Source organism: Ranitomeya imitator, chromosome 6 (genome assembly GCF_032444005.1).
Source record: "Ranitomeya imitator isolate aRanImi1 chromosome 6, aRanImi1.pri, whole genome shotgun sequence".
NCBI classification, from domain to species: domain Eukaryota; kingdom Metazoa; phylum Chordata; class Amphibia; order Anura; family Dendrobatidae; genus Ranitomeya; species Ranitomeya imitator.
In genome coordinates this window covers 569210700-569282788 of record NC_091287.1, presented here as the reverse complement: position 1 = coordinate 569282788, position 72089 = coordinate 569210700, and the positions used below count along the sequence as shown (strand labels likewise).

The window sequence follows — 72089 nt, the reverse complement described above, 5'->3', positions numbered from 1 at the left end:
TCCTTTAACCTCCCAAATTCCATCATGTGTGGTCCCACTCCCCTCATCATGTCTAGTCTCCTTTAACCCCCAAACTCCATCATGTGCGGCCCCACTCCCCCTTCATCATGTGCAGTCTCCTTAACCCCCCCAAATTTCATCATGTGCAGCTTCCTTTAACCCCCAAATTCCATTATGTGCAGTCCTCCTTTCTCCCCCCCAAATTCCATCATGTGCGGCCCCACTTCCCTTCATCATGTACAGCCTCCTTTAACCCCCCAAATTTCATCATGTACAGCTTCCTTTAACCGCCAAATTCCATCATGTGCAGTCCTCCTTTAACCCCCAAATTCCATTATGTGCGGCCCCACTCCCCTCATCATGTCCAGACTCCTTTAACCCCCAAATTCCATCACGTGCAGCCCCACTCCCCTTCATCATTTGCAGCCTCAACCCCCAAATTCCATCATGTGCAGCCCCACTCCCCTTCATCATGTGCAGCCTCAACCCCCAAATTCCATCATGTGCGGCCCCACTTCCCTTCATCATGTGCAGCCTCCTTTAACCCCCCAAATTTCATCATGTTCTGCCTCCTTAACCCCCAAATTCCATCATGTGCAGCCCCACTTCCCTTCATCATGTGCAGTCTCCTTAAAGGCACTCTGTCACCTGAATTTGGAGGGAACAATCTTCAGCCATAGGGGCGGGGTTTTCGGATGTTTGATTCACCCTTTCCTTAACCCCCCAAATTTCCTCATTTGCAGCAACCTTTAACCCCCCAAATTTCATCATGTGTAGCCTCCTTTAACCCCCCAAATTTCATCATGTGCAGCCTCCTTTAACCCCCAAATTCCATCATATATGGCCCCACTCCCCTTCATCATGTGCAGCCTCCTTAAGCCCTAAATTCCAGCATGTGCGGCCTCACTCCACTTCATCATGTGCAGTCTCCTTTAACCCCGAAATTCCATCATGTTCAGCCTCCTTTAACCCCCAAATTCCATCATGTGCGGCCCCACTCCCCTTCATCATGTGCAGCCTCAACCCCCAAATTCCATCATGTGCAGCCCCACTTCCCTTCATCATGTGCAGCCTCCTTTAACCCCCCAAATTTCATCATGCGCAGCCTCCTTTAACCCCCAAATTCCATCATGTGCGGCCCCACTCCCCTTCATCATGTGCAGCCTCAACCCCCAAATTCCATCATGTGCGGCCCCACTTCCCTTCATCATGTGCAGCCTCCTTTAACCCCCAAATTCCATCATGTGCAGCCCCACTCCCCTTCATCATGTGCAGCCTCCTTTAAACCCCCAAATTTCATCATGTGCAGCCTCCTTTAATCCCCCAAACTCCATCATGTGCAGCCCCACTCCCCTTCATCATGTGCAGCCTCCTTTAAACCCCTAAATTCCATCATGTGCAGCTTAATTCCATCATGTGCGGCCTCACTCCCCTTCATCATGTGCAGCCTCCTTTAACCCCCAAATTCCATCATGTGCAGCCCCACTCCCCTTCATCATGTGCAGCCTCCTTTAAACCCCCAAATTTCATCATGTGCAGCCTCCTTTAACCCCCAAATTCCATCATGTGCAGCTTAATTCCATCATGTGCGGTCCCACTCCCCTTCATCATGTGCAGTCTCATTTAACCCCCCCAAATTCTATCATGTGTAGTCCTCCTTTCACCCCCCAAATTCCATCATGTGTAGTCCTCCTTTCACCACCCCAAATTCCATCATGTGCAGTCCTCCTTTCACCACCCCAAATTCCATCATGTGCAGTCCTCCTTTCACCACCCCAAATTCCATCATGTGCAGTCCTCCTTTCACCCCCCAAATTCCATCATGTGTAGTCCTCCTTTCACCACCCCAAATTCCATCATGTGCAATCCTCCTTTCACCACCCCAAATTCCATCATGTGCAGTTCTCCTTTCACCACCCCAAATTCCATCATGTGCAGTCCTTCTTTCACCCCCCAAATTCCACCATGTGCAGTCCTCCTTTCACCACCCCAAATTCCATCATGTGTAGTCCTCCTTTCACCACCCCAAATTCCATCATGTGCAATCCTCCTTTCACCACCCCAAATTCCATCATGTGCAGTCCTTCTTTCACCCCCCAAATTCCATCATGTGCAGTCCTCCTTTCACCCCCCAAATTCCATCATGTGTAGTCCTCCTTTCACCACCCCAAATTCCATCATGTGCAATCCTCCTTTCACCACCCCAAATTCCATCATGTGCAGTCCTTCTTTCACCCCCCAAATTCTATCATGTGTAGTCCTCCTTTCACCCCCCAAATTCCATCATGTGCAGTCCTTCTTTCACCCCCCAAATTCCACCATGTGCAGTCCTCCTTTCACCCCCCAAATTCCATCATGTGCAGTCCTCCTTTCACCACCCCAAATTCCATCATGTGCAGTCCTTCTTTCACCCCCCAAATTCCACCATGTGCAGTCCTCCTTTCACCACCCCAAATTCCATCATGTGCAATCCTCCTTTCACCTTTCATTTAATTCATTTTATTAAAAACAAAAAAAAGGTTTTCTATACTTACATCACCACTAGCTCCACTGCAGCGCCTCTCTGCTTCTAGCGTCCTGGTCGATTAGATGTCGGCGCGTGCTTGATGACGTCATCGCGCACGCCCAAAACCTGACCCAGAAGCAATAAGCATAGAGAGATCATGGAGGGAGCGGGAGCTGTGCAGCCGTCAAGGTGACAGCCGCGCACAGCTCCCGGACCCGGCGTGGATGTGTGCACTGACTGACTGCTGCCGGCCTCTTCACAGTACAGCGCACATGGCCGCGCACAATTTGATGTGTGGCTGTACAGCCACTACCTGGCGGCCGGCCCTAAGCAGCTGCTGAGGGGGCATTTGCATCTTTGCCACCCGGCCCAGCCCACCCCTGCCTACCGTGGTGTACTGTGTGCCTCTAGATGGTAAAGCAGCCCTCTAGAATATAGTAATGCCGTGTGCAAGAGTCCTAGAAAACAGTTCCCACATTTTGCCCCCTAGAAAGTAATAATGCCCTCTTGTGTTGCCCCCTAGAAAGTAATAATGCCCTCTTGTGTGCCCCTTTGACAATCACAATAACCTGATAATAATAATAATAATATTATTTATATAGCGCCAACATATTCCGCGGCGCTTTACAATTATAGAGGGGATTTGTAAAGACAATAGATCTCACAGCATAACAATAAATACAGATCAAAACAGATACCAAGAGGAGTGATGGCCCTGCTGCTCGCAAGCTTACAATCAATAGGAAAAAGGGGAGACACGAGAGGTGGATGGTAATAATTGCTTTCGTTGTTCGGACCAGCCATAGTGTAAGGCTCGGGTGTTCATGTAAAGCTGCATGAACCGGTTATTAGCCTAAATATGTAACAGTACAGACACAGAGGGCTATGAACTGCATAAAGCGTATTATTATTATTTATAATAATAATTTTATTTACATAGCGCCAACATATTCCGCAGCGCTTTACAAATTATAGAGGGGACTTGTACAGACAATAGACATTACAGCATAACAGAAATCACAGATCAGAATAGATACCAAGAGGAGTGAGGGCCCTGCTGCTCGCAAGCTTACAAATTAGGGTCGAGTCGGGTTTCGCGAAACCCCGACTATATCAAAAGTCGAGTCGAGTGAAATCGGCCGATTATCTCGAAAAGTCGGGGATCGACCGAAACACGAAACCCAATGCAAGTCAATGGGGAAGCATAGTCGGCAGTGAGTGGAGGCCAGGAAAACACCTACATTGCCCATTTTAATGGCAAAAACATCCATTCTTGTTACTGAAGCTTGTCAATCTTAATTTACCTTATAATAATAGTAAGGCATTGGAAATTGGGGGTCATTTGGCTAAAGTTGTGGGGGGTAGGGCTGGTTCAAGTATTTAGTGGGCCCAGGAAATGTGGACCATGTCACGGCAGTGGAGCAGGGAGAGGTAAGTATTTAAACTTTGAAAGTGCTGTGATCCTGAGCAAGCAGGGGGGCCCACTTGTTCGCATTGGCACGGCGGTGTGTTTGCACTGCGGGGGTGCCTCCTACCGGCAGCGACACTTTTGCGTACTATGAGGGGCCCTGTGCCAGTGACGTCGCCAACGAGTATTCCCCCCCCCCACCTGATGAAGGAACCTGCACCTTCATCTGCACCTTCATCTTTGTCCCCGTGTAAGGTGATATAGTATGCGGGAAGAGGAACCTGACTTTCAGCAGGGTCAGATTCTGGCTGTGTAGAGTGCAAGGGGAATGTAGTGGTCTGGGTCAACATGTTAGGGCATGTTAGGTTAGGCTATGGGTTGAATTAGATGGACTTATAGTCTTCCTTCGACCTTAATAACTATGTAACTATGTAATGTACCAGCAGACTCATCTAATCACTGGCTAGGCAATGGGCAGGATGAGGAGGAAACACAGATATAGGCCCAAATAATAAAGTGGGCTAAATGCATTTCAAAATTGGTAACAGGACTAACCAGGCGGCATTGCTTTGTTCAGTGGACAACTGGAATGAGAGGCTGACACACAGAGTAGGCCCAAATCAGTAAGTAGTCTAAATGCAGTTCAAAATTGGTAACAGTAGTAAACAGGCGGCACTGGTTTGTTCAGTGGAGAACAGCAAGGAGCAGCAGACACTGTTAGTAGGGCCAACAAAACTAGTAGGCCAAATGCAGTGTTATATTAAAAAATATTTAACAAGAGCCTGAAGATTGAAGCTTGGGAAAGGCAACCTTGGAGCGGCAGACACTGTTTGTAGAACCCAACCAAACTTGTAGCCCCAATGCAGTTGTCAAATTCCGATTGGTTGAAAACCTGACAATTGCAGCTCAGCTTTTTTAAGAGGAGGACAGCTGTATTGAGTGGCGCAGACAGACACTGGTAGTAGGCCTTACACCACAAAGTTGGCTCAATGCAGTTTAAAAAAGGTTACAGGGGTACACAGGCAGCATTGGCGTGGTAAGCGGAGGACAATTGGAAGGAGGGACCGCAGACAGACTAACAAGACCTAAAATAAAAAAAGGTGGCTCTATGCAGGTTTAAATAGGTACCAGGGGTACACAGGCAGCATTGGTGTGGTCAGCGGAGGACAATATTAAGGAGTGTCTGACACAGTTAGTACTCCAAAATAATAAATAGATGTTAAGGGGCCACTGTCACCCCCCTCCAGCCGTTATAAACTAAAAGAGCCACCTTGTGCAGCAGTAATGCTGCATTCTAACAAGGTGGCTCTTTTAGTTTTTGTTTCTGTTATTCCCACAATAAATGTATTTATAATTCTGCTGAAATACCTGTCTTTGTCCATGGAGGCGGGTCTGAAGCCTCCTCTTAGAAGCGCCCAACTGCCATCAGTCATCTCTTGTGTAGATTTTCGCCGCCCCCTCAGCACTGTTATTGTGTGAATTCCGGCGCCTGCGCTTTGCACTTCTGCCTTGCGCAGGCGCATAGAGCATTTGCCGTCTGAGCGCTGATGCCGGGTTCCTTTCTGCGCCTGTGCGGGCAGTGCAGCCAGCCTGTTACTGAATCCCCGCACCGGGCAAATCAACGTCACTTGTCTCCCTCAAAAACCCTGAACCTGGCCTTGCAACGCCACCAGTTTCTATTGCCCCCTGAGAAGCTTCCTCATCCAAAAAATATTCATCCCCCCATCATCCTCCTCGTCCTCCTCCTCTTGTCCCGCCTCCTCGTCCAGTAGACTTCCCTGACCAGACAATGGCTGACTGTCATCAAGGCTTGCCTCGTCCTCGGCTGCAGACGCCTGCTCCTTTATGTGCGTCAAACTTTGCATCAGCAGACGCATTAGGGGGATGCTCATGCTTATTATGGCGTTGTCTGCACTAACCAGCCATGTGCATTCCTCAAAACACTGAAGGACTTGACACAGGTCTTGTAGCTTTGACCACTGCACACCTGACAACTCCATGTCTGCCATCCAACTGCCTGCCCGTGTATGTGTATCCTCCCACAAATACATAACAGCACGCCTCTGTTCGCACAGTCTCTGAAGCATGTGCATTGTAGAGTTCCACCTTGTTGCAACGTCGATGATTAGGCGATGCTGGGGAAGCTTGAAAGATCGCTGATGGTTCTGCATACGGCTGGAGTGTACGGGCGAACGGCGGATATGCGAGCAAAGTCTGCGCACTTTGAGGAGCAGGTCGGGTAACCCCGGATAACTTTTCAGGAAGCACTGCACCACCAGGATCAAGGTGTGAGCCAGGCAAGGAATGTGTTTCAGTTGGGAAAGGGCAGCCATAAAATTCCTTCCGTTAACACTCACTACCTTGCCTGCCTCAAGATGTACAGTGCCCAGCCATGACTGAGATTCTTGCTGCAAGAACTCGGACAGAACTTCCGCCGTGTGTCTGTTGTCGCCCAAACACTTCATTGCCAACACAGCCTGCTGACGCTTGCCACTAGCTGTTCCATAATGGGACACCTCGTTTGCAACAGTGGCAGCTGCGGATGGAGTGGTCGTGCGACTGTGGTCTGTGGACGAGCTCTCGCTTCTGCTGGAGGACGAGGAGGAGGAGGAGGGGGGCCGAACACCTACAGCCAACTGTTTCCTAGACCATGGGCTAGGCAGGACTGTCCCAATATGGCTGTCCCCTGTGGACCCTGCATCCACCACATTAACCCAGTGTGCCGTGATGGACACGTAACGCCCCTGGCCATGCCTACTGGTCCATGCATCTGTTGTCAGGTGCACCTTTGTACTCACAGATTGCCTGAGTGTATGGACAATGCGCTCTTTAACATGCTGGTGGAGGACTGGGATGGCTTTTCTCGAAAAGAAGTGTCGACTGGGTAGCTCGTAGCATGGTTCAGCGTAGTCCATCAGGGCTTTGAAAGCTTCGCTTTCAACTAACCGGTAGGGCATCATCTCTAATGAGATTAGTCTAGCAATGTGGGCGTTCAAACCCTGTGTACGTGGATGCAAGAATGAGTACTTCCTTTTCCTAACGAGAGTCTCATGTAGGGTGAGCTGGATTGGAGAGCTGCAGATCGTGGAACTAGCGGGGGTGCAGGTGGACATGGCAGACAGAGAGGGTTGGAGATGGTATTCTTGCTGGTGCCCTACATGCAGTGTTTCCTACTACGAAACTGGTGATTCCCTGACTGCTTTGGCCTGGCGACGAAATCTGCACATTTACTGCAGGTGGTGCGGGAAATGGTGGGCTTACAGTGAGGGAAGGGATGTAGCGTTGCTGACTAGCTTCATTGGCCGAGGGTGCTACAACCTTAAGGGACGTTTGGTAGTGAGTCCAGGCTTGCAAATGCATGGTGGTTAAATGTCTATGCATGCAACTTGTATTTAGACTTTTCAGATTCTGACCTCTGCTTAAGGTAGTTGAACATTTTTGACAGATGACTTTGCGCTGATCATTTGGATGTTGTTTAAAAAAAATGCCAGACTGCACTCTTTCTACTATCGGATCCCTTTTCAGGCATTGCAGACTGAGCTTCTTTAACCGGATGGCCACGCTGTCCTACAACTGGTTTTGGTTTTGCCACGCGTTTTTGGCCAGATACGGGCCTGGCAGATGGAACCTGTTGCGATGTTGATGCCTTCTGCGGCTTCTCCTCCTCCGCTTCAGAGCTACTGCCGCCTGCACCCTGTTCCCCCAATGGCTGCCAATCGGGGTCAACAACTGGGTCATCTATGACCTCCTCTATCTCGTGTGCAACTTTGTGTCACCGTGTAAGCCGGTGGTATAGCGTTCGTGACGGGGCACCATAGTCTCATCACGGTCTGATTCTGGATCAGTACACTGCGAGGGCAATGTTCTGGTCTGAGTCAAAGGAACAGCATAGTAATCTGGCTGTGGCTGTGCATCTGTGCACTCCATGTCCGATTCAACTTGTAATGGGCATGGCCTGTTAACAGTTTCACTTTCTAACCCAGGAACGGTATGTGTAAAGAGCTCCATGGAGTAACCCGTTGTGTCGCCTGACGCATCCTTCTCTGTTGTTCTTGGTGAAGAAGACAAGGAAGCGACTTGTCCCTGACCGTGAACATCCACTAACGACGCGCTGCTTTTACATTTACCAGTTTCAGAAGAGGAGGCGAAAGAGCTAGAGGCTGAGTCAGCAAGGAAAGCCAAAACTTGTTCTTGCTGCTCCAGCTTTAAAAGCGGTTATCCTACTCTCAGAAAAGGGAGCGTTCGAGGCCTTGTGTAGCCAGACGACGAACCTGGCTCAACAATTCGAGACTTAGGTGCTATATTGCTTTTCCCACGACCACCTGATGTTCCACCACTAGGGTTGAGCGAAACGGATCGTTCATTTTCAAAAGTCGCCAACTTTTGGCACAGTCGGGTTTCACTGTGTGGGGTCGGCCATGCGGTACACGACTTTCGCGCCAAAGTCGCGTTTCAATGATGCTAAAAGCGCCATTTCTCAGCCAATGAAGGTGAACGTAGAGTGTGGGCAGCGTGATGACATAGGTCCTGGTCCCCACCATCTTAGAGAAGGGCATTGCAGTGATTGGCTTGCTGTCTGCGGCATCACAGGGGCTATAAGGGGGCGTTCCTGCCGACCGCCATGTTACTGCTGCTGATCTGAGCATAGGGAGAGGTTGCTGCCGCTTCGTCAGAAGCAGGGATAGTATTAGGCAGGGTCCATTAACCCCCAAACCGCCTGTGCTGTAGCGATTTCCACTCTCCAACACCACCTTTTGTTTGCAGAGACAGTGGAAGCTACATTTTTTTTCCTCAGCGCTGTAGCTCATTGGGCTGCCCTAGAAGGCTCCCTGATAGCTGCATTGCTGTGTGTACACCGCTGTGCAAACCAACTGCTTTTTTTAAAGCACAAATCCTGTTGTTCCTTCCTTTCTGCACAGCTATCTTTTTTGTTTGCCCACACTTTTTATTTAATTTGTGCAGCAGTCCACTCCTTATTGCTGCCTGCCATACCTGGCTGAGATTACTGCAGGGAGATAGTAATTGTAGGACAGTCCCTTTTTTTTTTTTTTAATTCTCCCTAAAAAAATAAGTTGTGGGAGATTAATATTGGCCTTTCTGCTTGTGTGCCAGTCCTGAGTGTGCCATCTCTCTTAAATAGTGGGCCATAGAAAGCCTAGTGGTTTTTTTTTAAAATTTGGTATCTAAATTCTCCCTGAAAAAAAACAAAAAAAAAACAGTGGGAGATTAATATTGGCCTTTGTGCTTGAGTGACAGTCCTGCGTGTGTGGCATCTCTCTCATTTGGTGCCACAGAAAACAGAGTGTGTAACATCGTGCCTGATTTTCCTTGCGGTCTCACCCACCTATAAAGGGATATCTAAATCATACAGAAGTTAGAATTCACCTTGTAAGTTGTTTGACAGTAACAAATACCGTTAGTTTGGTGACGTTTTTAAAACAATGAGGAAGTCTGGTGGAAGAGGTTGTGGCCGTGGGCGTTCATGGCCAGCTGGTAATGATGATCGTGATAGTGGAGCATCGGGTGGTCGTGGGAAAAACAATATAGCACCTAAGTCTCGAGCTGTGGAGCCAGGTTCGTCGTCTGGCTACACAAGGCCTCGAACGCTCCCTTTTCTGGGAGTAGGAAAACCGCTTTTAAAGCCGGAGCAGCAAGAGCAAGTTTTGGCTTACCTTGCTGACTCAGCCTCTAGCTCTTTTGCCTCCTCTTCTGAAACTGGTAAATGTAAAAGCAGCGCATCGTTAGTGGATGTTCACGGTCAGGGACAAGTCGCTTCCTTGTCCTCTTCAGCAAAAACAGCAACAGAGAAGGATGCAGCAGGCGACACAACGGGTTACTCCATGAAGCTCTTTACACATACCGTCCCTGGCTTAGAAAGTGAAACAGTTAACAGGCCATGCCCATTACAAGTTGAATCTGACATGGAGTGCACTGATGCACAGCCACAGCCAGACTACTATGCTGGTCCTTTGACTCAGACCACAACATTGCCCTCGCAGGGTACTGATCCAGAATCAGACCCTGATGAGACTATGTTGCCCCATCACGAACGCTATACCACCGACTTACACGGTGACACAGACGAAGTTGCACACGAGCTAGAAGAGGTTATAGATGACCCAGTTGTTGACCCCGATTGGCAGCCATTGGGGGAACAGGGTGCAGGCGGCAGTAGTTCTGAAGCAGAGGAGGGGCCGCAGCAGGCATCAACATCGCAACAGGTTCCATCTGCCGGGCCCGTAGGTGGCCCAAAACGCGTGGCAAAGCCAAAACCTGTTGGAGGACAGCGTGGCCATCCGGCAGTGGCGTAGGAAGGGGGGTGCGGGGGGGGGCGGCACAATGCGGGGGGCGGCCGGCGCTGCAGGAGGATAAAAAAAAAAAAGACGCCCCTTTAAATCTTCGGGCGGCGCCGTCCGCCGCCACGACCAGGGCCAGCTCCCCCCACCCCCGGGTCCCGCCCCGCCCCCCGCTCTATACTCACCTCTCCTGGTTCCTGCGGCGCCGGCAGCTGCAGCGTCCTCTGACTCTGTGACGTCTCAGAGCAGAGGGCGCGATGACGTCACTACTGTGCGCGCCGCTCTGCCTCTCTGTCCTGAGCGTCGCAGAGCCGGAGAGACGCTGACTGCACCGGACCTGCGCTGGGAACGGGAGAGGTGAGGATTTTACTTTTTTTTTTTTTTTCTTTATGTCTGACTGTCTGGGGCTGGGGCAATGCTGGACACACTGGGGCAATACTGGAGACCATGGGGCAGATTGCTGGACACACTGGGGCAGTACTGGAGACCATGGGGCAGAATGCTGGACACACTGGGGCAATACAGGAGACCATGGGGCAGATTGCTGGACACACTGGGGCAATACAGGAGACTATGGGGCAGATTGCTGGACACACTGGGGCAATACAGGAGACCATGGGGCAGATTGCTGGACACACTGGGGCAATACAGGAGACTATGGGGCAGATTGCTGGTCACACTGGGGCAATACTGGAGACCATGGGGCAGAATGCTGGACACACTGGGGCAATACTGGAGACCATGGGGCAGAATGCTGGACACACTGGGGCAATACAGGAGACCATGGGGCAGATTGCTGGACACACTGGGGCAATACAGGAGACTATGGGGCAGATTGCTGGACACACTGGGGCAATACAGGAGACCATGGGGCAGATTGCTGGACACACTGGGGCAATACAGGAGACCATGGGGCAGATTGCTGGACACACTGGGGCAATACAGGAGACTATGGGGCAGATTGCTGGTCACACTGGGGCAATACTGGAGACCATGGGGCAGAATGCTGGACACACTGGGGCAATACTGGAGACCATGGGGCAGAATGCTGGACACACTGGGGCAATACTGGAGACCATGGGGCAGAATGCTGGACATACTGGGGCAATACTGGAGACCATGGGGCAGATTGCTGGACACACCGGGGCAATACTGGAGACCATGGGGCAGAATGCTGGACACACTGGGGCAATACAGGAGACCATGGGGCAGATTGCTGGACACACTGGGGCAATACTGGAGACCATGGGGCAGAATGCTGGACACACTGGGGCAGTACAGGAGACTATGGGGCAGAATGCTGGACACACTGAATACTGGAGACCATGGGGCAGATTTCAGGACACATTGAGGCAATGCTGGAGACCCTGGGGCAGATTGCTGGTCACACTGGGGCAATACTGGAGACCATGGGGCAGAATGCTGGACACACTGGGGCAATACAGGAGACCATGGGGCAGATTGCTGGACACACTGGGGCAATACTGGAGACCCTGGGGCAGATTGCTGGACACACTGGGGCAATACTGGAGACCCTGGGGCAGATTTCTGGACATACTGGGGCAATACTGGAGACCATGGGGCAGATTGCTGGACACACCGGGGCAATACTGGAGACCATGGGGCAGAATGCTGGACACACTGGGGCAATACAGGAGACCATGGGGCAGATTGCTGGACACACTGGGGCAATACTGGAGACCCTGGGGCAGATTGCTGGACACACTGGGGCAATACTGGAGACCCTGGGGCAGATTTCTGGACACATTGAGGCAATGCTGGAGACCCTGGGGCAGACTTCTGGACACACTGGGGCAATGCTGGACACTGGGGCAGATTGCTGGACACACTGGGGGTAATATACTGGACACACTGGGGCAATGCTGGACACTGGGGGTAATATGCTGGACACACTGGGGCAGACTGCTGGACACACTGGGGAAAGGCTGGACACTGGGGCAGATTGCTGGACACACTGAGGGCAGATTGCTGGACACACTGGGGGTAATATGCTGGACATACTGGGGCAGATTGCTGGACACACTGGGGGTAATATGCTGGACACACTGGGGCAGATTGCTGGACAACATGGGGGTAATATGCTGGACACACTGGGGCAGATTGCTGGACAACATGGGGGTAATATGCTGGACACACTGGGGGCAGGACTTGAGGCATGGGCAGAATGTAGATACGGGGCATGATTCGAGACACGGGGCAGGATTGGATCATGGGGCAGGACGGATACGATGGAGGCTGGTGGGGCAGGATGGGGAGATCATATGGGGTAGAATGGATACTCATGAGGGCAGGATACGACAACATATGGCTGGAGCCAGGAATGAGATAAACGGGGCCAGGGTGGGGAATATTATTACCATAGGGGATAATTAAGGGATATTATTACTGCAGTGATGTATTTATTTTATTTTTTGAGTATACTGTTTTAAATGGGGGGGCGGTCCTGTTACTGTGCAGAGTGACACTATATCACCTTTTTTTCTTCATGTGGTGTAATGTAGAAGTTGTGAAAAATTAAGTAATGTGTTCTGCAAGCGGAGCTCGAAGATAACTGTGTTATTTCCTGCAGAAACGAGTCCTGGCTGGAAGGAATGATGGCGGTCTGTGCTGGATGAAAGATGAAGGACTTCACCTAGAGACGTCACTGGTGAGTCAGTGTTACCTATACACTGACACTATACACTGTATACTATATAGAGGTCCTGTGTATAATGTCACCAGTGATCTCTGTATTACCTCTACACAGACACTGCATACTAAGTACAGATCTCCTGTGAATACTGGCACTTATGGTGATAGTATTGTGGTTTTTTTTTTATTACTGATCAGTATTGTAGTATTCAGTCACTATGTGGTGGTAATATGTGGTCTGGAAATGGTGCGGTGGTATTTGTCCCTTGTATGTAGTATTATTCGGTCACTATGTGGCCTGGTCATGGTGTGGTGGTATTAAGTCACAGGTGTGGCATGTGGGGGTGACACCATTAGGCCCAGTTTAAGTTCTACAAAACAGGAAAACCATTTTTGGTAACCTTTGTGTGTATTGAGCTGGGGGGGGGATGGGGGGGGGGCGCCAAACTCGGGATCAGCCCCGGGCGGCAAAAGCTCTAGCTACGCCTCTGCCATCCGGTTAAAGCTCAGTCTGCAATGCCTGAAGAGGGATCCGATGCTAGAAAGAGTGCAGTCTGGCATTTTTTTAAACAACATCCAATTGATCAGCGCAAAGTCATCTGTCAAAAATGTTCAACTACCTTAAGCAGAGGTCAGAATCTGAAAAGTCTAAATACAAGTTGCATGCATAGACATTTAACCACCATGCATTTGCAAGCCTGGACTAACTACCAAACGTCCCTTAAGGTTGTAGCACCCTCGGCCAATGAAGCTAGTCAGCAACACTACATCCCTTCTGTCAGTGTAAGGCCACCATTTTCCGCACCACCTGCAGTATCTGTGCAGGTTTCTTTGCCAGGCCAAAGCAGTCAGGGTCAGGGAATCACCAGTTTCGTAGTAGGAAACACTGCATCTAGGGCACCGGCGGCAACAATACCGTCTCCAACCATCTCTCAGTCTGCCATGTCCACCGGCACCCCTGCTAGTTCCACGATCTCCAGTCCAGCTCACCCTACATGAGACTCTGGTTAGAAAAAGGAAGTACTTAGCCTCGCATCCGCGTACACAGGGTTTGAACGCCCACATAGCTAGACTCTCGTTAGAGATGATGCCCTACCGGTTAGTTGAAAGCGAAGCTTTCAAAGCCCTGATGGACTATGCTGTACCACGCTACGAGCTACCCAGTCGACACTTTGAGAAAAGCCATCCCAGCCCTCCACCAGCATGTTAAAGAGCGCATCGTCCATGCACTCAGGCAATCTGTGAGTACAAAGGTGCACCTGACAACAGATGCATGGACCAGTAGGCATGGCCAGGGATGTTACGTGTCCATCACGGCACACTGGGTGAATGTGGTGGATGCAGGGTCCACAGGGGACAGCAATTTTGGGACAGTTCTGCCTAGCCCACGGTCTAGGAAACAGTTGGCTGCAGCCGTTCGCACCCCCTCCTCCTCGTCCTCCTGCAGAAGCGAGGGCTCGTCCACAGACCTCAGTCGCCCAACCACTCCATCCGCAGCTGCCACTGTTGCACACCAGTTGTCCCATTATGGGGCAGCTACTGGCAAGCGTCAGCAGGCTGTATTGGCTATGAAGTGTTTGGGCGACAACAGACACACCGCGGAAGTTCTGTCAGAGTTCTTGCAGAAAGAAACACAGTCGTGGCTGGGCACTGTAGATCTTGAGGCAGGCAAGGTAGTGAGAGATAACGGAAGGAATTTCATGGCTGCCATCTCCCTTTCCCAACTGAAACACATTCCTTGCCTGGCTCACACCTTAAACCTGGTGGTGCAGTGCTTCCTGAAAAGTTATCCGGGGTTATCCGACCTGCTCCTCAAAGTGCGCGGACTTTGCTCGCATATCCGCCGTTCGCCCGTACACTCCAGCCGTATGCAGACCTATCAGCGGTCTTTGAACCTTCCCCAGCATCGCCTAATCATCGACGTTGCAACAAGGTGGAACTCTACAATGCACATGCTTCAGAGACTGTGCGAACAGAGGCGTGCTGTTATGTATTTGTGGGAGGATACACATACACGGGCAGGCAGTTGGATGGCAGACATGGAGTTGTCAGGTGTGCAGTGGTCAAAGCTACAAGACCTGTGTCAAGTCCTTCAGTGTTTTGAGGAATGCACACGGCTGGTTAGTGCAGACAGCGCCATAATAAGCATGAGCATCCCCTAATGCGTCTGCTGATGCAAAGTTTGACGCACATAAAGGAGCAGGCGTCTGCAGCAGAGGAAGAGGAAAGCCTTGATGACAGTCAGCCATTGTCTGGTCAGGGCAGTGTACAGGACGAGGTAGCGGGCGAACAGGAGGAGGAGGACGAGGAGGATGATGGGGATGAGTATTTTTTTAATGAGGAAGCTTTTCCGGGGCCACTGGAAATTGGTGGCATGGTAAGGCCGGGTTCTGGTTTTTTGAGGGACACAAGTGACGTAGATTTGCCTGAAACAGCCCCTCAACCCAGCACAACCGCAGATTTGACAACTGGAACTTTGGCCCACATGGCGGATTATGCCTTACGTATCCTCAAAAGGGACACACGCATTACTAAAATGATGAACGATGACGATTACTGGTTGGCCTGCCTCCTTGATCCTTGCTATAAAGGCAAATTGCAAAATATTATGCCACATGAGAACTTGGAACTAATATTAGCAACCAAACAATCAACTCTTGTTGACCGTTTGCTTCAGGCATTCCCAGCACACAGCGCCCGTGATGGTTTTCACACGAGCTGCAGGGGGCAGCAGGCCAGAGGTGTTAGAGGTGCACAAATCAGAAGTGGCGTTGGACAGAGGGGTTTTCTGACCAGGTTGTGGAGTGATTTTGCTATGACCGCAGACAGGACAGGTACTGCAGCATCAATTCAAAGTGACAGGAGACAACATTTGTCCAGTATGGTTACTAACTATTTTTCATCCCTTATCGATGTTCTCCCTCAACCGTCATTCCCATTTGATTACTGGGCATCCAAATTAGACACCTGGCCAGAATTGGCAGAATATGCATTGCAGGAGCTCGCTTGCCCGGCAGCTAGTGTCCTATCAGAAAGAGTATTCAGTGGTGCAGGTTCAATATTAACCGAAAAAAGGACTCATCTGGCTACCCAAAATGTGGATGATCTAACCTTCATTAAAAAGAACCACAACTGGATTTCGAATTCTTTTGCCCCACCTTGCCCGGCTGACACCTAGTTTTCCTATGAAAAGGTCTTGCTTGTGGACTATTCTGACTGACTTTTCCAATCGCGTAATTTGCAGCAGCTGATTGTCCAGCATACGACATGTTTACACCTCCCTAAATGGGCTAACTCCCCCCACTGGGCCGTGGTCGCGCCACTTGGCGCTAGCACCCGTGAGAGTGCCGTTTGTCTGAAGAGGTGGGTGTGCCCGCTTTTGGTCGATGGCACTGCCACTGGGTCCCTCATAGTACAATAAAGTGTCTCTGGCGGTGGTGGTGCGCACCCAACGTCAGACACACTGTTGTAACATGAGGGGCCCTGGGCCTGTACCGCCGGCCACAAGAGAGTTCCCCCCCCCCCAGCTCAAACATTGCTCTACCACTTGCACAATTATCTCTCACAGTTCCACCAATGTTTAGTCTATGCGCTGACATCATTCAATGCCTGGCACTGACAATACCATTGTGTTGACATGTATGATGGTACTTAACATAGTCAGGGGCAGTGTCCTATATTTACACCAGTAAATTAGCGCCAAATTACTAGGTCTAAAACTCAGTAGAGGAGCCCACCCCTGTACCTAAGTATTCCACCCTTTTGTGTTTTGGTTTTGTTGTAATGCGAGACATTAACATCTATTTATTTTTTTGGACTACTAACTGGCAGACACTCATTACAATCGGCCTCCGCTGACAACACCAATGCTGCCTGCGTACCCCTGCAAGAGAATTGCAAGTGCCTACAGCCAAATTTTGTTATGTTAGGCCTACTACGCCTGTCTGCGGTCCCTCCTTCCACTAGTTCTCCACTGACCAGACCACTGCTGTCCGTGTACCCCTGGAACCAATTTTAAAGTGCCTACAGCCAAATTTTGTTATGTTAGGCCTACTACGCCTGTCTGCGGTCCCTCCTTCCACTAGTCCTCCACTGACCAGACCACTGCTGCCCGTGTACCCCTGGAACCAATTTAAAAGTGCCTACAGCCAAATTTTGTTACGTTAGGCCTACTACGCCTGTCTGCGGTCCCTCCTTCCACTAGTCCTCCACTGACCAGACCACTGCTGCCCGTGTACCCCTGGAACCTATTTTAAATTGCATAGAGCATCCTTTTTTTAATAGTAGGCATACAAACTCTGTCTGTGGTCCATAATTGAAATTGTCCTCCACTGAACAGACCAATGCTGCCTGTGTACCCCTGTAACCTTTTTTAAACTGCATTGAGCCAAATGTTGTGTTTAAGGCCTACTACCTGTGTCTGTCTGCGCCACTCAATACAGCTGTCCTCCTTTTAAAAAAGCTGAGCGTCAATAGTCTGGTTTTCAGCCTATAGGAATTTGAAAACTGCATTGGGGCTACTACTACTACTTCGGTAGGGCCTACTAACGGTGTCTGCCGCTCCAAGGTGTTCCCCAGGTTTCCTCTCCATAGCTTAGAGCTTCTAGCTCTCGTTTAGTAGTTGTTGAAAACAACACTGCATTCGGCCTACAAGTTGGGTCTGGGGTGTAGAGACGGTGTCTTCCGCTCCAAGGTGTTCCCCAGGTTTCCTCTCCATTGCTTCAATCTTCATGCTCTCGTTTAGTAGTTGGTGAAAACAACACTGCATTAGGCCTACAAGTTGGGTCTGGGGTGTAGAGATGGTGTGTTCCACTCCAAGGTGTTCCCCAGGTTTCATCTCCATTGCTTCGATCTTCTGGCTCTCGTTCAGTAGTTGTTGAAAACAACACTGCATTCGGCCTACAAGTTGGGTCTGGGGTGTAGAGACGGTGTGTTCCACTCCAAGGTGTTCCCCAGGTTTCGTCTCCATTGCTTCAATCTTCTGGCTCTCGTTCAGTAGTTGTTGAAAACACTGCATTAGGCCTACAAGTTGGGTCTGGGGTGTAGAGATGGTGTGTTCCACTCCAAGGTGTTACCCAGGTTTCGTCTCCATTGCTTCGATCTTCTGGCTCTCGTTCAGTAGTTGTTGAAAACAACACTGCATTAGGCCTACTAGTTGGGTTGGGGCCTTCTATCTGTGTCTGCCGCTCCTTGCTGTTCTCCTACAGTGAACAAAGCTGTGCCGCCGGTTTACTACTGTTGCCAATTTTGAACTGCATTTAGAATACTTACTGATTTGGGCCTACTCTCTGTGTCAGCCTCTCATTCCAGTTGTCCTCCACTGAACAAAACAATGCCCCCTGGTTAGTCCTGTTACCAATTTTGAACTGCATTTAGCCCACTTTATTCATTGGGCCCATATCTGTTTCCCCCTCATCCTGCCCATTGCCCAGCCAGTGATAGATGAGTCTGCTGGTACATTGACCCATAACGCAACATTCCCCGTGCACGCTACACTGCAAGATTGTGACCCTGCTGAAAGTCAGGTCCCCCTTCCCGCATACCATACCACCTTACACGGGGACAAAGAGGAAGGTGCAGATGTAGCTCCGGTTTCGCTAGAGTCTGTGCCCCCGGGCAAGACTTTTGTTCCCATCAATTTGCGTCCGGAGGTTCTCTCTTGGGCTCATTCGTCCAGAGTGGGTGGACACTTTGGGGCAAAAATTGTCACGATTCCCCTGACCGCTGTCAACACTGGGTCAGGATTCCCACCATGACCGTCACCCCTACGTCACGGATTGAGGTGACTTCAGGCCAACAGACGGCTATCACATGTGCAGGGGGGCTTATCTTAGTTATCCCTCCACTCCACGATGTGATGAAAAACCACACACAAGGCTATTGGCCTCTTGCTTACAGCAGGGGCTTATTCTAGGTATCCCACTGCTTTCAATATACCACAAACTGCAGGGATTTATGTATATCCCGCTTACAGTTCCACTTAACACTTGCAGCTCTCCGGCGCCCCCTTACTTTCAGGTCAGATTAGGTACTGCACCCTGGGTAATTAGTCGCCAGGAAGGCTGCCTGCTATGTACTGGCTATTGGGCACGCTGCAGCGACGCGGTAAACTACTCCCACTCAGGCAGGAACAATAATTATCAAACCCGCAGTTGCTTCAGCATAATCCAACAGTCAGCGCACTTTCGCTGCCACCAGCTTCGATTAAACGGGTCCGAAGCTAACCCAACACAACAATAACAGTAGCGTTTTCCCTTCAGAAGACTTAGGGTACGGTTTTTAGAGCATGGAGAAGAACTAACATATAATAGTATATCCCATTAAAAATTAGGCAGTGCGTTATCAAAAATATTTTATAAAAAAGTTACAAATGAGACAATTGCAAATATGTACATGGGTAATTATAACATAATGGGAATAAATGAGAAAAGCAACACTCACATGTTTAAAGCATGACAGGCATCCAGGCTAGTGGAGTTTTTCCATATGTCCCAGCTCATTTGGACGTGCTGCTGGCTTCAGAAGACAAGCAGTCCAGAAGGAGACATCAGCAGAAGCGAGTGAGCTGGGGCTCCTTAATACCTTAAGGCTTTGACATCACAGAAGGGCTGGCTTATTCAGACCCTCCTCTCTCTACATTCTGCCTAAACTTTAAACTATTCTCTCTAATTTCTATAACTTCACTACAAAACATGACAGAGTCAGACCAAACCTATCATTCATCTCGGATTAACGTGAGCATTCTAATGAGATAAAATATGTCCTATCTGGGATACATATTTACCTATCTTACCTATCAGCTTGTTTTCCATGACCTGTTTTCATGTATCTCATTGTGTGATCCTGGCATCTCTTTGAGTGGTCAGTCTTACCCCTCCCTCACTTTATGACCTTTGCTTAACTCTCTACATCTGGTCTCCCATACCCAGCCACCCCCTCATTCACACCTGATTGCCCTTAACTGGGGATATATTCACATGCAGGAGTCTGCTACAGACTCAGTCTGCTGCAAATCATCTTTTAACTTCCATCTTTTAAATTACATCTTTTTAATTATGATTCTGAATTAGACTGAATTGGACTGGAATTGACTGGAAGGTAACAGACTACTAACCACTACAATGTTTCGGTTTCTTTTCTCTTTCACCCCCATACTACTTTCCTTCTTACAATCTCCTGCAATCCCTCCTCCTAGTAAGGAACTAGTCATTTCTTCCTCCATACTCCCCAGCCATCTCACCTTCTCCTCAGAACTGTTCCTCCACATACAATCCTTTTTATCCAGACACACACGGCCGCATCATGTCCTATCCTGCTCCCACCTTCTAATGATCTGTCTGTTACTCCTCATTGCTGGTGACATATCCCCAAATCCCGGCCCTCCCCAATTCATCCCCACACTCGTTTCTAACCCCCTGCCACGATCCTCCGCACGTTTTCCCAACCACGACAACCTCATACCCATTCATCCAGCCCCCACTCCCCAGCTCCCCCTACTTGGAGCACTATGGAACGCACGCTCCATCTGCAACAAACTGCCATTTATCCATGACCTCTTCATCACCAACAAACTCTCCTTCCTCGGCCTCACTGAAACCTGGCTCACCCCCTCTGACTCGGCCTCTCCAGCTGCGCTCTCCTATGGCGGATTCCAACTCTCTCACACCCCTCGCCCCAGCAACAAACGCCGTGGAGGAGTTGGCTTGCTCCTGTCCGACACCTGCTCCTTCACTCCAATCCCGCTACCACCCTCCGCTACTCTTCCCTCGTTTGAGGTGCACTCTGTCCGCATCTATTCCCCCTCCAACCTCCAGCTGGCTGTCATCTACCGCCCCCCAGAACTAGCCATCTCCACCTTTCTCGACCACTTCACCACCTGGCTACTTCATTTCCTCTCTGTTGACATCCCCACTATCATCATGGGTGATTTCAATGTCCCCATTGACACTTTCACCTCAGCTACCTCTAAACTTTTATCACTGACTGCCTCCTTTGGCCTCACTCAATGGTCCTCTGAGGCCACTCACAAAGATGGCCACACGCTGGACCTCATCTTCACCCGCCTCTGCTCCCTTACTAATCTCACTAACACACCCCTCCCCCTGTCTGACCACAACCTACTGACATTCTCGTCCCTCTCCTCTCCTAGTGTGCAACCCTCACTCCACAAACTCACTCACCCTCGCAGAAATCTCAAACATCTGAACTTACAATCACTCTCTGAGTCCCTTCTCCCTCTCACAGACATAGCTTCCCTTCATGACACAGATGCTGCTGCCACTTTTTATAACACCACAATAACAACAACACTCGATTCGGCCGCCCCACTCATGCATAGTAAAACTCGTACAATTAACAGGCAGCCCTGGCTGACCAGCCTGACCAAAGAATTGAGACGGGCTTCCAGGATTGCTGAGCGGAGATGGAAGCGATCCCGCTCTGCCGACCACTTCACTACATACAAGCAGTCCCTCGCCAGCTTCAAGTCTGCGCTCACTGCCGCAAAACAAACTTACTTCTCATCCCTCATATCCTCCCTGTCCCACAACCCTAAACAGCTTTTCAACACTTTCAATTCTCTAGTCCGTCCCCCCGCACCTCCTCCCTCCCCCCTCATTTCTGCTGATGACTTCGCCTTTTTCTTTAAACAGAAGATTGATACGATCAGAGAAAGCTTTGGCCCACAGCGCTCACTGCCCCTCTTAGCTGCTCAACCCTGCTCCTCCAAAACCAGCTTCTCCACCATGACAGAAGATCAGCTCTCCACCCTCCTGTCAAGATCACACCTCACCACCTGCATGCTTGACCCGCTCCCATCCCACCTCATCCCTAACCTTTCCACGGTCTTCATCCCAACCCTAACGCACCTCTTCAACCTCTCACTCACAACAGGTGTCTTTCCCTCATCCTTCAAGCATGCCAAGATCACACCCATCCTCAAAAAGCCCTCCCTCGACCCATCCTCTGTGTCTAGCTATCGCCCAATATCTCTTCTCCCTTATGCCTCCAAATTGCTGGAGCAACACGTCCATCTTGAACTGTCCTCCCACTTCTCCTCCTGCTCCCTCTTTGATCGGTTACAATCAGGCTTCCGTTCCCATCACTCAACTGAAACTGCCCTAACTAAAGTCACCAATGACCTACTAACTGCCAGGAGCAAGCGACACTACTCTGTCCTCCTTCTCCTGGACTTGTCTTCTGCCTTTGACACTGTTGACCACTCCCTTTTGCTACAAATCCTCTCATCCCTTGGCATCACAGACTTGGCCCTTTCCTGGATCTCGTCATATCTGACAGACCGAACATTCAGTGTCTCCCTCCCCCACACCACCTCCTCACTTCGCCCCTTTTCAGTCGGCGTTCCTCAAGGCTCTGTTCTAGGACCCCTACTCTTCTCCATCTACACTTTCGGCCTGGGACAGCTCATAGAATCCCACAGTATGCAGTACCATCTCTACGCTGACGACACGCAGATCTACCTCTCCGGACCTGACCTCTCCTCCTTGCTTACCAAAATCCCGCACTGTCTGTCTGCCATTTCAGCCTTCTTTTCTGCTCGCTTTCTACAACTGAACATGGACAAAACAGAATTCATCATCTTTCCCCCATCTCACTCTACCCCTCCACCAGACCTATCCATCAATGTCAATGGCTGCTCACTATCCCCAGTCCCACTCGCCCGGTGCCTCGGGGTGATCCTCGACTCTGCCCTCTCTTTCAAGCCACATATCCAAGCCCTTGCCTCCTCCTGTCGTCTCAAACTCAAAAATATTTCCCGGATCCATGCTTTCCTTGACCGCAACACTGCAAAAACGCTAGTGCATGCCCTTATCTCCCGCCTCGACTACTGCAACCTCCTACTCTCTGGACTCCCCTCTAGCACTCTGGCACCACTCCAATCCATCCTACACTCTGCTGCCCGACTAATCCACCTGTCCCCCCGCTATTCCCCAGCCTCTCCCCTGTGTCAAGCCCTTCACTGGCTTCCTATCGCCCAGAGACTCCAGTTCAAAACCCTTACACTGACATACAAAGCCATCCACAACCTGTCTCCTCCATACATCTGTGACATGGTCTCCCGGTACCTACCTACACGCGACCTCCGATCCTCCCAAGACCTCCTTCTCTACTCCCCTCTCATCTCTTCTTCCCACAACCACATTCAAGACTTCTCCCGTGCTTCCCCCATACTCTGGAACTCTCTACCCCAACACATCAGACTTGCGCCTACCATAGAAACCTTCAAAAAGAACCTGAAGACTCATCTCTTCCGACAAGCCTACTGCCTGCAGTGATCCTCAACCTACTGAACAGCCGCACAGCCAGCTCTTCCCTCTCCTAGTGTATCCTCACCCACCCCCTGCAGACTGTGAGCCCTCGCGGGCAGGGTCCTCCCTCCTTATGTACTCGTGTGCCTTGTTATCTGCTCATGTTTAATGTATTTGTCTATATTTGCCCCGTATTCACATGTAAAGCGCCATGGAATAAATGGCGCTATAAAAATGTATAATAATAATAATAATAATAATAATAATAATAATAATAAAAAGGACATCTGAGTTACTGGCGAGAATGTACTGGTGGCCACATATGGTTCGTGACGTCGGAGACTACGTTCAGGCATGTGTCTCTTGTGCCAAGAATAAGTCTTCCCGACAACGGCCAGCTGGTTTGTTATACCCTCTGCCGGTGGCAGACAGGCCCTGGGAGATGGTCGGGATGGATTTTGTTGTGGGTCTGCCCAAGTCTCGTGGCTGTACCATTATTTGGGTAATCACCGACCATTTTTCTAAAATGGTGCATTTGGTGCCGCTTCCCCGGTTACCTTCTGCATGGGCCTTGGCAGCGTTGTTTGTCAAACACATCTTTCGTCTTCACGGTATGCCAGACAAAATTGTCAGTGACCGAGGTCCCCAGTTTGCGTCTCGGTTCTGGAGAGAGCTTTGTCGTCTTCTCAGTATCGAGTTGAATCTCTCTTCGGCTTATCCCGAGACGAATGGGTTGGTAGAGAGAGCCAACCAGACCTTGGTCACATATCTGCGACATTTTGTTTCTGCTAAGCAGGATGACTGGGCATCTTTGCTACCGTGGGTGGAGTTTGCTCTTAACAATGCTGTCGCTGATTCCACTGGACAGACTCCATTCCTCCTTAACTATGGTCAGCATCCGCGAGTACCTGTGCCCATGCCCGTGTCTTCCGCAGATTCCAGGGTGGCAGACTGGGCTGTGGAGGCACGGGACATTTGGGATCGCACTCAGGATGCCATTCAGGCTTCCAAGGAGAGAATGAGGTCCTCCGCCGACGCACATCGGCGCCCCGCTCCAACCATTGCTCCTGGCGACTTAGTGTGGCTCTCCGCCCGTAACATCAGGCTGCGAGTTGAGTCTACCAAGTTTGCACCTCGCTACTTAGGTCCTTTTAAGGTCCTCGAACAGGTTAATCCTGTGGTTTACCGTCTGGCCCTTCCTCCACGCCTAGGTATCACCGACACCTTTCATGTGTCCCTCCTTAAGCCCGTCTACATGTCCCGGTTTTCTGAATCATCTACTGGGACGTCGGGTTCGTCTACGGACGATTACGAGGTGAACGCTATCTTGGGGTACAAGGTGGTTCGTGGCAAAAAATTTTATTTGGTGGACTGGAGGGGTTACGGTCCTGAGGATAGATCCTGGGAGCCTGCTGAGCACATTCGGGCTCCGCAGCTCATTGCTGCCTTCGAATGTAGCGAGGCCCAGGGAGGGGGGGGGGGGCCCTAGGAGGGGGGGGGGTAATGTTAGGGGTCGAGTTCCCGCTTCTGCACAGGGGGAATCTCGAGCCACCTCCGCTGCGGTCTCCCATTCTTGTCCAGCCGCAGTGGAGTCTGCTCAGCAAAGACGTCGGTCCCAGCGTCTTGCTCATTCTCACTCTGTTCTGAGAGTTAGTGCTGCTTCTCCAGTCTCTGCCATTAAAGTCAGTGCTGGTCAGCAGCGAGCGGACTTCTCTGGGACTAAGTCCTTGTCTGCACACACTGAGCATGCCCAGGGCAAGATCTCCCGTTGGAGATCGAGGGTCATGTGCTCAGGCTCTGCAGCACATTCCATTGGTCCTCTTGGCAGGTCTTGGAAGGGCAAAAGTGCTGTAGCCACTTCCTGTGCTGCAACTATATAAACTGCGCATGACCGCACGGCCATGCGCTAGTATTGTCTTACAATTGTTATGTGTGTATGTTGTGAGTGCAAGTCGTCCTTGGATACCCCTACCCTATTGAATGTCTGTTCGCGGAAGGTGTATGGTTGCTATCTAGCGCCCGACTTATCCTACAGCACTATTCACACATTACAGCGTCCAGTTGCTGTGACCGCCAGTACGGCGCCGTGCACTTCCTCTGTGCTTTCCTTACCCAAGCCTGGGTGGTTAGTGGCGTTCGTCAGTGTGGCACCGCATGCACTCTTGTGCCTAAATATTGTTATTCAGTTTCCTTACACACCCAGTTGCGGTGTTGTGCCAGCAAGGGTCTAATCGGACTTCAATCCTAGTTAGGGTTGAGTTCGCTGACTACTTGCTCGCGCTTTAGGTGCGGTACCGCGGTCCTGTGACTTAACAGGATTGCTTCTTTCACGCTGGGTGAGGTTAACCCACACGTGTATGCTTTAGTGTACCGCCATATAGTCTGCAAATTGCTAGCAGCAGGTTTTCACCTGCACGGTGGACCCCGGACTGCGAACGCATCTATATCATCTGTCTTGGTGCGTTCCGCCAGTCCTAACACAATGTATAACAGTACACAGCTTCAGTGGCAGACAGATATGCCACTAACAGGACTGACGCTGATGCAGACACTAACAATTAAAATCTCCCCCTTTTTATTTTTTCTGGGAGAATATTGAAGAAATGTGGCCCACTCTTATACAGTATATGTTCTGTGGCACAAAATTAGAGACAGATGCCACACACAGCACTGGCAATGAGGCAGAATTGCCAATCTTAATCTCCCACTATTTTTATTTTTTCAGGGAGAATTGAAAAGAAATCTGGCCCAGTATTACACACTAGGTTTAATGTGGCACAAAATTTGAGACAGATGCCACACACAGGAGTGGCACTGAAGCAGAAATGCCAATCTTAATCTCCCACTATTTTTTTTTTTTATTTCTGGGAGAATTGGCAAGAAATCAGGCCCACTGTTAGACTGTATGTTTTCTGTGCCAGAAAATGAGACACCGATGCCACACACAGGACTGCCACTGATACAGATTTGCCAATTTTAATCTGCACCCTTTTTTTCTTCAGGGAGACTAGTGAATAAATCTGGGCCACTGTATCAGAGTATATTTTCTGTGGCAGAAAGTGGCTTGAAGAGATATAAAGAAACTAAAAAAAAAAAAAAAAGGGACTGTCCTACAATTACTATCTCCCTGCAGTAATCTCAGCCAGGTATGGCAGGCAGCAATAACAAGGAGTGGACTGCTGCACAAAAAAAGTCAAAAGTGTGGACAAACAAACAAGAAAGCTGTGCAGAAAGGAAGGAGCAATAGGATTTGTGCTTTGAAAAAAGCAGTTGGTTTGCACAGCGGCGTACACACAGCAATGCAGCTATCAGGGAGCCTTCTAGGGCAGCCCAATGAGCTACAGCGCTGATGAAAAAAAAAATGTAGCCTCCACTGTCCCTGCAAACAAAAGGTGGTGTTGGACAGTGGAAATCGCTACAGCACAAGCGGTTTGGGGGTTAATGTACCCTGCCTAACGCTATCCCTGCTTCTGACGAAGCGGCAGCAACCTCTCCCTATGCTCAGATCAGCAGCAGTAAGATGGCGGTCGGTGGGAACGCCCCTTTATAGCCCCTGTGACGCCGCAGAAAGCAAGCCAATCACTGTAATGCCCTTCTCTAAGATGGTGGGGACCAGGACCTATGTCATCACGCTGCCCACACTCTGCGTCCACCTTCATTGGCTGAGAAATGGCGCTTTTCGCGTCATTGAAACGCGACTTTGGCGCGAAAGTCGCGTACCGCATGGCCGACCACGCACAGGGGTCGGATCGGGTTTCATGAAACCCGACTGTGCCAAAAGTCGGCGATTTCTGAAAATGACCGACCCGTTTCGCTCAACCCTAATAGGGGTTATTGTGTTATAGTGAATTTGGAGTTATATTGATATAGGAGATCCTGCGGTATTTAATCCTTTTCAAGGTGTACAGAATTATTAGACAGCTTGTTTTCCTCAGGCAAAATGAGCCAAAAAGAGATTTAACCAACTCTGAATAGAGAAAAATTGTGAAATCTTACAGAGGAAGCAATTCCTGAAATTGTCAGATATTGGGGTGATCACAGAACAGCAAACCTTTTGTTGCAAATAGTCACTGGGTGGGAACAAGATTTAAAAGATACATACAAAATTGAGGATTGGGAGGAAGCTTTCACCACTTCCTATCAATCAACTCTCTCCATGTCTCTCCAAGAAACCCATTTTAAGGTGATCTCGCGGTGGTACTACACCCCAAGCAGGTTAGCACACATAAGATCAACAAACTCCTCCCAATGTTGGAGAGGATGCGGTCAAAAAGGAGACATGATGCACATATTCTGGAGCTGCCCAATAGTAAACCCTCTCTGGAAAAAGCTTTCTAGAGAAGTCATCAGCAAACTTACCAATGCTCCCTTCACTTTACAACCTCAAAATGCTCTGCTGTCTATTGGACTTGATCAGCTCGACCATAACTTAAAATTAACTAGAATTCATATATGTCTTGTGGTGAAGAATTATATTGCTTTTCATTGGAAGAGTCAACAGATACCATCATTAAAAGATATCATACTAAGAGTTTCTCAGCACAGATCCCATGAGTTTCATTTTTCAATAGCGAATAACCAGTGTCTAAAATTCATGAAAAAATGGTCCAGATGGGACGAAATATTCCCTACCCCGATTACTTGAAGTGTTAGTCAAGTTCAGGCTCCATTCATTAATCATAAAGTGATTACCTCGATTCCTGTTTTATGTGGTCCTAATTTACACTCTTGGTTTCATTTCAAGACGTTTATTAACATGCTTGTAAAAATCTGTATATAGTTCTGTTCTCATACTTGTCCTATGCAATATTACTGTATGATCATCATTATACCCAATTGTTAGGGGTTTGTCTCTCCCTACCTCCATACCCCTCCCCCTCCCCTCCTCCCCCTCCTGATTTATCCCTCCCGGTTAAAGTTTAAAATTTAATAAAATATTTTGAAAGCAAATAGTCACTGGGGGCAAAAGACATGAGAGAATAAAAGCTGCAAAAAAACTGCCGAAGATACTGGAAGAATTGGAGGGGAAGCTACCAGGACCCATTATCCTCCAGTGCAGCCATATTTCACAACTTAATTTCTTATGTGATGCCAAAGGGTCCTGATCATCACAGTAGCATTGCTTTCCTCACGGGGGGAGTGATGTCACGCTTGGAAGCGATGAAGGATAACTCTCACCAGGTAACACAACCATGCAACATGCAACCCTCTAGGCCACAAGGGGGAGCTTGTGATCCTATTTCTAGGTGACTCCCTGTATATAGATATATATTGTGGTTTGGAGGGAAAGTTAGTCAGATAGTGCCAGAGAGCAGACTGGAGCAGTCTGAGGCAGGAAGAACGTATGAGGAGCCGTGCAGCCCTGAGAAAGTGCTGCAGCTCCTGGACAGACATAATACTGAAAGCCGAACAGATTGTAGTGAGCGTGTGGGAGAGCGAAGCACAGGAGAAGGAACACCAGTGGAGCAGAGAAGTTAATTAGCTACCTCCCTGGTTGGTACAGAATACCGGTAGCCGAAACACCGAGGTTGTGAGGGACTCTAAAACTGACAGCAGAAACCGGCAGGACAGCTGGATTACATATCACCTGTCCGCCCTAATATCCAGTAGGCACAGTGACACATACAGCCCGGGTCATGATAGAGATCCTGTAAAAAGGCTCAAGTCACCTGCCATACGGGTTTATGTCCCACTTTTATGGAGGACAGAGAGAACTGTGAGGACCTTATCAGAAGCCATAGGCAGTAAGGGACTACAACACCACCACGCTATTAGGAAGGCTTTTAACTTCACCTGGTAAAGGGGACTCTGAATCCGCTTCCAAGCCGGCCGGACCCTGCCTGTCCTGTGATCTGGTACCCTGGACTGTGGGTGCCTGAAGTCTTCAGTAAACCAGGTAGAGAGACTGCAAATCTGTGTCCTTGTTCTTTACTGCACTATTCACCATTTTCCATCTACACACTGGGAGTCCTGGGGTTATACTTCACCTGTGGGAAGGTATAACATCTAGCTGCCATAACATCACCCCAGCGGACCCCTTAAAGCAGCGTCGGTCCTTTCTGACCGAACACCACAGGGGGCATCACAAACACAAACTGTAGATAATGCACCTTTTACATGGGCACCCAGGGCCACGGACCGGGTCACCACCGTGACATCCCCCTGTGAATACCGGACCCAGTAACGGGTAACCCATGGCCCTGGCGGGTGACCCACTTACACATTCAGGTTTCTTAATCTTTTGGATTGACCGACAGCATTATAATAGTCCAATAATAAAATTAATCATCAGAAGTACAAATAGACAGTGTACGTGACCCTTTCCTGACAGTCGCAGGAGCCATATCCGTAGCTGCATTATTACACATGTGCTAATAACAGGTCAGAAGTGTAAGTGTGAGAACAGGTTCAATGGAAGATTCTGGATGAAGATCTGTTGTACTTGGCAGGACAGAAGGAGAATTTATCACACGACATGTCATTTCATTTGTGTGGCTACACAATGGCTGTAATGCAGCATTACCGCATGTGGATTAGTGGGGAGACTTCAAGTGGCCAGAACGGGGCTGGAGCCTGAAGCCGCGGCCAGTGACCTCTGTGAGAAGCCGGCTCAGTAAACAGTGAGGACATTCTGGGTGCAGCCGACAAGATATAAATATTGGGAAGAGATCGAGAAGTATCAGAGCTGATCCCGACAGGACACAGGTGGGTTCTCTTCCCAGAAGAATCGCTTCTCTGAGCCCTAACCCTACTGAAACAATAACCCTAACCCCACCACTACTTCTATTACAGTTCCTAATACCCTGACTCACTGTACAACCCTTAACCCAATAATGCTAGAAAATGTACCCTAATATATAATCCCTATCCCACTAACCAAAATATACTAACTTTACTTGCATTACAGTCCCTAATCTTACTATCTCTCCATTTATCTTAAAATCCCTAACCCAAAAATACTAATGCTATGCTATAACCCTAGCCAAACCTTATTAAACCTTTCACCAATTAACTTTGATGTACAATAACCGATTTTTTAAATCGATGTGAATAATTTTCTGCCCAATGATGACAAAAGTATTACAGGAGTGAAACATTTATTGGCTAACCAGAAAATTATACTTTTGCGAGCTTTCAGAGCACAGAGGCTTCTTCTTCAGGCAAGATTACAAATAGATTAATAAGAAAAAAGCACAATATTTAAGGAATACTACCCCCTGAACAAATGTCCTACTGTAGTATTCCTTAAATGTTGTGCTTTTTTCTTATTAATCTATCTATATAATTTTGCCTTAAGAAGGAGCCACTGTGCTCTGAAAGCTGCAAACATTTTCTGGTTCGCCAATAAAAGGGATCACTCCTAGAATACTTTTGTCATCATTAGGGCAGAAAAGTATTCACACCAATTTACTTTATATTCCTTAACCTTAATAACCCTAATGTTACTAACCATATGACGTCTTCATTTATTTTATTTATAAGTTCCGTTCCTAATAATCATAAAATTACTACTCCTACCCCTACTTATTGTATACGTTCTATACCTAATAACCTTAATCTTGCTAATCTAAGCCCTGCTAATGTTATAACCCCAATTTACTAATCTTTGCCTTATTTATTTTACTGCTACCCACCCTGTAAGCCCTAGCTCTAATCCTACTAGCCTAAAAATTCCTAACCCTATTTACTCTAACCTCCTAACCGTATGTGTTCTAACTCCATGAACTCAAATATTACCTGTACGAACCTTATGAGCACTCACCCTCCAAACCCTAAGTATACCCCTTTTAACCCTATGAGCCATACTATTGCAAACCCTATCCCTTCTGACCCTATAAGAGATAACTTTACTAACACTAACTCCTAAAAAATATCTGCGGTATGAAGGTACAGACTCTCTCTACCATTTCTGTAACCCCTAAATCTAACCCTAACCCTTATTAATCCTACTCTTTCTAAACATATGAGCCCAGCCTCCTTCATACTAATCCTGGGATCTGCGAACCTTTTCCCAACTGTCACCAACCCTATTATTTATTATTATTATTTAGCACCATTAATTCCATGGTGCTGTACATGAGAAAGGGGTTACATACAGGGTTATAGATATCGATTACAGTGACAGACTGGTACAGAGGGGAGAGGACCCCGTCCTTGTGGACTTACATTCTATGGGATGGGGGAAAAGAGACAGAAGGTCGGGGCGAGGCGGCGGCTCTGGCGATGGCGAGGCGGCAGAATGGTTATTGTAGGCTTTCTTGAAGAGATGGGTTTTCAGGTTCCGTCTGAAGGATCCGAGGGTGGTGGATAATCGGACTTGTTGAGGCGTGGAATTCCAGAGGATGGGGGATATTCGGGAGAAATCTTGGAGGCGGTTGTGTGAGGAACGAATAAGTGTGGAGGAGAGAAGGAGGTCTTGGGAGGACCGGAGATTACGTGAGGGAAGATATTGGGAGATTAGTTCAGAGATATAGGGAGGGGACAGGTTGTGGATGGCTTTGTAGATCAGTGTTAGTAGTTTGAACTGGATTAGTTGGGGAATTGGGAGCCAGTGGAGGGATTTGCAGAGGGGAGAAGCAGGGGAGTAGCGAGGAGAGAGGTGGATTAGCCGGGCAGCAGAGTTGAGGACAGACTGGGGCGGTGCAAGAGAGTTAGCGGGAAGGCCACAGAGGAGGGTGTTCCAGTAGGCGAGGCGGCAGATGATGAGGGCATGCACAAGAGTTTTGGTAGATTGTGGGCTGAGGAAGGAACGGATTCTGGCAATATTTTTGAGTTGGAGGCGACAGGAAGTGGCAAGAGTTTAGACGTGCGGTTTGAAGGACAGGGCAGAGTCGAGAGTTACCCCGAGGCAGTGGATTTCAGATGCGGGAGAGAGCGTGATGCCGTTTACCATAATAGATAGGTCAGGTAGGGGGGGATAGGTGAGATGGGGGAAAGATGAAGAGTTCGGAACCCTACAATTCTTACTTCTTCTAATCTCACTGACTTTAACATCTTAAGAAAGAGCTAAAAAATCTGACTCCTCGCTCATGTTTGGCTCATATTTGACAGGTTTGTGAACATGATGGGACACTTCCTTGCCTCTCTGCTCTTTCTGGGAGCACTCGGCGCTGCACAGGTGAACTCTTACTGTGTGGAAAAAGGTAATGCGCTCTGCCCTGTGCACACTGAAAACACACGAGTGTGGAAACAATGCAATCAATATGTTATGTATAACCCATCTATCTGTCTATTGTAGTTAAATCAATTATTTGGGATTGGGCATCCAGGTTACATCTTATCTATCTATTACCTATTATTTACCTATTAGCTATCTATTATCTTTCTATCATCTATCTATCTACCTATTATCTATCATCTTTCTATTATCTATATATCATCTATTCACTGGGGAACACAATTTTTTAGAAGTTAGGTCAGACAACTGTTCTTAACTAATTTTTGGATGCTGAATCCAGAAATGATCTCAGTTTTTCTCTATCACGTCAAGTTTTTGAACTATAGGATTTTTGTCTTCTCAAAACTATGTAAACTACTGTACCTAAAAAGTGTTTTGTTTTTTTAAAATAGTACAAATATGAACAAAAAATGAAATATATAACAAATAGGCATGACAAAGTTGTGACTACTCTTACAAGTTGCCACGTAGCTCTATATGAGTCGAATTGTAATCAGATAACAAGTCTTATTACAGATATCAGTGCAATTGTGCTTCTCTGGCAGGTAAGTTGTGTAGGAAAAACTTGACGTGCTAGAAAAAAACTGACTACATTTTTGGAATCAGCATGCCAATTTTAGTATAAATCTGCTCAAAAACCGAACTCAACAGAAATTTTTTTTTCAAATTGTTCCCCTGTGTTCTATATATCAAATATCTATTTATCTATTATCTATCTATTGTCTATCTATATATTATCGATCTATTATCTATCAATCTATTATCTATCTATAATCTATCTGCCTATTATCTACCTATCTAGCTATCTATTATCTATATCTATCAATTTATTATCTATATTATATATCAATTATCTATCATTTGCCTATTATTTACCTATTATCTTTCTATCATCTATCAATCTATTATCTACCTATTATCTATCATCCTTCTATCTATTATCTATGTATCTGTCATCTATTATCTTTATATCAATTATCTATCTATATATCTACTATCTAATTATCTACTTATCTCTAAGGAAAGATAAATGTGTGCAAGCCTCTGATCTCTGAGTCTTTCTCCACCAATGACACAAATATTGAATTCTGCGCTTCCTCAGTGGTTGATATCTTTAATGGCTGACTGAAAGATTATAACAAGTAGAAGCTTTCAAGCCTAATTTGATGTCTTCTCTATACATAAAGACATATTTTCCCTGTAGAAAGCAATGAAATAATCTACGTGATACGAAATCTATAGGATGTGGAGATGTTTAATCACCATCCTTATATAAACAACAAAATTCACCCTAGTGAATTGATGTCCACCAACAAATATACAACCAATGTCAAAGTGAACATAAACAAAAATGACAAAAAAAAAAAGTATATAAAAAATAATTTTATTGAAAGTAAAAATAAAAAATACAAAATACAGAAAAGGAAAAAACAACCAATAATACTACACCATGTAACAAAGGATATATTGAATGAGGAGACCAGATCCATATAATATGAAAGATACTAAAAAAGTATATACTGAAAAAATATAACCCTACAAAGTGCAACAAAATGAGAAAAATAGATGACACAAAAAAATAAATAAGCCATCCATCTCAATAAAGTGCATATGCATCCATAATAAATAGTCTAACCTAGACAAAGCAAGTGCATAAAACTCTGGAAATACTAGTATCAGTGTGGAGATGATCTGTGACCCTCAAGGACTCTGACTCCAACGTACGTTTCGCCTAAATGGCTTTTTCAAGGAGTGAAAGGTAAGGTTATAGATTTTTTCAGTATATACTTTTTTAGTATCTTTCATATTATATGGATCTGGTCTCCTCATTCAATATATCCTTTGTTACATGGTGTAGTATTATTGGTTGTTTTTTTCCTTTTCTGTATTTTTTATTTTTACTTTCAATAAAATTATTTTTTATATACTTTTTTTGTCATTTTTGTTTATGTTCACTTTGACATTGGTTGCACCATGCTTATATACTTGATTAAAGTGTATTCATGACCTGTACAAAATTGTATATTACTAATAGACAACCCCATACTATACTAATATGTCAATTACTTAAAGGCAGTCTGTCACCCACTATAAGGCCGGCTTCACACTCAGCGTATGAAAATACGGTCCGTATATTACGGCCGTAATACGCTGAAATGTCCCGAAAATAGTGGTCCGTAGCTCCTCCGTAGGCAGGGTGTGTCAGCGTTTTTTGCGCATGGCATCCTCCGTATGTAATCCGTATGGCATCCGTACTGCGTGGTTTTCTCGCAGGCTTGCAAAACCAACATACCGCTATAGAAATGATCCATGTGTCCCAAAAAGAAAAAAAAAAAATATATATATATATATATATATACACTGTCTATATATATATATATATATATATATATATATATGTCAGTAGACACATATATGTATATATATTAATATTTTTTCCAGCGCTATACAGCTTGAAAGCCGGTAATTCAATTACCGGCTTTTTCTTTCTCCTTCCTAAAACCCGACATGATATGAGACCTGATTACATACAGTAAACCATGTCTTCTCTCCATTTTGTTTGCAGATTCCACACTACTAATGTCAGTAGTGTATATCTGCAAAATTTGGCCGTTCTAGCTCTTAAAATAAAGGGTTAAATGGCGGAAAAAATTGGCGTGGGCTCCTGCGCAATTTTCTTCGCCAGAGTAGTAAAGCCAGTGACTGAGGGCAGATATTAATAGCCTGGAGAGGGTCCATGGTTATTGGCCCCCCCCTGGCTAAAAATATCTGCCCCCAGCCACCCCAGAAAAGGAAGATCTGGAAGATGCGCCTATTCTGGCACTTGGCCACTCTCTTCCCATTCCCGTGTAGCGGTGGGATATGGGGTAATGAAGGGTTAATGCCACCTTGCTATTGTAAGGTGACATTAAGCCTAATTAATAATGGAGAGGCGTCAATTATGACACCTATCCATTATTAATCCAATCCTCCTCCCCTTGGGGCATTTCGTTAGACGTATTTTGCTAATAACATAATATTTCTGTGGTCCTTTGTTTACTTGCTTTTACACCCACACATCATATGCCCCCCGCAGCATATCGGCATTCATGTCGTGTGAATAGAGAACCTCTCTTGCACTTTTTTCTATATGGCGCTCTGCTACTGAGGTTTCTATCTGGCGCGTGCGCGGTTTGCTCCCCCTAGGGTTGCCGTTGCGCATGTGCATGTGCACCAGGACAACGGCAAGTCTTCTGGCTATAGCCACATTGTTGCACCTTCCAGGGCGTCTGCGGTCTGTGCCACACACCGGCTCGTATTTATCTAATCAGAGATACCTCTACCTTTACCTCAGAAAATACTGATGACCTCACTTCCCCTGACGAAGCTGCTGTGGCAGCGATACGCGGGGGGCTCTTGCCTCACCCCTTATTCTTTTCTCTCCTGGGCGCATCAATCCGCTGCACTCCCCCGCAGCTTGAGTGGTATTTATCTACCTAGAGTGGGCTTATTTTTCCCCACCTTGCGCTGTCCAGGCACAATTGCACGTTATTTGTTATCAGTTGCTGCCTATTTTTGTTGGACCAGGTCCACATAGGTATTTGGACACACATCCTGGTGGGGTTTATGTGCCAGCCTAATATTGTTATGTGCACATTGGGACTCAGGCTTTCCAGGCACCTAGCATGCTCAGACAATACTGTTATTTAATGTATAGCCGTATATATCATTGTGGGGTCGGTGCCTACATTCAAGCCCAACATTGTGATATCAATATTAGTATTTGGGCTTTCCAGGCATTGAGCATGCTTAGATAACACTTATTATAGTCATGCCTATTTCATAGGGCTTCAATTATGTGTGTATATGTTTGCAGCACATTGTGTGTCATGACATTCTTGTTTTGGTTCAATACTAGGAGACTTATTTAACCTATGAGCAGGAGACATTTTGTTATTTATATTTGTACAGCCTATTATATTATGCATATTTGCTTATAATTATAACGTTTCTTTGGTTGTACTACACTATATTTGCGATATATAGGTGTGTTGCTTATCAGTCCTATATCTTAGGCCCTTTTAAATGGTTTTATCTGTGTCTGTGTCTTTTGAGGTGCTATAATAAAAGTTTTCTGATTTTTTTTTACAATTTTCGGGTGTGCATACCATCATTAGTCTAGTCTCTTCTCTTTTTTGCTATATCTAGGCAGCAGTGACCCGGTCCATGGCCCAGGGTGTCCAATAAAAGTGAAATAAAGGGAAAATAAAGTTTATGGGGAATAGTTTGTGACGCCACCTGTGGTACTCGGCTGGGGCTGATGGTGATGCAGCAGAGTTGTTACAGCTCTCCACAGGTAGAGTTTAGTCCCAGGGCAATTACGGTGTTAAAGTCAATGATGGTGAATGTGGTGATGCAGGGCAGGTGGCCCAGCAGACAGGGTATGTGCACACATTCAGGTTTTCGCGATAAAAACGCATTAGAAAACGCCTACATATGAATATCCTATCATTTAGAGTGCATTCTGCAATTTTTGTGCACATGATGCGTTTTTTCCCGCAAAAAAACGCATTGCGGTAAAAAGAGCAACATGTTCATTAATTTTGCGTTTTTTTCACGTTTTCCCGCTATTCTATGCATTTGGAAAAAACGCAATAAAAAACACATCAAAACCGCCCAAAAAAAACGTGAAAAAAACGCATGCGGATTTCTGGCAGAAATGTCAGGTTTTTGTTAGGAAAATTTCTGCCAGAAATCCTGACGTGTGCACTTAGCCACACAGAGGACACAGCAGGGTGCAGTTTCCACAGTTTACTCACAGTTTGAAGTGCAGGCCGGGGCACTAGATAGAGATGACAATGGAGGTCCGGGGAGCCTGGAAGCAACTTAATATCCGCTAGCCAGATGGGTTTTGAGGCCTCCTTACTGCTCTATCCTCTGAAGTCCTTGCTGCCTAAAGCTATGCTCAGTCATCTGTTCCTTATTGGTCTGTAGTACTTGCCTGTATGGCAGACAGGCAGCATGAGCCTATTACAGGTGTCACTCCTTCGTGGTGGCTCCATGCTTTCTTTTGCTGCTGTGCCTTCAGGTGTTGTGATGAGACCTGCAGTCTCCTGCCCTCCGGATTTAGCTGCCGTGACTTCAGTACCCGCACAACCACGGACTCCAGCATCCAGTCTCTACCACTTGGCCCTGAGGTGAGCTTATCTACAGCTCCACTCCTCAGGTTCTTCCTTGACTTCCTCTCTGTCTTCTTCAGACTAACTAACTCCACCTCCAGGCCAGAACTTATATCAGGGAAGCTCCCCTGAAATCAGGTGTTAGAGCTCCCCCTTCTGGTCTGGAGTAGGAAGTGTAACAGCGTGTCCCTCCCCCGCCTGTGTCCCTGGACTGCCATGTAATCAGGCTGGAGTCAACAACCAGTAGGGGGGAGCCCTCCCCCATGGAGGGGTCGATCCCAGGACACAGAACAATAGACTCATGTGTTGGCTGATTCAATTGTCTGGTGACTAGCGAAGGGCTGGGATCTTAGGCTGAGGCGAGATCCCTGTGACCGTGTGTATTGTTGGAAGCTGCCACGTGGGACTGTGTTGTGTCCCTCATCTGCTGGATCTATTGAATTCACTCAAGGACTATTGCTATTTCCCTGGCGTCAGATTGCCAGGTGTTGCCCCTGGATCTACTCCCTTTCTGTGGACTCATTTTGGATACTGCAGAATTACTTTCATTTGCGTTGTCCCAGTTCCCTGTTCCAATATATCTTGTTGGATTGTTTATCGCCCTGGTGTCTCTTTCTGCTCTGTCGCATACCCCGTCACAGGAAGGATGTTGGATCTAAGCGTTTTCTAGTCAGGGAAACCCTCCTTGCTTCCAGGCATGTCATCACCCCCTATGAGGGAGGCAATGCCACTGTGGCAACCGGACTGCTGGGGTGCCACAAAAGTCTGCATAGAGTTTGCGAAAAAAACACATGAAGGACTTCCAGACTGTGAGAAATAAAATTCTCTGGTCTGATGAGATGAAGATAGACCTATTTGGTGATATTTCTAAGAGATATGTGTGGAGAAAACCAGGCGCTGCTCATCATCTGCCCAATAAAATCCCAACAGTGAAACATGGTGGTGGCAGCATCATGCTATGGGGTGTTTTTCAGCTGCAGGGACAGGATGACTGGTTGTCATTGAAGGAACATGAATGCAGCCAAGTACAGAGATATCCTGGATGAAAACCTCTTCTCTGCTCTGGACCGCAGACTTGGCTGAAGGTTCACCTTCCAACAAGACAATGACCCTAAGCACACAGCTAAAATAACAAAGGAGCGGCTTCAGAACAACTCTGTGACCATTCCTGACCGGCCCAGCCAGAGCCCTGACCTAAACCCAATGGAGCATCTCTGGAGAGACCTGAAAATGGCGTCCACCAACGTTCACCATCCAACCTGACGGAACTGGAGAGGATCTGCAAGGAAGAATGGCCGAGGATCCCCAAATCCAGGGGTGAAAAACTTATTACCTCATTCACAAGAAGACTCCTGGCTGTACGACCTCAAAAGGGGCTTCTACTCAGTACAGAGCCAATACTTATGACCATGTGATATTTCAGTATTTCTTTTTTAATAAATTTGCAAAAATGTCTACATTTCTGTTTTTTTTCAGTCAAAATGGAGTGGAGAGTGAACATTAATGAGAAAAAAATAACTTTTTTGAATTTACTAAATGGCTGCAATGAAACAAAGAGTGAAAAATGTAAAGGGGTCTGAGTACTTTCCGTACCCACTGTATTTTCAGGAAGTCCTTCTTGTTTGTCACCTGATCAGGTTCAGCAGACAAATTCACTCCCCCTGCAAATCTCCCAGCACAATTTGGTTCCTGCTAACACAACTTTATCTTTTTTATTTTCACTTTCAGGTTGGTCCAGCAGATGGTGGATGTTCGCTTACAGTTACTCCGTCTCTCTACATTTGCTCCATACTTACACCATACTTACACCATACTTAAGCACTCCTTCCATGTTTTCATCTCCTGATGGGCAAGCCTTTTCTTCCCATTCCACTTATGGAACACATCTCCCATATCTCATCCACATGCATCAAATCACAGAGTCTTTGAGTTCATGGAGACCTGTGAATTTCAGTAAATTTGACTCAAAGGAGATGCTTTTCGGATTGATTAGATCATCTATGGCTATGTCTCATGTATCAGGGTTACGATCTCTTCTTAAGTCAGGGATATAGTCTTCATATATGAGGATAACGTTTTGTGATGTTTTATATTTAAGGCTAAACTTTTCCTTCTGCAGGAAAAAACATTGCTCTGGAGGGCAAGGCGAGTCAGATCTCTGTCTATCATGCCAATGGGAATGCTATCAATGCTATTGATGGTAATCGTGATGGAGCTTACCGAATGAAATCCTGTATCTTAACCAAAAGTGATACTTCTCCATGGTGGAGAGTCGATCTTCATGAGCCACAGAGAATTGGAGCTGTGGTTGTTGTGAACAGAAAGGACTGCTGTTGGGATCGTCTAAAAGGGGCTGAGGTTCGAATTGGAAATGACACCAGGAACCAAAATCCAGTGTAAGTAATATACTGGGAAAATATGTTCTCCCATGACTAAGGGTAAAATGTAAGCATATAAAAAAAACAAAGAAGAATGAGTAACCAGTAGTGTTGAGCGATACCGTCCGATATTTGAAAGTATCGGCATCGGATGGTATCGGCCGATATCCGAAAAATATCGGATATCGCCGATACCGATATCCGATACCAATACAAGTCAATGGGACACAAATATCGGAAGGTATCCTGTAATGGATCCCAGGGTCTGAAGGAGAGGAAACTCTCCTGCAGGCCCTGGGATCCATATTCATGTGTAAAATAAAGAATAAAAATAAAAAATATTGATATACTCACCCTCTGACGCGCCCTGGTTGTCACCGCTGCAACCGCCATGCTTTCCTTCCTGAGAATGAGCGCGTTAATGACCTTCGATGACGTCGCGGCTTGTGATTGGTCGCGGTAGCGTCATGTGACCGCTCACGCGACCAATCACAAGCCGCCACGTCATTGAAGGTCCTTAACGCGCTCATTCTCAGGAAGGAAAGCATGGCGGTTGCAGCGGTGACAACCAGGGCGCGTCAGAGGGTAAGTATATCAATATTTTTTATTCTTTATTTTACGCATAAATCTTAGTCCCGATACCGATTCCCGATATCACAAAAATATCGGAACTCGGTATCGGAATTCCGATACAGCAAATATCGGCCGATACCCGACACTTGCGGTATCGGAATGCTCAACACTAGTAACCAGAGATCAACAAACCAAGAAAAAACAAAAGAACCTTGCATCCTATTGCTTCACCTTTAAGATAAAACTTAGTATTTATTTATTCACTTAAAAAACATTATACCATTCAACATGCAAACAACTGTGCTAAACTGAATCTACCCCTCACACTGTTAAAACTAACTAAACCTGCCTGACAGTGGAGGTTGGCACCCTACAATATTCACGAGATAGGCGCCCCCGCTCCACGGCGGTTGTCTATGAAACTCCTATCTGTCAACTATGAATAGTGTGATACCAAATAAGCCACCATTCAGACATGACAGGAAAATGAAATGGACATAAAGATAAGCGGCAGTCATTAGGCCTGTCCCACACATCCAGATAATTCCGGTACCGGAAAATCAGTACTGGAGTTATCCGTGTCCATGTGCTCCCGTGGCACATCAGTGTGGCACACGTGCGGCAGCCGTGTGCCGACTGGGTACCACACGGACCGTGCAGGAGACAGCGCAACAAGTAAGCGCTGTCCCCTGCTTTGGGTGCTGAAGCCCAATTCATTTCTTCTCTCCAGCAGCGTTCGCTGGAGCGAAGGAATGAAGAATCATTTTTTTTTTTTGCGGTGTAAATAAAGTTCCCTGTAACCAACCCCCTCCCACCCCCTGTGCGCCCACCCACTGGAAAGAAAATACCCGGCTCCCTCGATCCTTCCTCTCAGTGTCGCAGCTCTTCCTGTATGAGCGGTCACATGGTGCCGCTTATTACAGTGATGAATATGCGGCTCCACCCCTATGGGTTACAGGGAACTTTATTTACACCACAAAAAAAATGATTTTTCATTCCTTCGCTCCAGCGAACGCTGATGGAGAGAAGAAATGAATGGGGCTTCAGCACCACAAGCTGGGGGGACAGCGCTTACTGTTGCGCTGTCTCCTGCACGGCACACGGACTGCACACGGACAGCATCCGTGTGCGGTACGTGTTTTACATGGACCCATTGACTTTAATGGGTCCGTGTCATCCGTGCGCTCCCACGAACACTGACATGTCTCAGTGTTTTTCAAACGGACACACGGTCCGTGAAAACACGCTGATGTGCAGAGACACATTGATTTTAATGTGTCTACGTGAGTCAGTGTCTCCGGTACGTGAGGAAACTGTCACCTCACATACCGGAGCCACTGACGTGTGAAACCGGCCTTAGACAGTGTGAGAGAGTTACTATGTTACTATGAATGACATGATAACACAAAGTGAAAAAGTGCATAGTAATCACATAGTACCTCACTACAGCTGTTCCCTGCTGATCTTGTCAGCCTGCCTAGCTGCCGTGGTTGGCACCCAACTGTTTAGCGGAAGTGGTGCCCCCACTCCTCGATGGCTCACCCTAATAAAAACCCTACGGATAAGGTAATATTGAAAAGGGTGTAACAAATTAGGCCCAAACATTGTGGTCATAGTAGCTAGTGTCGGACAGGATGAATACAATTAAAGCAAATAACTACAGAGTACCGATGTAAGAGTGTGGTCTCATTTTGCATCAAAAAGATAACAGATGTAAAAACGGGGTACACATCATTTCTGATGTTTAAGAGGCGCTTTCTCTTACACATCAGAAATGATGAGTACCCCGTAGTGAGGTACTATGTGATAATTATGCACTTTTTCACTTTGTGTTATCATGTCATTCACTCTCTCTCACACTGCCTAATGATTGCCGATTATGGTGGCTTATTTGGTTTCACACTATTCATAGTGACAGATAGGAGTTTCATAGACAGCCGCCGTGGAGCGGGGGCGCCTATCTCGTGAATATTGTAGGGTGCCAACCTCCACTGTCAGGCAGGTTCAATTATTATTAACAGTGTGAGGGGGAAATTCAGTTTAGCATGGTTGTCTGCATGTAGATTGATTGGTATAATGTTTTTAAGTGAATAAATAAATACTAAGTTTTATCTTAAAGGTGATGCAATAGGATACAAGGTTCTTTGGGTTTTTCTATAATGTTAGCATACACATAACCACTAAACGACTAAAAACAGTGTAAGTTTAGATATTACCATTAAGTTAGTGTAAGTATACACAAGACCACTAAGCAGGGGTGGATTAAGGGTAGCCAGGGCCCCAGGCTGTTCAGACACTGTGGGCCCCGGTCATGCGACGGGGTCATCATATACCTGAACCAGATTATTTCAGAAAAATAGTTGCTGTGTGAAACTATAACCTGTCAAATACCCATTGATCTAGTCAATTAACCCTTCAGTTAGGAAGAAAAAACCCAAAACAAAAAACACAATACTATAACTATCAGTGCCAGTATTCACAGGAGATATGTAGTTAGTATGCAGTGTCTGTGTAGAGGTAATACAGTGATCACCGGTGACATTGTACACAGGACCTCTGTATATAGTATACAGTGTATAGTGTCAGTGTATAGGTAACACTGACTCACCAGTGACGTCTCTAGGTGAAGTCTTTGATCTTTCATCCAGCACAGACCGCCATCACTTCATCCAGCCAGGACTCGTCTCTGCAGGAAATAACACAGTTATCTCGAGCTCCGCTTGCAGAACACATTACCTAATTTTTCCCAATTTCTACATTACACCACATGAAGAAAAAGAGGCGACATAGTGTCACTCTGCACAGTAACAGGACCGCCCCCCCCCCCATTTAAAACAGTGTCCTCAAAAAATAAATACATCACTGCAGTAATAATATCCCTTAATTAGCCCCTATGGTACTAATAATATCCCCCATCCTGGCCCCGTGTGTCTCATTCCTGGCTCTAGCCATATGTTCACCCATCCTGCCCTCATGAGTATCCATTCTGCCCCATATGATCTCCTCATCCTGCCCCATCAGTCTCCATCATATCCATCCTGCCCCATGATCCTGCATGATCTGTCTCCAATTTTGTCCCATGTCTTTCATTCTGCCCCGTGTCTCAATCATGCCCCATATCTACTGTACATTCTGTCCATGTCTCCAATCCTGCCCCATCGGTCTCCAGTTCTGCTCCCAGTGTGTCCAGGACCTCTGCCCCCAGTGTGTCCAGCATCTCTGCCCCCAGTGTGTCCAGCATATTGCCACCAGTGTGTCCAGCATATTGCCCCCATTATATCCAGCATATTGCCCCCCAGTGTGTCCAGCATATTGCCCCCATTATATCCAGCATATTGCCCCCCAGTGTGTCCAGCATATTGCCCCCCAGTGTGTCCAGCATTGCCCCCCAGTGTGTCCAGCATATTGCCCCCCAGTGTGTCCAGCATATTGCCCCCCAGTGTGTCCAGCATATTGCCCCCCAGTGTGTCCAGCATATTGCCCCCAGTTTGTCCAGCATCCCTGCCCCGAGTGTGTCCAGCATATTGCCCCCAGTTTGTCCAGCATTCTGCCCCAGTGTGTCCAGCATATTGCCCCCAATGTGTCCAGCATATTGCCCCCAGTGTGTCCAGCATTCTGCCCCAATGTGTCCAGCATATTGCCCCCAGTGTCTCCAGCATATTGCCCCCAGTGTGTCCAGCATTCTGGCCCGGGCCCCCCGGATTGCCGTTCGCAATTTAAAAAAAGAAAAGAGTTCTCCTTACCTGTCTGGGCTCCTTCGGCGAAGCAGCTCACTCCAGCAGCACATGCTGGCGACTGACAATGACGTAGGACACCGGCCACGTGCGCGCTGCGGCTGATGCCAGCTGCCAGCCTTATGGCTGGTGGCTGTTAACTATTGACGTGCGGGCGCGCGCCCGCACATCAATAGCGTTTAACTGCCGCAGCCAGGGCCGTATTTAGAGTTTCTGCTGCCCTAGGCACTTTTAGTGCTGCCTCCCCCTTTGGTGAGTATGACACTATCGGCAGTGACTTTGGCAAAAATCGCTGATGTGAAAGTCGCCTTTTGCAGCAGATCCGACAGTTTTTCCGCATCTGCCGCGTAATGGATCACTTAGGGCAACACTGCGTTCGGCCTCATTCATTCCCTATGGGACTTACAGACATGTGCGGCTCTTGCGGTTTTGCCGCCATCCGGCAAATGCGGTACTTGCAGCAATGAGAAAAAACACTACTAGCAGTGTTTTATGTATCATCGTAAGTGCAAAACCGCAATTGCCGCACATGTTCGCAAGTAGCCATCACTACCTGTCCCTGCACCTTGCTAGCTCATCCCTATCCAACCCTCCCTGACCTAAAACTACACTATAAAGCTTCAGAAAAGCAATTTATTAACTGCCATATTCCTATGATAATGAGGGCTCTAGGCTACGGCGTAGACTGGGACGGGCAGTCTCCGGGTCTCCATCCTCTCTGTGCACACCCTCAGTCCCTGCCTCACTGCCTGTGCACAGACCTCCCTCCACCGGACCCGGTAATCACCGCTCGCAGTAGCATACCAGCAGAGGTGTATCTAGGGTTTCTGGCACCCGGGGAAAGAATTCATTTTGGTGCCCCCCCTCCGCCAAGGACATATGTGATTTGCACACTCAGTCATGTGCCCACGAGCTCCTCTCCCTAATGCTCTCAATGTTCAGTGAAAAACTAAGAGAAGCAGAAGAGAAGCTCGATGTCACAGGACCATAAGAGTATGTGTCCACGTTCAGGATTGCATCAGGATTTGGTCAGGATTTTTCATCAGTATTTGTAGCCAAAACCAGGAGTGGAACAATTAGAGGAAAACTATAATAGAACCATATGCTCCACTTCTGTATTTATCACCCACTCCTGGTTTTGGCTACAAATACTGATGTAAAATACTGACCAAATCCTGATGCAATCCTGAACGTGGACACACACCCTAAGTCTGAAAAATCGCATATGAGTGACGTGTCCATGTGACGACTACTGGAATTTGCAGAGCTGAATCCTGACATCGCAGCTTCTGAATTCTCACAACGCATGCACTGCACTTTTAGGATTCTCCCTTGCCGGTGGACGGTCATGTCAGCACAAGTATGTGATTTGTAGACTTCTGACCACATTCTGACTAGATGTGCCCGGCCTCGCTCAGTTCATTTTCATTGACGGAGGTCACGCATGTCTAGTCAGCACGTGATCGCATTAATGTAAATCCCCAGCATGAGAGAATCCTGACAGCGTGCAGTGTGCACTGTGAGAATTCAGAAGTCTGCAGTCACAAAGAATGACTGCAGACTCATCACAAGCCTGGACATCCCCTTTAAAAGGGACTCTGTCACCTGAATTTGGAGGGAACAATTTTCAGCCATAGGGGCGGGGCTTTCGGGTGTTTGATTCACCCTTTCCTTACCCGCTGGCTGCATGCTGGCTGCAATATTGGATTGAAGCTCATTCTCTGTCCTCCATAGTACACGCCTGCGCAAGGCAAGATTGCAGATTGTGCAGGTACAGTATGTACTACGGAGGAGGGGGGGCGGGAAGGGGGGAGGGAGGAGGGGGGGTGGAAACTTGACCCCGGAGTTTTATAAAATAAAAAAAAAAAAAAAAAAAGAAAAAACCTAGCTCAAGGGCGCCCCCCCGCATCCCGCCGCCCTAGGCACGTGCCCTCAAGTGCCTAGTGGCAAATACGGCCCTGGCCGCAGCGCCGGTAGGGGCCCGGTGAACAGATGAGACGGGGCCTGATACGGACCCCCTCTGCCCACCGGGCCCATAAGCCAGTCAGGGCAGTAATGCCCTGATGGCGGCGGGCAATCTGAGTGGTAGCCCAGGGCCCCCCCACACCACTGGGCCCTGGGCTACTGACCAGATTGACCCTATTATAATCCGCCCCTGCCACTAAGTGACATAGGGATATAGTGTAAATGCATACCTGACTATTAAATGACCGAATCCAATGTACAGAGGGATCAAATGCTTCTTTCTCAGTGCCAAATGAAAAAAAGTGATATGGAGTATGGCCTGTGTGTAGAGTGGCACTGGAAACTAATATGCAGCACCCCAAAGATCTGGTCGTTGCAGTATGACACTCTGCCACTAAGGGGAGTGATGGTACCTCTGATGGCACTGAAGGAATTCTACTGACCAGGTATCACCAGCACACATTACACTTCACACTCCGGCCACTAGGGGGAGCAAAAGACTTTATTTATTGGGCCACTCCTCACACTGGTAAAACTAGGGGTTGGATAGGAGGTTAGTCAGAAGCTGACTGGGTTGGATTCAGGCAACATCCCGTGGCAGGGGGTGCTGCAGGGAGAAGATTCAGGGGGGTCCCTGTCAGGCGTGGGAACCTGGCAGGTGCCTAGCGAACAGAGCAGAACGTATCGGAACCGCGCCTGCACACCCCGCAGCGGTATCCTAAGAGACAGACACAAAGCGAAGGATATTGTGGAACAGTGTAAATGAGATCAAGCACAAAGGAGAGCCAGTAGGAGTCGTGCCATGAGTCCGAGGCAACATCCTACTGAGGCGCGTAGCCGGTGGCCGGAACACCGCGAAAGTAACTGACTCTAGGCCTTACTTCGAACTCCGCAGGACAGTTAATTATAGGTTGGCTGTCTACCTTAAATTTCCTACGAAGACATAGGGGGCAACGCGTGGAGAGGGGCGTCTCTAGGGTCCCGGAAGAGCTCTGAGCCTTCCCGTCATACGAGTGCGTCCTAGCCATAACATATCGGGGGGACGAGAAACTAGTAACATCTGAAACAAGAGAGAGATAACTAGAAAGAACGAATGAACGAGAACAGAAGTTGTGAGGACTATACTGAATGCTCAGCAGGGTAGCACTACAACACACAGGCACTAGTGGTAGGCACTGATTTCCACCTGCAAAGGGAACTCTGGAAGTGCCCATCGGACCGGCCGGTCTCAGATAGCCCTGTTAAACGTGCTCTGGATTGCGGTTCCTGAAGTCTTCAGTAAAGAGGTAAAGAGACTGCAACCTTGTGTCCTCGTTATTGACTGCACCTCACACCATCACCATCCACCTTACTGGGAAGCCCTGGGGATATACTTCACCTGTGGGAAGGTATACCACCCAGCTGCCATTCCATCACCCTAGCAGACCCCACAGCAGCGTCGGTCACCCTGACCGAACACCACAGGTGGTGTCATGAATCCCTGACAGACTGTACCACCTTTATTGGACGCCCCTTAGCAGGGTCGCGGACTGGGTCCAGCCACCGTGACAGCCTCAGAACCGAACCAGAGAGGCCCGGTACCGAGAACTCGTGGTCCTGTGTCTGGGGGCGCTCCAACTACACAAAGTGATATCGAGTGTAGCCTGTGTGTAGAGTGGCACTGGGACCTAATACACAAAGTGATATGGAGTGCGGCCTGTGTGTAGAGTGGCACTGGGAACTAATACACAAAGTGATATGGAGTGTGGCCTGTGTGTAGAGTGGCACTGGGACCTAATACACAAAGTGATATGGAGTGTGGCCTGTGTGTAGAGTGGCTCTGGGAACTAATACACAAAGTGATATGGAGTGTGGCCTGTGTGTAGAGTGACACTGGGAACTAATCCACAAAGTGATATGGAGTGTGGCCTGTGTGTAGAGTGACACTGGGATCTAATACACAAAGTGATATGGAGTGTGGCCTGTGTGTAGAGTGACACTGGGAACTAATCCACAAAGTGATATGGAGTGTGGCCTGTGTGTAGAGTGACACTGGGATCTAATACACAAAGTGAAATGGAGTGTGGCCTGTGTGTAGAGTGACACTGGGACCTAATACACAAAGTGATATGGAGTGCGGCCTGTGTGTAGAGTGGGACTGGGAACTAATACACAAAGTGATATGGAGTGTGGCCTGTGTGTAGAGTGACACTGGGACCTAATACACAAAGTGATATGGAGTGCGGCCTGTGTGTAGAGTGGGACTGGGAACTAATACACAAAGTGATATGGAGTGTGGCCTGTGTGTAGAGTGGCACTGGGAACTAATACACAAAGTGATATGGAGTGTGGCCTGTGTGTAGAGTGACACTGGGACCTAATACACAAAGTGATATGGAGTGCGGCCTGTGTGTAGAGTGGGACTGGGAACTAATACACAAAGTGATATGGAGTGTGGCCTGTGTGTAGAGTGACACTGGGAACTAATACACAAAGTGATATGGAGTGTGGCCTGTGTGTAGAGTGACACTGGGAACTAATACACAAAGTGATATGGAGTGTGGCCTGTGTGTAGAGTGACACTGGGATCTAATACACAAAGTGATATGGAGTGCGGCCTGTGTGTAGAGTGACACTGGGAACTAATACACAAAGTGATATGGAGTGTGGCCTGTGTGTAGAGTGACACTGGGAACTAATACACAAAGTGATATGGAGTGTGGCCTGTGTGTAGAGTGGCACTGGGAACTAATACACAAAGTGATATGGAGTGTGGCCTGTGTGTAGAGTGGCACTGGGATCTAATACACAAAGTGATATGGAGTGCGGCCTGTGTGTAGAGTGACACTGGGAACTAATACACAAAGTGATATGGAGTGTGGCCTGTGTGTAGAGTGACACTGGGAACTAATCCACAAAGTGATATGGAGTGTGGCCTGTGTGTAGAGTGACACTGGGAACTAATATACAAAGTGATATGGAGTGTGGCCTGTGTGTAGAGTGACACTGGGATCTAATACACAAAGTGATATGGAGTGCGGCCTGTGTGTAGAGTGGCACTGGGACCTAATACACAAAGTGATATGGAGTGTGGCCTGTGTGTAGAGTGGCACTGGGAACTAATCCACAAAGTTATATGGAGTGTGGCCTGTGTGTAGAGTGGCACTGGGAACTAATACACAAAGTGATATGGAGTGTGGCCTGTGTGTAGAGTGACACTGGGAACTAATCCACAAAGTTATATGGAGTGTGGCCTGTGTGTAGAGTGGCACTGGGAACTAATACACAAAGTGATATGGAGTGCGGCCTGTGTGTAGAGTGGCACTGGAACCTAATACACAAAGTGATATGGAGTGTGGCCTGTGTGTAGAGTGGCACTGGGAACTAATATACAAAGTGATACGGAGTGCGGCCTGTGTGTAGAGAGGCACTGGGACCTAATACACAAAGTGATATGGAGTGTGGCCTGTGTGTAGAGTGGCACTGGGACCTAATCCACAAAGTGATATGGAGTGTGGCCTGTGTGTAGAGTGGCACTGGGAACTAATATACAAAGTGATATGGAGTGCGGCCTGTGTGTAGAGAGGCACTGGGACCTAATCCACAAAGTGATATGGAGTGTGGCCTGTGTGTAGAGTGGCACTGGGACCTAATCCACAAAGTGATATGGAGTGTGGCCTGTGTGTAGAGTGACACTGGGAACTAATACACAAAGTGATATGGAGTGTGGCCTGTGTGTAGAGTGGCACTGGGACCTAATCCACAAAGTGATATGGAGTGTGGCCTGTGTGTAGAGTGACACTGGGACCTAATACACAAAATGATATGGAGTGTGGCCTGTGTGTAGAGTGGCACTGGGACCTAATCCACAAAGTGATATGGAGTGTGGCCTGTGTGTAGAGTGGCACCGGGAACTAATACACAAAGTGATATGGAGTGTGGCCTGTGTGTAGAGTGGCACTGGGACCTAATCCACAAAGTGATATGGAGTGTGGCCTGTGTGTAGAGTGGCACTGGGACCTAATACACAAAGTGATATGGAGTGTGGCTTGTGTGTAGAGTGACACTGGGAACTAATCCACAAAGTGATATGGAGTGTGGCCTGTGTGTAGAGTGGCACTGGGACCTAATCCACAAAGTGATATGGAGTGTGGCCTGTGTGTAGAGTGGCACTGGGACCTAATACACAAAGTGATATGGAGTGTGGCCTGTGTGTAGAGTGGCACTGGGACCTAATACACAAAGTGATATGGAGTGTGGCCTGTGTGTAGAGTGACACTGGGAACTAATACACAAAGTGATATGGAGTGTGGCCTGTGTGTAGAGTGGCACTGGGACCTAATACACAAAGTGATATGGAGTGTGGCCTGTGTGTAGAGTGGCACTGGGACCTAATACACAAAGTGATATGGAGTGTGGCCTGTGTGTAGAGTGGCACTGGGACCTAATACACAAAGTGATATGGAGTGTGGCCTGTGTGTAGAGTGGCACTGGGACCTAATCCACAAAGTTATATGGAGTGTGGCCTGTGTGTAGAGTGGCACCGGGAACTAATACACAAAGTGATATGGAGTGTGGCCTGTGTGTAGAGTGGCACTGGGACCTAACCCACAAAGTGATATGGAGTGTGGCCTGTGTGTAGAGTGGCACTGGGACCTAATCCACAAAGTTATATGGAGTGTGGCCTGTGTGTAGAGTGGCACCGGGAACTAATACACAAAGTGATATGGAGTGTGGCTTGTGTGTAGAGTGACACTGGGAACTAATCCACAAAGTGATATGGAGTGTGGCCTGTGTGTAGAGTGGCACTGGGACCTAATACACAAAGTTATATGGAGTGTGGCCTGTGTGTAGAGTGGCACTGGGAACTAATACACAAAGTGATATGGAGTGTGGCCTGTGTGTAGAGTGGCACTGGGACCTAATACACAAAGTGATATGGAGTGTGGCCTGTGTGTAGAGTGGCACTGGGACCTAATACACAAAGTGATATGGAGTGTGGCCTGTGTGTAGAGTGACACTGGGACCTAATACACAAAGTGATATGGAGTGCGGCCTGTGTGTAGAGTGGCACTGGGACCTAATCCACAAAGTTATATGGAGTGTGGCCTGTGTGTAGAGTGGCACTGGGACCTAATACACAAAGTGATATGGAGTGTGGCCTGTGTGTTGAGTGGCACTGGGACCTAATCCACAAAGTTATATGGAGTGTGGCCTGTGTGTAGAGTGGCACTGGGACCTAATACACAAAGTGATATGGAGTGTGGCCTGTGTGTAGAGTGGCACTGGGAACTAATACACAAAGTGATATGGAGTGTGGCCTGTGTGTAGAGTGGCACTGGGACCTAATACACAAAGTGATATGGAGTGTGGCCTGTGTGTAGAGTGACACTGGGAACTAATACACAAAGTGATATGGAGTGTGGCCTGTGTGTAGAGTGGCACTGGGACCTAATACACAAAGTGATATGGAGTGTGGCCTGTGTGTAGAGTGGCACTGGGACCTAATACACAAAGTGATATGGAGTGTGGCCTGTGTGTAGAGTGGCACTGGGACCTAATACACAAAGTGATATGGAGTGTGGCCTGTGTGTAGAGTGGCACTGGGACCTAATCCACAAAGTTATATGGAGTGTGGCCTGTGTGTAGAGTGGCACCGGGAACTAATACACAAAGTGATATGGAGTGTGGCCTGTGTGTAGAGTGGCACTGGGACCTAACCCACAAAGTGATATGGAGTGTGGCCTGTGTGTAGAGTGGCACTGGGACCTAATCCACAAAGTTATATGGAGTGTGGCCTGTGTGTAGAGTGGCACCGGGAACTAATACACAAAGTGATATGGAGTGTGGCTTGTGTGTAGAGTGACACTGGGAACTAATCCACAAAGTGATATGGAGTGTGGCCTGTGTGTAGAGTGGCACTGGGACCTAATACACAAAGTTATATGGAGTGTGGCCTGTGTGTAGAGTGGCACTGGGAACTAATACACAAAGTGATATGGAGTGTGGCCTGTGTGTAGAGTGGCACTGGGACCTAATACACAAAGTGATATGGAGTGTGGCCTGTGTGTAGAGTGGCACTGGGACCTAATACACAAAGTGATATGGAGTGTGGCCTGTGTGTAGAGTGACACTGGGACCTAATACACAAAGTGATATGGAGTGCGGCCTGTGTGTAGAGTGGCACTGGGACCTAATCCACAAAGTTATATGGAGTGTGGCCTGTGTGTAGAGTGGCACTGGGACCTAATACACAAAGTGATATGGAGTGTGGCCTGTGTGTTGAGTGGCACTGGGACCTAATCCACAAAGTTATATGGAGTGTGGCCTGTGTGTAGAGTGGCACTGGGACCTAATACACAAAGTGATATGGAGTGTGGCCTGTGTGTAGAGTGGCACTGGGAACTAATACACAAAGTGATATGGAGTGTGGCCTGTGTGTAGAGTGGCACTGGGACCTAATACACAAAGTTATATGGAGTGTGGCCTATGTGGAGAGTGGCACTGGGACCTAATACACAAAGTGATATGGAGTGTGGCCTGTGTGTTGAGTGGCACTGGGACCTAATCCACAAAGTTATATGGAGTGTGGCCTGTGTGTAGAGTGGCACTGGGACCTAATACACAAAGTGATATGGAGTGTGGCCTGTGTGTTGAGTGGCACTGGGACCTAATCCACAAAGTGATATGGAGTGTGGCCTGTGTGTAGAGTGGCACTGGAGCTTAATACACCCTGAGACACTGAATAATAGGGAGTGTGGCTTTTATGCAGAGTGGTTAGGTCATTTGGCCTTCAAGTCCAGTTTTTCCGAACCCTTAGTCAGTAAGAGCTGTGGTCTAGATTGTTAGACTTTGTGGACTAAGACGGCAACCTGGTATGGCCTGCACCAGGACACCTGAGGTGAGTGTGGGCCTGATTATTTTTGTGCCCTGGCCCTGTACCTGTGAGAAGTTTTGTTGCACTGCTGTCGTGTGATATCCTTCACATTTTCTGATCTGATGAGGTAGGGCTGTGTTCATTGTATTGGGGGCATCTTACAACGACATTGATTATAAAAGTCTGGATCTCACATTGAAGAAACCTGTTAACCTTCCAGTGTCAGTGTTAATCAATGCTCTAAGCCGTGTTATGTATGTTATGGGGTTGAAGTGCCAAATTTAAATCCTAACCTGCTAACATACAAGCTTATGCCTTACAGAATCCTAGGAGTGAAGAGCTGGACATCTGGATTTATAGGATTTTTTTGACGACTTTACAACACGTTATTTAGCAGTAATAACTGCAGATTTAATTTGCTCCACAGTTGAGATGTGTGGTATCATTTGTGTTTTGTCTTTCTTTTTAGATGTGGCACTATTACTGAGACTGAACCTGGACTGGTCACCAGAATATGCTGTCCTGGGATGGTGGGACGCTATGTCAGTATTGTAATCCCTGAACGCGAAGAGATGCTCAATTTATGTGAAGTAGAGATCTATCCGGAGGGCGTTGAGAAGCCGTGTGTGTGACCTGAGGCTGAAAATTGCCTTTTTATGCTAAGAAATTCCAAAGAGCCAAGCTCAATGATTGATTGCTAAAAATCCAATGAATGAACACAATCGTAAAAGTAATAAATTTGAGAACATAAACGGCCTCATTTCTTTTCCTTTGTAACTATTTCAGGTGGGCTAACCCTAACCCTGAGTCTCTACTAGATGAGGTTTTAATAAAACTCCAAATGTAATTAGAGCAAATAAATGGATAAGAATAATTTAATAATCCCACTTTGATATTATAACTAGTGATGAGCAAGCATTAAAATGCTCGAGTGCTTATTAATTGAATCGAACATGTCGGAGGCTCAGACAAGCCCGACTTGAGTAAAGAGTAGGGATGAAAGGACCCATGGATGGTTGAGATTAGCCCAACTAGAGTTAAAAGTTTCTGCCACTTACATTGTGTTGTTTTATACACAGGGCCTGAGTTTTGGTTCAGTCTCCCCCCAAAAAAGTGAGATTCAAATTCTCACAAAGTGGATATACTTCAGTCCTGTTAGTTTGTCGTATGTCAGCCAGCCACTTTCTGCCACTTAAATTGCGTTGTTATATACACTGGGCCTGAGTTTTGGTTCAGTCTTCCCCCCAAAAAAGTGAGATTTAAATTCTCAACAAGTTTATATACACCTTCTACCTAGTTTTACAGTAACATATAACGGTTGTTATTTTGGTTACATTTTCTCAAAAATGAGGAAGTCTGGTGGAAGAGGCCGTGGGCGGTCGTTGCCAGCTGGTATTGATGGTGGTGGTGGTGCATCTGGTGGTAGTGGCAAAAGCACAATAGCACCTAAGGCTGGAGGTGTTGAGCCAGCGTCATCATCTGGCTACACAAGGCCTCGAAGGCTCCCTTATCTGAGAGTAGGAAAACAGCTTTTAAAGCCGGAGCAGCAGGAAAAATATTTGCCTCTAGCTCTTTCGCCTCCTCTTCAGAAAGTTCCAAATATAAAAGCAGCGAGTCGTCAGTGGATGCTCCCGGTCAGGAACAAGACCTTGTGTCCTTCACCCAAACCAAAAGTGAAGGAAGCGTCAGGCGACACTACAGGTTACTCCATGGAGCTCTTTACACATCCATGGAGCTCTTTACACATACCATGCCTGGGTTAGAAAGGGAAATTGTTAACTGCCCATTACAAGATGAATCGGACATGGAGTGCACTGATGCACAGTCACAGCTAGATTATTATGCTGTTCCATTGACTCAGATCACTACATTGCCCTTGCAGTGTACTGAGCCAGAATCTGACCCTGATGAGACTATGGTGCCCCATCCTGAATGCTATAGCACCTTACACGGTGACACAGAAGAAGGTGCACATGACATTGAAGAGGAGGTGATAGATGACCCAGTTGTTGACCCAGATTGGCAGCCATTGGGGGAAGAGGGTGCCGCTGCCAGTAGCTCAGAAGCGGAGGAGGATGATCCACAGCAGCCATCTATATCGCAATAGCTGTCATCTAGCAGGTCAAAAACGTTTGTCAAAAACAAAAGCAGTTTTAGGACAGTGTGGCCATCCGGTGAAAGTAGCACAGTGCGCAATGCCTGAAAAGGTATTCCATAGTAGGAAGAGTGCAGTGTGGGAATTTTTTAACCAAGATCCGAATGATCAGTCAAAAGTTATCTGTAAGAAACGCTCAAAGACCTTTAGCAGAGGGAAGAATCTTCAAAAGTTAAATACAACGTGCATGTTTAGACATTTAACCAGCATGCACTTGCAAGCCTGGACTAACTAACGTCCCATACCGTTGGTGCACCTGCTCAGAATGAAGGTAGTCAGCAACGCTACATTGCTTCCCTCACTGTAAGCCCACCAGACACCACCATCAGCAAATGTGGAGGTATCGTCGCAAGGCCAAAGCAGTCAGGGAATCACAAGGGTATTGGTAGGAAACACTGTATGTAGGCCAACCCTCTCTCAATCCGCCATGTCCACCACCACCACCGCTAGTTCCACCATATGCAGCTCTCCAGTCCAGCTCACTCTACAAGAGACTCTCGTTAGGAAAAGAAAGTACTCATCCTCTCATCCGCGTACACAGGGTTTGAACGCCCACATTGCTAGACTAATCTCGTTAGAGATGATGCCCTACCGGTTGGTTGAAAGTGAAGCCGCGCGTGCGGCCTCAGGAAGATGGCCGCGCCCACCGATAACCAGAGGAATATATTGTAACGCACAGCTCAGGCCCTATTTAACGGTATTTTTATCTCAAACTGAAAAAACGGGGTGACAGGTTCCCTTTAAACTGCATTGAGCCAACTTTTTTGTTTAAGGCCTACTACCTGTGTCTGTCTGCGCCACTCAAAACAGCTGTCCTCCTCTGAAAAAAAGCTGAGCTTCAATTGTCAGGTTTTCAGCCTATAGGAATTTGAAAACTGCATTGGGACTACTAGTTTGGTTTGGTTACTAACGGTGTCTGCCGCACCTTTGTGTTCTGCTGGTTTGTTTTCCTGAGCTTCGATCTTCAGGCTTTCGGCCTATATTTTTAATAGGCAACTGCATTTGGCTTACTAGTTTGGTTGGGGCGTAATAACGGTGTCTGCCGCTCCTTGCTGTTCTCCACTGAACAAAGCAATGCCGCCTGTTTAATACTGTTACCAATTTTGAATTGCATTTAGCCTACTTACTTATTTGGGCCTATATCTGTGTTTCCTCCTCATCCTGCCCATTGCCCAGCCAGTGCTAGATGACACTGCTGGTACATTGACCCATAACGCAGCATTCCCCGTGCACGCTACACTGCAAGATTGTGACCCTGCTGAAAGTCAGGTCCCCCTTCCCGCATACCATACCACCTTACACGGGGACAAAGAGGAAGGTGCAGATGAAAGTGCAGGTTCCTTCATCAGGTGGGGGGGGGGGATACTTGTTGGCGACGTCACTGGCACAGGCCCCTCATAGTACGCAAAAGTGTCGCTGCCGGTGGGAGACACCCCCGCCGTGCAAACACACCGCCGTACTTTGAGGGGCCCTGTGCCAGTGCCAATGCCAACGAGTGGGCCCCCCTGCTTGCTCAGGAACACAGCACTTGCAAAGTTGAAATACTTACCTCTCCCTGCTCCACTGCCGTGATGTGGTCCACATTTCCTGGACCCACTAAATACTTGAGCCAGTCCTACCCCCCACAACTTTAGCCAAATGACCCCCAATTTCCAATGCCTAACTATTATAAGGGAAATTAAGATTGACAAGCTTCAGTAACAAGAATGGATGTTTTTGCCATTACAATGGGCAATGTAGGTGTTTTCCTGGCCTCCACTCACTGCCGACTATGCTTCCCCATTGACTTGCATTGGGTTTCGTGTTTCGGTCGATCCCCGACTTTTCGCGATAATGGGACAATTTCACTCGACTTTCACAGGGTCAGGGTCTAACGGGTTAGGTTCTAACGGGTTAGGGTCTAACGAGTTAGGATCTAACGAGTTAGGGTCTAACGGGTTAGGTTTAGGGTCTCACGGGTTAGGGTCTAACAGGATAGGGTTAGGGTCTAATGGGTTAGGGTACGGGTTAGGGTACGGGTTAGGGTACGGGTTAGGGTTAGGGTACGGGTTAGGGTTAGGGTACGGGTTAGGGTTAGGGGGTTAGGGTTAGGGTACGGGTTAGGGTTAGGGTTAGGGTACGGGTTAGGGTTAGGGTTAGGGTTAGGGGTTAGGGGTAGGGTTAGGGGTTAGGGTTAGGGTTAGAGGGTTAGGGTTAGGGTTAGGGTTAGAGGGTTAGGGTTAGAGGGTTAGGGTTAGGGTTAGGGTTAGGGTTAGGGTTTTAGGGTTAGGGTTAGGGTTAGGGTTAGGGTTAGGGTTCCCCAAGTGTCTTAATGCGTTTTCCCGGTTCCCCAAGTGTCTTAATGCGTTTTCCCGGTTCCCCAAGTGTCTTAATGCGTTTTCCCGGTTCCCCAAGTGTCTTAATGCGTTTTCCCGGTTCCCCAAGTGTCTTAATGCGTTTTCCCGGTTCCCCAAGTGTCTTAATGCGTTTTCCCGGTTCCCCAAGTGTCTTAGTGCGTTTTCCCGGTTCCCCAAGTGTCTTAATTTGATCGAACATGCTATCCCTCCCCTGTTCTCTACTCTAACCCTAACCATTGGAGTTGCAGCCTAAACCTAATCCCAGGAGTTTGCGTTTTCCCCCTTTCCCAAGTAACTTGCCGAACCAACCCTGGTCTCCAAGTAACTTAATGCGATCGAACGTGCTATCCCTCCCCTGTTCTCTACTCTAACCCTAACCATTGGAGTTGCAGCCTAAACCTAATCCCAGGAGTTTGCGTTTTCCCCCTTTCCCAAGTAACTTGCCGAACCAACCCTGGTCTCCAAGTAACTTAATGACCCCTGGGGTTAGGGTTAGAGAAGTGTCTTAAAAACGCCACCCCCGGGTTAGGGTTAGGGTTAGGGTTAGGGTTTTAGGGTTAGGGTTAGGGTTAGGGTTAGGGTTAGGGTTCCCCAAGTGTCTTAATGCGTTTTCCCGGTTCCCCAAGTGTCTTAATGCGTTTTCCCGGTTCCCCAAGTGTCTTAATGCGTTTTCCCGGTTCCCCAAGTGTCTTAATGCGTTTTCCCGGTTCCCCAAGTGTCTTAATGCGTTTTCCCGGTTCCCCAAGTGTCTTAATGCGTTTTCCCGGTTCCCCAAGTGTCTTAATGCGTTTTCCCGGTTCCCCAAGTGTCTTAATTCGATCGAACATGCTATCCCTCCCCTGTTCTCTACTCTAACCCTAACCATTGGAGTTGCAGCCTAAACCTAATCCCAGGAGTTTGCGTTTTCCCCCTTTCCCAAGTAACTTGCCGAACCAACCCTGGTCTCCAAGTAACTTAATGCGATCGAACGTGCTATCCCTCCCCTGTTCTCTACTCTAACCCTAACCATTGGAGTTGCAGCCTAAACCTAATCCCAGGAGTTTGCGTTTTCCCCCTTTCCCAAGTAACTTGCCGAACCAACCCTGGTCTCCAAGTAACTTAATGACCCCTGGGGTTAGGGTTAGAGAAGTGTCTTAAAAACGCCACCCCCGGGTTAGGGTTAGGGTTAGGGTTAGGGTTAGGGTTCCCCAAGTGTCTTAATGCGTTTTCCCAGTTCCCCAAGTGTCTTAATGCGTTTTCCCGGTTCCCCAAGTGTCTTAATGCGTTTTCCCGGTTCCCCAAGTGTCTTAATGCGTTTTCCCGGTTCCCCAAGTGTCTTAATGCGTTTTCCCGGTTCCCCAAGTGTCTTAATGCGTTTTCCCGGTTCCCCAAGTGTCTTAATTCGATCGAACATGCTATCCCTCCCCTGTTCTCTACTCTAACCCTAACCATTGGAGTTGCAGCCTAAACCTAATCCCAGGAGTTTGCGTTTTCCCCCTTTCCCAAGTAACTTGCCGAACCAACCCTGGTCTCCAAGTAACTTAATGCGATCGAACGTGCTATCCCTCCCCTGTTCTCTACTCTAACCCTAACCATTGGAGTTGCAGCCTAAACCTAATCCCAGGAGTTTGCGTTTTCCCAAGTAACTTGCCGAACCAACCCTGGTCTCCAAGTAACTTAATGACCCCTGGGGTTAGGGTTAGAGAAGTGTCTTAAAAACGCCACCCCCGGGTTAGGGTTAGGGTTAGGGTTAGGGTTAGGGTTCCCCAAGTGTCTTAATGCGTTTTCCCGGTTCCCCAAGTGTCTTAATGCGTTTTCCCGGTTCCCCAAGTGTCTTAATGCGTTTTCCCGGTTCCCCAAGTGTCTTAATGCGTTTTCCCGGTTCCCCAAGTGTCTTAATGCGTTTTCCCGGTTCCCCAAGTGTCTTAATGCGTTTTCCCGGTTCCCCAAGTGTCTTAATGCGTTTTCCCGGTTCCCCAAGTGTCTTAATGCGTTTTCCCGGTTCCCCAAGTGTCTTAATTCGATCGAACATGCTATCCCTCCCCTGTTCTCTACTCTAACCCTAACCATTGGAGTTGCAGCCTAAACCTAATCCCAGGAGTTTGCGTTTTCCCCCTTTCCCAAGTAACTTGCCGAACCAACCCTGGTCTCCAAGTAACTTAATGCGATCGAACGTGCTATCCCTCCCCTGTTCTCTACTCTAACCCTAACCATTGGAGTTGCAGCCTAAACCTAATCCCAGGAGTTTGCGTTTTCCCCCTTTCCCAAGTAACTTGCCGAACCAACCCTGGTCTCCAAGTAACTTAATGACCCCTGGGGTTAGGGTTAGAGAAGTGTCTTAAAAACGCCACCCCCGGGTTAGGGTTAGGGTTAGGGTTAGGGTTCCCCAAGTGTCTTAATGCGTTTTCCCGGTTCCCCAAGTGTCTTAATGCGTTTTCCCGGTTCCCCAAGTGTCTTAATGCGTTTTCCCGGTTCCCCAAGTGTCTTAATGCGTTTTCCCGGTTCCCCAAGTGTCTTAATGCGTTTTCCCGGTTCCCCAAGTGTCTTAATGCGTTTTCCCGGTTCCCCAAGTGTCTTAGTGCGTTTTCCCGGTTCCCCAAGTGTCTTAATTCGATCGAACATGCTATCCCTCCCCTGTTCTCTACTCTAACCCTAACCATTGGAGTTGCAGCCTAAACCTAATCCCAGGAGTTTGCGTTTTCCCCCTTTCCCAAGTAACTTGCCGAACCAACCCTGGTCTCCAAGTGTCTTAATGCGATCGAACGTGCTATCCCTCCCCTGTTCTCTACTCTAACCCTAACCATTGGAGTTGCAGCCTAAACCTAATCCCAGGAGTTTGCGTTTTCCCCCTTTCCCAAGTAACTTGCCGAACCAACCATGGTCTCCAAGTAACTTAATGACCCCTGGGGTTAGGGTTAGAGAAGTGTCTTAAAAACGCCACCCCCGGGTTAGGGTTAGGGTTAGGGTTAGGGTTCCCCAAGTGTCTTAATGCGTTTTCCCGGTTCCCCAAGTGTCTTAATGCGTTTTCCCGGTTCCCCAAGTGTCTTAATGCGTTTTCCCGGTTCCCCAAGTGTCTTAATGCGTTTTCCCGGTTCCCCAAGTGTCTTAATGCGTTTTCCCGGTTCCCCAAGTGTCTTAATGCGTTTTCCCGGTTCCCCAAGTGTCTTAATGCGTTTTCCCGGTTCCCCAAGTGTCTTAATGCGTTTTCCCGGTTCCCCAAGTGTCTTAATTCGATCGAACATGCTATCCCTCCCCTGTTCTCTACTCTAACCCTAACCATTGGAGTTGCAGCCTAAACCTAATCCCAGGAGTTTGCGTTTTCCCCCTTTCCCAAGTAACTTGCCGAACCAACCCTGGTCTCCAAGTAACTTAATGCGATCGAACGTGCTATCCCTCCCCTGTTCTCTACTCTAACCCTAACCATTGGAGTTGCAGCCTAAACCTAATCCCAGGAGTTTGCGTTTTCCCCCTTTCCCAAGTAACTTGCCGAACCAACCCTGGTCTCCAAGTAACTTAATGACCCCTGGGGTTAGGGTTAGAGAAGTGTCTTAAAAACGCCACCCCCGGGTTAGGGTTAGGGTTAGGGTTAGGGTTCCCCAAGTGTCTTAATGCGTTTTCCCAGTTCCCCAAGTGTCTTAATGCGTTTTCCCGGTTCCCCAAGTGTCTTAATGCGTTTTCCCGGTTCCCCAAGTGTCTTAATGCGTTTTCCCGGTTCCCCAAGTGTCTTAATGCGTTTTCCCGGTTCCCCAAGTGTCTTAATGCGTTTTCCCGGTTCCCCAAGTGTCTTAATTCGATCGAACATGCTATCCCTCCCCTGTTCTCTACTCTAACCCTAACCATTGGAGTTGCAGCCTAAACCTAATCCCAGGAGTTTGCGTTTTCCCCCTTTCCCAAGTAACTTGCCGAACCAACCCTGGTCTCCAAGTAACTTAATGCGATCGAACGTGCTATCCCTCCCCTGTTCTCTACTCTAACCCTAACCATTGGAGTTGCAGCCTAAACCTAATCCCAGGAGTTTGCGTTTTCCCAAGTAACTTGCCGAACCAACCCTGGTCTCCAAGTAACTTAATGACCCCTGGGGTTAGGGTTAGAGAAGTGTCTTAAAAACGCCACCCCCGGGTTAGGGTTAGGGTTAGGGTTAGGGTTCCCCAAGTGTCTTAATGCGTTTTCCCGGTTCCCCAAGTGTCTTAATGCGTTTTCCCGGTTCCCCAAGTGTCTTAATGCGTTTTCCCGGTTCCCCAAGTGTCTTAATGCGTTTTCCCGGTTCCCCAAGTGTCTTAATGCGTTTTCCCGGTTCCCCAAGTGTCTTAATGCGTTTTCCCGGTTCCCCAAGTGTCTTAATGCGTTTTCCCGGTTCCCCAAGTGTCTTAATGCGTTTTCCCGGTTCCCCAAGTGTCTTAATTCGATCGAACATGCTATCCCTCCCCTGTTCTCTACTCTAACCCTAACCATTGGAGTTGCAGCCTAAACCTAATCCCAGGAGTTTGCGTTTTCCCCCTTTCCCAAGTAACTTGCCGAACCAACCCTGGTCTCCAAGTAACTTAATGCGATCGAACGTGCTATCCCTCCCCTGTTCTCTACTCTAACCCTAACCATTGGAGTTGCAGCCTAAACCTAATCCCAGGAGTTTGCGTTTTCCCCCTTTCCCAAGTAACTTGCCGAACCAACCCTGGTCTCCAAGTAACTTAATGACCCCTGGGGTTAGGGTTAGAGAAGTGTCTTAAAAACGCCACCCCCGGGTTAGGGTTAGGGTTAGGGTTAGGGTTAGGGTTCCCCAAGTGTCTTAATGCGTTTTCCCGGTTCCCCAAGTGTCTTAATGCGTTTTCCCGGTTCCCCAAGTGTCTTAATGCGTTTTCCCGGTTCCCCAAGTGTCTTAATGCGTTTTCCCGGTTCCCCAAGTGTCTTAATGCGTTTTCCCGGTTCCCCAAGTGTCTTAATGCGTTTTCCCGATTCCCCAAGTGTCTTAATTCGATCGAACATGCTATCCCTCCCCTGTTCTCTACTCTAACCCTAACCATTGGAGTTGCAGCCTAAACCTAATCCCAGGAGTTTGCGTTTTCCCCCTTTCCCAAGTAACTTGCCGAACCAACCCTGGTCTCCAAGTAACTTAATGCGATCGAACGTGCTATCCCTCCCCTGTTCTCTACTCTAACCCTAACCATTGGAGTTGCAGCCTAAACCTAATCCCAGGAGTTTGCGTTTTCCCCCTTTCCCAAGTAACTTGCCGAACCAACCCTGGTCTCCAAGTAACTTAATGACCCCTGGGGTTAGGGTTAGAGAAGTGTCTTAAAAACGCCACCCCCGGGTTAGGGTTAGGGTTAGGGTTAGGGTTCCCCAAGTGTCTTAATGCGTTTTCCCAGTTCCCCAAGTGTCTTAATGCGTTTTCCCGGTTCCCCAAGTGTCTTAATGCGTTTTCCCGGTTCCCCAAGTGTCTTAATGCGTTTTCCCGGTTCCCCAAGTGTCTTAATGCGTTTTCCCGGTTCCCCAAGTGTCTTAATGCGTTTTCCCGGTTCCCCAAGTGTCTTAATTCGATCGAACATGCTATCCCTCCCCTGTTCTCTACTCTAACCCTAACCATTGGAGTTGCAGCCTAAACCTAATCCCAGGAGTTTGCGTTTTCCCCCTTTCCCAAGTAACTTGCCGAACCAACCCTGGTCTCCAAGTAACTTAATGCGATCGAACGTGCTATCCCTCCCCTGTTCTCTACTCTAACCCTAACCATTGGAGTTGCAGCCTAAACCTAATCCCAGGAGTTTGCGTTTTCCCAAGTAACTTGCCGAACCAACCCTGGTCTCCAAGTAACTTAATGACCCCTGGGGTTAGGGTTAGAGAAGTGTCTTAAAAACGCCACCCCCGGGTTAGGGTTAGGGTTAGGGTTAGGGTTCCCCAAGTGTCTTAATGCGTTTTCCCGGTTCCCCAAGTGTCTTAATGCGTTTTCCCGGTTCCCCAAGTGTCTTAATGCGTTTTCCCGGTTCCCCAAGTGTCTTAATGCGTTTTCCCGGTTCCCCAAGTGTCTTAATGCGTTTTCCCGGTTCCCCAAGTGTCTTAATGCGTTTTCCCGGTTCCCCAAGTGTCTTAATGCGTTTTCCCGGTTCCCCAAGTGTCTTAATGCGTTTTCCCGGTTCCCCAAGTGTCTTAATTCGATCGAACATGCTATCCCTCCCCTGTTCTCTACTCTAACCCTAACCATTGGAGTTGCAGCCTAAACCTAATCCCAGGAGTTTGCGTTTTCCCCCTTTCCCAAGTAACTTGCCGAACCAACCCTGGTCTCCAAGTGTCTTAATGCGATCGAACGTGCTATCCCTCCCCTGTTCTCTACTCTAACCCTAACCATTGGAGTTGCAGCCTAAACCTAATCCCAGGAGTTTGCGTTTTCCCCCTTTCCCAAGTAACTTGCCGAACCAACCCTGGTCTCCAAGTGTCTTAATGCGATCGAACGTGCTATCCCTCCCCTGTTCTCTACTCTAACCCTAACCATTGGAGTTGCAGCCTAAACCTAATCCCAGGAGTTTGCGTTTTCCCCCTTTCCCAAGTAACTTGCCGAACCAACCATGGTCTCCAAGTAACTTAATGACCCCTGGGGTTAGGGTTAGAGAAGTGTCTTAAAAACGCCACCCCCGGGTTAGGGTTAGGGTTAGGGTTAGGGTTCCCCAAGTGTCTTAATGCGTTTTCCCGGTTCCCCAAGTGTCTTAATGCGTTTTCCCGGTTCCCCAAGTGTCTTAATGCGTTTTCCCGGTTCCCCAAGTGTCTTAATGCGTTTTCCCGGTTCCCCAAGTGTCTTAGTGCGTTTTCCCGGTTCCCCAAGTGTCTTAATTCGATCGAACATGCTATCCCTCCCCTGTTCTCTACTCTAACCCTAACCATTGGAGTTGCAGCCTAAACCTAATCCCAGGAGTTTGCGTTTTCCCCCTTTCCCAAGTAACTTGCCGAACCAACCCTGGTCTCCAAGTGTCTTAATGCGATCGAACGTGCTATCCCTCCCCTGTTCTCTACTCTAACCCTAACCATTGGAGTTGCAGCCTAAACCTAATCCCAGGAGTTTGCGTTTTCCCCCTTTCCCAAGTAACTTGCCGAACCAACCATGGTCTCCAAGTAACTTAATGACCCCTGGGGTTAGGGTTAGAGAAGTGTCTTAAAAACGCCACCCCCGGGTTAGGGTTAGGGTTAGGGTTAGGGTTCCCCAAGTGTCTTAATGCGTTTTCCCGGTTCCCCAAGTGTCTTAATGCGTTTTCCCGGTTCCCCAAGTGTCTTAATGCGTTTTCCCGGTTCCCCAAGTGTCTTAATGCGTTTTCCCGGTTCCCCAAGTGTCTTAATGCGTTTTCCCGGTTCCCCAAGTGTCTTAATGCGTTTTCCCGGTTCCCCAAGTGTCTTAATGCGTTTTCCCGGTTCCCCAAGTGTCTTAATGCGTTTTCCCGGTTCCCCAAGTGTCTTAATTCGATCGAACATGCTATCCCTCCCCTGTTCTCTACTCTAACCCTAACCATTGGAGTTGCAGCCTAAACCTAATCCCAGGAGTTTGCGTTTTCCCCCTTTCCCAAGTAACTTGCCGAACCAACCCTGGTCTCCAAGTAACTTAATGCGATCGAACGTGCTATCCCTCCCCTGTTCTCTACTCTAACCCTAACCATTGGAGTTGCAGCCTAAACCTAATCCCAGGAGTTTGCGTTTTCCCCCTTTCCCAAGTAACTTGCCGAACCAACCCTGGTCTCCAAGTAACTTAATGACCCCTGGGGTTAGGGTTAGAGAAGTGTCTTAAAAACGCCACCCCCGGGTTAGGGTTAGGGTTAGGGTTAGGGTTCCCCAAGTGTCTTAATGCGTTTTCCCAGTTCCCCAAGTGTCTTAATGCGTTTTCCCGGTTCCCCAAGTGTCTTAATGCGTTTTCCCGGTTCCCCAAGTGTCTTAATGCGTTTTCCCGGTTCCCCAAGTGTCTTAATGCGTTTTCCCGGTTCCCCAAGTGTCTTAATGCGTTTTCCCGGTTCCCCAAGTGTCTTAATTCGATCGAACATGCTATCCCTCCCCTGTTCTCTACTCTAACCCTAACCATTGGAGTTGCAGCCTAAACCTAATCCCAGGAGTTTGCGTTTTCCCCCTTTCCCAAGTAACTTGCCGAACCAACCCTGGTCTCCAAGTAACTTAATGCGATCGAACGTGCTATCCCTCCCCTGTTCTCTACTCTAACCCTAACCATTGGAGTTGCAGCCTAAACCTAATCCCAGGAGTTTGCGTTTTCCCAAGTAACTTGCCGAACCAACCCTGGTCTCCAAGTAACTTAATGACCCCTGGGGTTAGGGTTAGAGAAGTGTCTTAAAAACGCCACCCCCGGGTTAGGGTTAGGGTTAGGGTTAGGGTTCCCCAAGTGTCTTAATGCGTTTTCCCGGTTCCCCAAGTGTCTTAATGCGTTTTCCCGGTTCCCCAAGTGTCTTAATGCGTTTTCCCGGTTCCCCAAGTGTCTTAATGCGTTTTCCCGGTTCCCCAAGTGTCTTAATGCGTTTTCCCGGTTCCCCAAGTGTCTTAATGCGTTTTCCCGGTTCCCCAAGTGTCTTAATGCGTTTTCCCGGTTCCCCAAGTGTCTTAATGCGTTTTCCCGGTTCCCCAAGTGTCTTAATTCGATCGAACATGCTATCCCTCCCCTGTTCTCTACTCTAACCCTAACCATTGGAGTTGCAGCCTAAACCTAATCCCAGGAGTTTGCGTTTTCCCCCTTTCCCAAGTAACTTGCCGAACCAACCCTGGTCTCCAAGTAACTTAATGCGATCGAACGTGCTATCCCTCCCCTGTTCTCTACTCTAACCCTAACCATTGGAGTTGCAGCCTAAACCTAATCCCAGGAGTTTGCGTTTTCCCCCTTTCCCAAGTAACTTGCCGAACCAACCCTGGTCTCCAAGTAACTTAATGACCCCTGGGGTTAGGGTTAGAGAAGTGTCTTAAAAACGCCACCCCCGGGTTAGGGTTAGGGTTAGGGTTAGGGTTAGGGTTCCCCAAGTGTCTTAATGCGTTTTCCCGGTTCCCCAAGTGTCTTAATGCGTTTTCCCGGTTCCCCAAGTGTCTTAATGCGTTTTCCCGGTTCCCCAAGTGTCTTAATGCGTTTTCCCGGTTCCCCAAGTGTCTTAATGCGTTTTCCCGGTTCCCCAAGTGTCTTAATGCGTTTTCCCGATTCCCCAAGTGTCTTAATTCGATCGAACATGCTATCCCTCCCCTGTTCTCTACTCTAACCCTAACCATTGGAGTTGCAGCCTAAACCTAATCCCAGGAGTTTGCGTTTTCCCCCTTTCCCAAGTAACTTGCCGAACCAACCCTGGTCTCCAAGTAACTTAATGCGATCGAACGTGCTATCCCTCCCCTGTTCTCTACTCTAACCCTAACCATTGGAGTTGCAGCCTAAACCTAATCCCAGGAGTTTGCGTTTTCCCCCTTTCCCAAGTAACTTGCCGAACCAACCCTGGTCTCCAAGTAACTTAATGACCCCTGGGGTTAGGGTTAGAGAAGTGTCTTAAAAACGCCACCCCCGGGTTAGGGTTAGGGTTAGGGTTAGGGTTCCCCAAGTGTCTTAATGCGTTTTCCCAGTTCCCCAAGTGTCTTAATGCGTTTTCCCGGTTCCCCAAGTGTCTTAATGCGTTTTCCCGGTTCCCCAAGTGTCTTAATGCGTTTTCCCGGTTCCCCAAGTGTCTTAATGCGTTTTCCCGGTTCCCCAAGTGTCTTAATGCGTTTTCCCGGTTCCCCAAGTGTCTTAATTCGATCGAACATGCTATCCCTCCCCTGTTCTCTACTCTAACCCTAACCATTGGAGTTGCAGCCTAAACCTAATCCCAGGAGTTTGCGTTTTCCCCCTTTCCCAAGTAACTTGCCGAACCAACCCTGGTCTCCAAGTAACTTAATGCGATCGAACGTGCTATCCCTCCCCTGTTCTCTACTCTAACCCTAACCATTGGAGTTGCAGCCTAAACCTAATCCCAGGAGTTTGCGTTTTCCCAAGTAACTTGCCGAACCAACCCTGGTCTCCAAGTAACTTAATGACCCCTGGGGTTAGGGTTAGAGAAGTGTCTTAAAAACGCCACCCCCGGGTTAGGGTTAGGGTTAGGGTTAGGGTTCCCCAAGTGTCTTAATGCGTTTTCCCGGTTCCCCAAGTGTCTTAATGCGTTTTCCCGGTTCCCCAAGTGTCTTAATGCGTTTTCCCGGTTCCCCAAGTGTCTTAATGCGTTTTCCCGGTTCCCCAAGTGTCTTAATGCGTTTTCCCGGTTCCCCAAGTGTCTTAATGCGTTTTCCCGGTTCCCCAAGTGTCTTAATGCGTTTTCCCGGTTCCCCAAGTGTCTTAATGCGTTTTCCCGGTTCCCCAAGTGTCTTAATTCGATCGAACATGCTATCCCTCCCCTGTTCTCTACTCTAACCCTAACCATTGGAGTTGCAGCCTAAACCTAATCCCAGGAGTTTGCGTTTTCCCCCTTTCCCAAGTAACTTGCCGAACCAACCCTGGTCTCCAAGTAACTTAATGCGATCGAACGTGCTATCCCTCCCCTGTTCTCTACTCTAACCCTAACCATTGGAGTTGCAGCCTAAACCTAATCCCAGGAGTTTGCGTTTTCCCCCTTTCCCAAGTAACTTGCCGAACCAACCCTGGTCTCCAAGTAACTTAATGACCCCTGGGGTTAGGGTTAGAGAAGTGTCTTAAAAACGCCACCCCCGGGTTAGGGTTAGGGTTAGGGTTAGGGTTAGGGTTCCCCAAGTGTCTTAATGCGTTTTCCCGGTTCCCCAAGTGTCTTAATGCGTTTTCCCGGTTCCCCAAGTGTCTTAATGCGTTTTCCCGGTTCCCCAAGTGTCTTAATGCGTTTTCCCGGTTCCCCAAGTGTCTTAATGCGTTTTCCCGGTTCCCCAAGTGTCTTAATGCGTTTTCCCGATTCCCCAAGTGTCTTAATTCGATCGAACATGCTATCCCTCCCCTGTTCTCTACTCTAACCCTAACCATTGGAGTTGCAGCCTAAACCTAATCCCAGGAGTTTGCGTTTTCCCCCTTTCCCAAGTAACTTGCCGAACCAACCCTGGTCTCCAAGTAACTTAATGCGATCGAACGTACTATCACTCCCCTGTTCTCTACTCTAACCCTAACCATTGGAGTTGCAGCCTAAACCTAATCCCAGGAGTTTGCGTTTTCCCCCTTTCCCAAGTAACTTGCCGAACCAACCCTGGTCTCCAAGTGTCTTAATGCGATTGAACGTGCTATCCCTCCCCTGTTCTCTACTCTAACCCTAACCATTGGAGTTGCAGCCTAAACCTAATCCCAGGAGTTTGCGTTTTCCCCCTTTCCCAAGTAACTTGCCGAACCAACCCTGGTCTCCAAGTAACTTAATGACCCCTGGGGTTAGGGTTAGAGAAGTGTCTTAAAAACGCCACCCCCGGGTTAGGGTTAGGGTTAGGGTTAGGGTTCCCCAAGTGTCTTAATGCGTTTTCCCGGTTCCCCAAGTGTCTTAATGCGTTTTCCCGGTTCCCCAAGTGTCTTAATGCGTTTTCCCGGTTCCCCAAGTGTCTTAATGCGTTTTCCCGGTTCCCCAAGTGTCTTAATGCGTTTTCCCGGTTCCCCAAGTGTCTTAATGCGTTTTCCCGGTTCCCCAAGTGTCTTAATGCGTTTTCCCGGTTCCCCAAGTGTCTTAATTCGATCGAACATGCTATCCCTCCCCTGTTCTCTACTCTAACCCTAACCATTGGAGTTGCAGCCTAAACCTAATCCCAGGAGTTTGCGTTTTCCCCCTTTCCCAAGTAACTTGCCGAATCAACCCTGGTCTCCAAGTAACTTAATGCGATCGAACGTGCTATCCCTCCCCTGTTCTCTACTCTAACCCTAACCATTGGAGTTGCAGCCTAAACCTAATCCCAGGAGTTTGCGTTTTCCCCCTTTCCCAAGTAACTTGCCGAACCAACCCTGGTCTCCAAGTAACTTAATGACCCCTGGGGTTAGGGTTAGAGAAGTGTCTTAAAAACGCCACCCCCGGGTTAGGGTTAGGGTTAGGGTTAGGGTTAGGGTTCCCCAAGTGTCTTAATGCGTTTTCCCGGTTCCCCAAGTGTCTTAATGCGTTTTCCCGGTTCCCCAAGTGTCTTAATGCGTTTTCCCGGTTCCCCAAGTGTCTTAATGCGTTTTCCCGGTTCCCCAAGTGTCTTAATTCGATCGAACATGCTATCCCTCCCCTGTTCTCTACTCTAACCCTAACCATTGGAGTTGCAGCCTAAACCTAATCCCAGGAGTTTGCGTTTTCCCCCTTTCCCAAGTAACTTGCCGAACCAACCCTGGTCTCCAAGTGTCTTAATGCGATCGAACGTGCTATCCCTCCCCTGTTCTCTACTCTAACCCTAACCATTGGAGTTGCAGCCTAAACCTAATCCCAGGAGTTTGCGTTTTCCCCCTTTCCCAAGTAACTTGCCGAACCAACCATGGTCTCCAAGTAACTTAATGACCCCTGGGGTTAGGGTTAGAGAAGTGTCTTAAAAACGCCACCCCCGGGTTAGGGTTAGGGTTAGGGTTAGGGTTCCCCAAGTGTCTTAATGCGTTTTCCCGGTTCCCCAAGTGTCTTAATGCGTTTTCCCGGTTCCCCAAGTGTCTTAATGCGTTTTCCCGGTTCCCCAAGTGTCTTAATGCGTTTTCCCGGTTCCCCAAGTGTCTTAATGCGTTTTCCCGGTTCCCCAAGTGTCTTAATGCGTTTTCCCGGTTCCCCAAGTGTCTTAATGCGTTTTCCCGGTTCCCCAAGTGTCTTAATGCGTTTTCCCGGTTCCCCAAGTGTCTTAATTCGATCGAACATGCTATCCCTCCCCTGTTCTCTACTCTAACCCTAACCATTGGAGTTGCAGCCTAAACCTAATCCCAGGAGTTTGCGTTTTCCCCCTTTCCCAAGTAACTTGCCGAACCAACCCTGGTCTCCAAGTAACTTAATGCGATCGAACGTGCTATCCCTCCCCTGTTCTCTACTCTAACCCTAACCATTGGAGTTGCAGCCTAAACCTAATCCCAGGAGTTTGCGTTTTCCCCCTTTCCCAAGTAACTTGCCGAACCAACCCTGGTCTCCAAGTAACTTAATGACCCCTGGGGTTAGGGTTAGAGAAGTGTCTTAAAAACGCCACCCCCGGGTTAGGGTTAGGGTTAGGGTTAGGGTTCCCCAAGTGTCTTAATGCGTTTTCCCAGTTCCCCAAGTGTCTTAATGCGTTTTCCCGGTTCCCCAAGTGTCTTAATGCGTTTTCCCGGTTCCCCAAGTGTCTTAATGCGTTTTCCCGGTTCCCCAAGTGTCTTAATGCGTTTTCCCGGTTCCCCAAGTGTCTTAATGCGTTTTCCCGGTTCCCCAAGTGTCTTAATTCGATCGAACATGCTATCCCTCCCCTGTTCTCTACTCTAACCCTAACCATTGGAGTTGCAGCCTAAACCTAATCCCAGGAGTTTGCGTTTTCCCCCTTTCCCAAGTAACTTGCCGAACCAACCCTGGTCTCCAAGTAACTTAATGCGATCGAACGTGCTATCCCTCCCCTGTTCTCTACTCTAACCCTAACCATTGGAGTTGCAGCCTAAACCTAATCCCAGGAGTTTGCGTTTTCCCAAGTAACTTGCCGAACCAACCCTGGTCTCCAAGTAACTTAATGACCCCTGGGGTTAGGGTTAGAGAAGTGTCTTAAAAACGCCACCCCCGGGTTAGGGTTAGGGTTAGGGTTAGGGTTCCCCAAGTGTCTTAATGCGTTTTCCCGGTTCCCCAAGTGTCTTAATGCGTTTTCCCGGTTCCCCAAGTGTCTTAATGCGTTTTCCCGGTTCCCCAAGTGTCTTAATGCGTTTTCCCGGTTCCCCAAGTGTCTTAATGCGTTTTCCCGGTTCCCCAAGTGTCTTAATGCGTTTTCCCGGTTCCCCAAGTGTCTTAATGCGTTTTCCCGGTTCCCCAAGTGTCTTAATGCGTTTTCCCGGTTCCCCAAGTGTCTTAATTCGATCGAACATGCTATCCCTCCCCTGTTCTCTACTCTAACCCTAACCATTGGAGTTGCAGCCTAAACCTAATCCCAGGAGTTTGCGTTTTCCCCCTTTCCCAAGTAACTTGCCGAACCAACCCTGGTCTCCAAGTAACTTAATGCGATCGAACGTGCTATCCCTCCCCTGTTCTCTACTCTAACCCTAACCATTGGAGTTGCAGCCTAAACCTAATCCCAGGAGTTTGCGTTTTCCCCCTTTCCCAAGTAACTTGCCGAACCAACCCTGGTCTCCAAGTAACTTAATGACCCCTGGGGTTAGGGTTAGAGAAGTGTCTTAAAAACGCCACCCCCGGGTTAGGGTTAGGGTTAGGGTTAGGGTTAGGGTTCCCCAAGTGTCTTAATGCGTTTTCCCGGTTCCCCAAGTGTCTTAATGCGTTTTCCCGGTTCCCCAAGTGTCTTAATGCGTTTTCCCGGTTCCCCAAGTGTCTTAATGCGTTTTCCCGGTTCCCCAAGTGTCTTAATGCGTTTTCCCGGTTCCCCAAGTGTCTTAATGCGTTTTCCCGATTCCCCAAGTGTCTTAATTCGATCGAACATGCTATCCCTCCCCTGTTCTCTACTCTAACCCTAACCATTGGAGTTGCAGCCTAAACCTAATCCCAGGAGTTTGCGTTTTCCCCCTTTCCCAAGTAACTTGCCGAACCAACCCTGGTCTCCAAGTAA

At 48.0% G+C, this 72089-nt stretch overlaps 1 protein-coding gene across 1 annotated transcript; it reads left to right on the top strand.

The window, feature by feature from the left end:
* The first annotated feature begins 29665 nt into the window (after positions 1-29665).
* Positions 29666-53725, top strand: LOC138641560 (fucolectin-like). The gene is made up of 4 exons (XM_069729023.1): positions 29666-29835; positions 32182-32273; positions 39587-39863; positions 53443-53725. The coding sequence occupies exons 2-4, from the start codon at positions 32192-32194 to the stop codon at positions 53603-53605; spliced, it is 522 nt and encodes a 173-aa protein (XP_069585124.1). The 5' UTR covers positions 29666-29835; positions 32182-32191; the 3' UTR covers positions 53606-53725.
* Positions 53726-72089: the final 18364 nt, after the last annotated feature.

Excerpts from the sequence above, each read along its gene's own strand:
- LOC138641560 (XM_069729023.1), top strand. The coding sequence starts at position 32,192 with ATGATGGGACACTTCCTTGCCTCTCTGCTCTTTCTGGGAGCACTCGGC. Across the intron at positions 32,274-39,586 it reads CTCTTACTGTGTGGAAAAAG|GAAAAAACATTGCTCTGGAG; the intron begins GTAATGCGCTCT and ends TTCCTTCTGCAG. Across the intron at positions 39,864-53,442 it reads ACCAGGAACCAAAATCCAGT|ATGTGGCACTATTACTGAGA; the intron begins GTAAGTAATATA and ends CTTTCTTTTTAG.